This window comes from Camellia sinensis, chromosome 15 (assembly GCF_055761805.1).
Source record: "Camellia sinensis isolate YWXY chromosome 15, ASM5576180v1, whole genome shotgun sequence".
NCBI lineage: Eukaryota > Viridiplantae > Streptophyta > Magnoliopsida > Ericales > Theaceae > Camellia > Camellia sinensis.
Window position 1 is genome coordinate 20,687,763 of NC_138975.1, and position 72,089 is coordinate 20,759,851.

The 72,089-nt window shown below is 36.4% G+C and overlaps 4 protein-coding genes and 1 long non-coding RNA gene across 5 annotated transcripts; 3 read left to right on the top strand and 2 right to left on the bottom strand.

The window, feature by feature from the left end:
- The first annotated feature begins 6,846 nt into the window (after positions 1 to 6,846).
- Positions 6,847 to 8,395, top strand: LOC114311648 (protein JINGUBANG). Its single transcript, XM_082908832.1, has one exon. The coding sequence runs from the start codon at positions 6,930 to 6,932 to the stop codon at positions 8,265 to 8,267; it is 1,338 nt and encodes a 445-aa protein (XP_082764958.1). The 5' UTR covers positions 6,847 to 6,929; the 3' UTR covers positions 8,268 to 8,395.
- A 1,493-nt stretch (positions 8,396 to 9,888) lies between these two features.
- On the bottom strand, positions 9,889 to 12,624 carry LOC114311649 (uncharacterized). Its single transcript, XR_003646565.2, has 4 exons — positions 12,489 to 12,624; positions 12,343 to 12,394; positions 10,807 to 10,941; positions 9,889 to 10,085 (listed from the first exon to the last, which is right to left on the bottom strand). It is a non-coding gene; the product is annotated as an uncharacterized LOC114311649 (long non-coding RNA).
- A 6,212-nt stretch (positions 12,625 to 18,836) lies between these two features.
- Positions 18,837 to 42,903, bottom strand: LOC114311665 (protein JINGUBANG). Its single transcript, XM_028257795.2, has 2 exons — positions 42,108 to 42,903; positions 18,837 to 19,847 (listed from the first exon to the last, which is right to left on the bottom strand). Exons 1-2 carry the CDS (start codon positions 42,669 to 42,671, stop codon positions 19,122 to 19,124), a joined length of 1,290 nt encoding a protein of 429 aa, XP_028113596.2. The 5' UTR covers positions 42,672 to 42,903; the 3' UTR covers positions 18,837 to 19,121.
- A 7,871-nt stretch (positions 42,904 to 50,774) lies between these two features.
- On the top strand, positions 50,775 to 55,946 carry LOC145789208 (uncharacterized). The gene is made up of 5 exons (XM_082908072.1): positions 50,775 to 50,793; positions 52,310 to 52,466; positions 53,157 to 53,231; positions 53,312 to 53,348; positions 54,723 to 55,946. The coding sequence occupies exons 1-5, from the start codon at positions 50,775 to 50,777 to the stop codon at positions 54,753 to 54,755; spliced, it is 321 nt and encodes a 106-aa protein (XP_082764198.1). The 3' UTR covers positions 54,756 to 55,946.
- A 7,909-nt stretch (positions 55,947 to 63,855) lies between these two features.
- Positions 63,856 to 69,035, top strand: LOC114311667 (uncharacterized). The gene is made up of 4 exons (XM_028257801.2): positions 63,856 to 64,221; positions 65,434 to 65,878; positions 66,070 to 66,185; positions 68,376 to 69,035. The coding sequence occupies exons 1-4, from the start codon at positions 63,915 to 63,917 to the stop codon at positions 68,795 to 68,797; spliced, it is 1,290 nt and encodes a 429-aa protein (XP_028113602.2). The 5' UTR covers positions 63,856 to 63,914; the 3' UTR covers positions 68,798 to 69,035.
- The last annotated feature ends 3,054 nt before the right edge of the window (positions 69,036 to 72,089 follow it).

The window sequence follows — 72,089 nt, forward strand, 5'->3', positions numbered from 1 at the left end:
GAGACCGAAGCTCCCTCTCCCTCCCAAACGGCGCTGCTGGTTGAAACCCTAAGAGAAGAGGCTAGAGAGAGATGCTCTCGTTTTTAACCACATTACTTGATTGAATTGTTGTTTGTGAAATACCTGTCATATCTTCCTTATTGATTTGACCCAAATCAAATTTTTGCTTAACACCGCTGTTATTGGAAATTTACCCGTAAAAGAAGATTGGGTTATGTTTTTGTTTCTTTATTAGTGTTGCAAATGACCCCATGATTCATAACATTTTTACAATCTTTATTGGTATAGGGTTGATACGGCTATAAGTATTTTTATTGGTTGGAAATTGAATAATGATTCCTATTATTTTACATCATTTGATTTTCTCTATAAATAGAGATACCACTCTAAAGAGTTGAGATCATGAAGATTGATAAATTGAAACAATTGATAGCATTTTAAAACTTGAAAGTTCAAAATTAAAAAATTAAGATTTAATTTATTATTAAGTCAAAATCTAAAATTATTTTTTATAATTTCCTTAAAATTTTATATGCACACCATTAATTAACTTTCTCGATAAGTTTGTGGGATCATTTTTGATTTTCCTAAACTTACTGTTAACCAAAATTACACTTTCCTTTTTTTTTTTTTATTGGCAGTGGCTTTGGTCCAGTCCAAGATCGGACTGGACCGTGCTGTTGGACTCGTGGGGGCCCACCACGGGTCCTGTTTTGATAATCCGAACTGTTCAATGTGTAGAACTCATCGAGTACTATATGCTTGTAAAAAATCACATTGATCGGATATCGATAGCTATGTGAACAAAATAGTTTTTTATCAACCGTTAATTTTTTCACCGTTCATTTTTTTTTATACAAAACTGATTTGATCACATAGCTATTGATATCCAATCAACGTGATTTTTTGCAGGCATGTAGTACTCGACGAGTTCTACACATTGAACGGTTCGGATTATCAAAACGGGCCCAAAAATGAACCCCATAGACCGAACTGGACAGGTCCAGTCTTGATCTCAACTTGAGACAAACTGGACCCTTTTTTATTTTTATTTTTTTTTGTTAAACCAAATCTACACTTTACTTCATTTGAAGTGTCAACCAATGGACAAGTTACTTGGTGATCCTGAAACACGACCACATGTAGGGACGGAATTGGGATTGTAAAAGTGGGGGGCCAATAGAAATGAATATGATAGATCGTGTTATATGAAAAAATCTAATCGGGTCGGTTCCAATAAAATTTTGAATTACTTGAATACGAATAATTAAAAACTATTTAATATTCATTACTTATTTTATAATTGTGTGTGTATATAAATTATGATAAATTACATTGACACTCTTGTTCTTCTGATATGACACTAGCATCATTTTTATCCTCTGAAATTACACTGACACCCCTCACTTTAGAATTTTATAAAGCAGATGTACCCATTTGTTAGTCAACTATTACTTAACTAACATATTTTGCTGATGTCATTAATTTAACATTCAACAATACTAAAATTGCCCTTGCCCACCAGCCTCTATCACTCTCTGCCTCTCCACTCAAACCCCAATAGACTCATCACATAATTATCATAAACCACACATATCAAACCATGCTCACCACAAATTACCCAAATCAAAACCATCTCTGCTTTCAAACATGCAAAAAAAAAAAAAAAAAAAAAAAAAAAAGAGCTAGCAAAAAGCTAGCTTTTAGCTTTTTTAGCAAAAAAAACTAGCTTTTTTACCCAAGTCACTATCCAAAAAGTTTACTTTTTTGACTAAAAAAGTCAAAAGTCAACTTTTTACCAACTTTCCAAAACACCACAGAATACATAGAAATCAAATTCACATTACATTAGATACAAATCAAACCCAATGGAAAGAGCATCAACAAACACAACACCCTGATCACAACATGGCCGTCTCTGCAACCAAAATGTAATGTATCGAGTAAATTTATTTTAGTGGCTTCTTGAGAGACTCCTAAGACCTTGAGTTTTATTTTCAAATTTTTATCGCTCAACTAACTTCTTAAAATTCAGAAAAGTTTTAACTAGATATATATTATTGGAGTCAATTCTGAGTCATTAATCATTCTAGACAATTAATAATCTAACACATTCTATCGGCTCTCACTGACCAAACAATTTTTAATTTTTCACTAAAAACTCAGATAATGTCTAAAGGACCACAAGACATGAACGGTTTTCACAGCATCATAACTGAATAATAATAAAAAAATCAATAATAATAAAAACTTCAACTCTACGCAAAATATTTGTATATCAAAATATGGTATGATTCAAATTACAAAAATTCTCTTCATATGAAGGCATCAAGTTCCACTAGTTCTCCCCAGGCCGGCCCTGGCCCATGGCCCATGGCCCTGTGCCTTAGGCCTCAAAATTTTGGTCCAAAAATAGAGTCTCAAATTTAGTAAAATGTTATAGGCCAACTATATTTTTTTTAGATCAATTTAAAGAGTCTCAAAATATTTTATTGGGTCCATGTATGGTTTAACCCATATTTATTTATAAGTATAGTTTGGCCTATATTTATTAAAATGAAAATATATATAAAAAAAAAAAGTGTTTGGGCCCAAGAAGAACAATACATACAATATATGGGCCTTAATTTTTATTTTTTTTTTACCTTTTTTATCTACTAGATTTTAGTGGAATAAATAATTTTGTCCCAATTTTTTTGTCTAAGTCTTTATCAGTTTTAATTGAATAATTTATTCTTTATTTTTTTGCCTTAATTTTGTTTCATTAAATTATTTTATTTATAATTTTAATGATTATATGTGTAAATAAAATTTTTTTGTGATTATAAACAAGTAAAAAAATTATAACTTACCACTTTATCCATAAATTATTATTTTTTAATATAAAAAGGAATCCCATTTTCAAAATTCACCTTAACCCCTAAGGCCCCGTTTATTTTAGGCTATAGGGAGGGTATTGAGACTAGTAATACTAAGGTATTACTAATGCCCTTGTTTATTTGCAGAGATAGCCTTGGGATTATCAGTCCCTTGGTATTACTAATACCCTTGGAAGGGGGATTGGTAAGAAGGAGGTAGAGATGGTATTAGAAAATAGTAAGGAGATTAGAAAATTTTTTATATATTGGGATTTTTTTTAAAATATAATGTTTAATTTTTTTTTTTTTTTTTATATAAAAATAATTTAACAATTCCTCATTATTAATCCCCTCACAATCAATCCCCTCACTATCAATCCCTTCACTAACAATCTGCTCATTATTAATCCTCTCACTATCAATCCAATCTATTCTATCTCTCAAAACAAACGGCCTACAACTCAGGATCGGCGCTGATTCCCAATGGTAAAGGTGAATAAAAGTCACACTTGACGCTTCAGACTTCGTTTCAAGTCTTCCCAATATTTCAAATATCATTTTCATAAACTATATTGTTCAAGTAGTTAATAATATCTCACTTCTCAACATAATAATAATAATAATAATAATAAATAAATAAATAAATAAATAAACAAACAAACCAACAGAATATCAGAAAGAGACTTTTCTTGAAAGGACAGATTTTAGGAGAACCATTTGGAGGCAAATTAACTGTGACAAGGGTGTGGTAGTTGAGGCATAAAAACAGTTCTTTATCAGAGCATCTCCAATACACTAGGCATATAATACTTGTTAGTTAAAATGTCTAGTGTGATTCACTTTTTTTAATTTCAATGCACTAGGCATATGATTAGGTATTTTGACTTAACTCATATTCACTAGCTATATGTAGCTAGCCTTCAACGCTAGGCAAAATGTATTCAATCGTTAGGATTATTTCCCTCCATCTTTGTTGTTGACATGACATTCTATAAAATTAATAGTATTTGGATAAATAGTTAAAATAAAAAGCATGGTTGGAGTAAAAACATAAAACAGTTGATAGGCAAAATAAAATATATACTTTATAGTAATATTTAGATAGGTAAAATGCCTACTACCGTTGGAGATGCTCTTACGAGGATAACAGAGGTAGGATGGCTCTTTAGGGGTGGTTTGGCATATATTAATTTAGTCTATCTTTTTATTTTTTTATTTTTTTGGATCATATCAATCAATATCTCCTCTTTATTTTTTTACACATCTTTTTATAAAAAGTTAAAAAGTGCACTTATTTAGAATATTCCAAACAATCTCTAAATAAGTCCACACTTTTTATCTTTTTTAGATCACATCAATCAACATCTCCTCTCTATTTTTTTACACATCTTTTTATAAAAAGTTAAAAAATACACTTATTTAAAACATACCAAACAATCCCTTAATATGAATGTTGCCCCCATACATGCATACACTCAAAAAAATAAAAATAAAAATAAAAAATTAAGAAACACTGACATGGGCATGAAGACACAAAATATTTTAAAATATATAAAACATGACACATAAGAGACACGTGTAAAATATTTAATATTATATCATACATAAAGATTAATTATTATTATATGTCATATATATATGAATATTTAAGTTGAAAATAATAATTTTTAAACACTAAATGAGGAGAATATGTAAAAAAATGTATTATTTTTATATTATCATTAGATTTTAAATTATTTTATTCCAACTTATAACATATTTTATGTGTTCAAGTGTCAAAAAAAATAACCAATCAATATTATATCATGTCGTATCATGTCGATGTTGAACACACCACTTCTTTTTTAGAAATATCCGTATTTCCTAATTAAGAACTATGCTATTGAATGAGACAAAAAAAAAATGACGTGAAGGTCGTAGATCATAAGGGTGCTACTCCTCTTGCTGTCAATTTTACAATCACCCAACAAACCTTTCCAATACCAGTATGCTTTTATCAGTCCAGCCTGCAGCCTTCACCCTTCCAGTGCTTGCACTGCAGATATAAATATATATATATATATATATATAGGACAACTGTGTATGAGTAACAAACTAATGTCTATTCATGTCTAGGTAGTTGCAACCACGGAGAGTCATGAATGGCTCTCAATCATGGTAGGTCTAAACCATCATATTCAGAAACACAAATCATTTCAATCTACAATTCAAGTATGCGATAAAATTAATAATTTATCCGAATTAATAGTTCGTTGTTTAATGTAAAATTTTTGTATCGGATTATAAATTCTAAATCTACAGATTGTTCTATCCCATGGGGGACGGGACACACTTTATGGAATAACTCATCTCATGAAACTAGGTAATTAAATTACATTTTTAACCATTTTTTTGGGTGAATACATTTTAGACCATTTACTATTTAATATATTTTTTAAAATAAATTTTATTTATTAAATTATTTATACTTAGTAAATTTATTTATCAAATTATTAATAAATTATTCTTAATAAATTTTATTTATTAAATTATTTATACTTTATTAAATTATTTATTTTAATAATCATATGGTATTAATTATACTTAGTAAAATAAAATAAAATTTAAAAATCTTAACTACAAATTAAAATAAATTTATGTAATTTTTATTAATATTCTATTTATTTAATTTTTTTACTAAAAGTTCTTGTTAAAAAATTAAATAAAATTTATAATTCAAATTTGATATTCCTATTACTTAGTAAAAAATTCAAAAAGGCAAAATAACCTTTTGAGCATTTATCCTTTTTTATAATATCCTAAACAAATATATGATTCAATAGAATAATCTAATTCAGACATCTAATCTCATGACTAAACAAACATAGGATACAAATCCAGTCCAACCAAATAGTGCTTGGACAATGGCCTTGTTTGGTTTGTTTTTTATTTAACAAATCTTGGATAAAATTTTCTAAAATTTTGTTTGGTTTAGTAATTTTGGAAAAAAAAAATTACAAAATCACTTTCTATCTCCTACACATCAACTAATTATTTTTTCTCTCTCCTCTCTCCTCCTCAATCATTTTTTCTCTCACACACATCTACTTAACTACAACAAAAATATCAAATCATTCCAAACTTCCATACTCCAAAATTATTTCCAAAATATACAACCAAACAAATCAAAAAAAATTCTAAACTCTTTCTCCAAGATTTTTTTTTAAAAATTTATCTCCCAAAACCAAACCAAACACATCTAATTTATCTCAGGACTAACAGTTTGGTGGATTAAAATTCCCCTTATCCAGTCCGTCTAAATAAATGCATGTGAATTGTTCATAATGAGTCCCCAACCTACTGCAGCTGCAGTTTACAGCAAGCTATACAGAGGTCGTTGCTGTCATTCAACCAAAAACGGCCAGAGTGTTTAAGTCAGTAGGTCAACTGTATTGTTGTTTTGGTTATTTGGTTTAAAATGTGGCAATGCCCTCCAACACAATTATGTGAGGTAAGGCCAATAGATCCTCTGTTCCAAAATCCCCTTCCCCATAGTAAATTCTCTGTTCCATAAGAATCTCAAAACACAAGAATTAAGATGTGATCGTTCAGTTAAAAATGCGTTAAAGGACAAAGGAACAGGGATTTGGAGAATAGTAAATCCATCCCATGAAGTAATTGGTTCGACACAAAATTCCTAAATTATGATTATCAAACAATACAGAAACATTTTATACAGAGCACTCGTAGACAAAATCATGGTACCTTTCTTTGGCTGATATGTTAGGTTTAGTTGAAGGATTTAAAGAGAGATTTGAAAAAGAAAATGAAAAAGATAAATGATATGTAAATAAAATATACTTACATTTTACCTAGTTTCACGTACCTTTTTTCTTTCCTTTTTGAAATTTCTCTCCAAATTTCTCAACCAAAGACAACATTGATGGCAAGCCTTTTAATGCCTTCAGAGCACAAACTGGTCCCCTTAGCCAGCCCCATCTACAAAAATCAAAACACTTACTAAAACAATGTCAACATTCATTCAATCTCTACAGCTCAGCCACCATCTCTAACACTCACAATTCATCACCCATGGAGTTGTATGGAAAAGAAACTCCTTGGAGCTTCATGGATGATGAAAGGAAGAACATAAATTTACCGAGGAGACTCTCCTTTGGTAATCACGAATCGGATTCCCACTTCGCTTCTGCAAGAACATCTTCTGCATCTGCAACATCGTTCCCACTATGGCCTACAAGTCCTGAGACACCATGGACGCTATCCCCTATTCGTACATCTCCTACTCCTTCTCTTCTCTACCATTGCTTAGCCTCGCTACATCGCCACGAAGGTAACATCTTCTCCATCACAATCTCCAAAGATTATATCTTCACTGGCTCGGAAAGTAGTAGAATCCATGCATGGAAGCAACCAGATTGCACTGAAATGGGTTATATCAAGACTAACGCTGGTGAAGTCCGAGCCATCTTGGCATATGGAAAACTTCTCTTTACCACACATGGTGACCGCAAAATACGAGTGTGGGATGTGTCTTTGAAGGAGAATTTCAGGCCAAAGAAGATCACTACCCTACCAACAAGAAGCAAGTTCTTCTTGTATCCGAGGAAGAATACTAATCAGCACAAGGACTACATCTCTTGTATGGCCTACAACCATGTTGAAAAGATATTATATACAGGTTCATGGGATAAAACAGTCAGAGCTTGGAAAGTTTCAGAGAGGCGATGTGTTGATTTGTTTTTGGCTCATGAAGGTCTTGTTAATGCAATCGTGATCAACCAACAAGATGGGTGTGTCTTTACTTGCTCCTCCGATGGCACGGTCAAGATATGGAGAAGGGTTTTTGGAGAAAGCTCACATATTCTCACTATGACACTAAAGTTCCAACTCTCACCAGTTAATGCCTTGGCATTAAGCTATTCATTAAGTGATTGTTTCCTCTACTCTGGCTCCTCAGATGGGCTCATAAACTTCTGGGAGAAGGAGAAGACATCCGGCAGATTCAACCATGGAGGATTTTTACAAGGTCACCACTTCTCTGTTCTTTGCTTAGTAGCCATAGAAGACTTAGTCCTCAGCGGTTCTGAGGATGCAACTATAAGGGTATGGAGGAGAGAGGAAGAGAATACATTCCATTCATGTCTTGCAGTTATAGATGGCCATCATGGGCCAGTGAGGTGCTTAGCAGCTTCCTTGGAAACAGAGGAAACTGTAATGGGGTTGTTAGTGTATAGCGCAAGCTTGGATCAAACCTTCAAGGTGTGGAGAGTTAAAGTTTATCCTTCCGAGAAGGTGAACCAGGAAAACTCAGTATCAAATAGTCAACAGTCGGAGGTTATGGAGTGTCGAATGAGTCCAGTGTTATCGCCTTCCTGGGTAGAGAAGAAGATGCAAGCCAACCACTTCTAGGAGGAAAACAACAATAGGCGAAGACTTCAATTTATGTTAGTTTTCATTATACATGTTCATGTGGCTTTTAGGCTGACTTTAAATTTAAATGCCACAGTATTACATATATATTTGGTAGTGGTCAAGAAGAAGTGAAAAATAACTTATAAAGAAGAAGTGGCATACTGATAGCATCCTGCTTCTTCGATGATGGAAATACGATTTTAACTCCCATCTCCTCTTCAATTTTTTTCCATGTAGATCCCCAGAGAGAGGAATTCAAGAAAGTTAATGTCAAGAGAGTCTATATATGTGTGTGTACTCATTAAATTTTAATCTCGTCGAGATTTCATGATTAAAGTTCTACCTTTTTCCTTCGATGAAATGCATTAAGGGATTTCCTATCGGCATAGCAACACACACATGGATAGTCAAACCATCAAAAAGAAGAAGAAGAAAAAATAACAAGAAGAACAACAGCAAGGATTGAATTTGAAGCGCTGCACATTCAACAGAAATTCAGCGCAAAGTAAGAAAAGTAAAAGCTATTTAAGATTCTGTTGTTAAGAATGATGCTGGTGATGGCATGCTGGGTTATTGGGAAATTGATGGAGTGGAGATCCATGAAACAAAATCAGCCAAACAAAATGGAAACAAGCAAAAAAAACTGAGGTTACTCTTCACACCATTCTTCAACTACCACACCATCAATAAGGTCTGAAAACCTCTTTATAGATTGAAACATGTTTTTTTTTATTTATTTTTTATTTTTTATGAATGAGATATATAATCACATTTAATTCCAAAATGACAAATAACAGGTTATGAAATATTGAATACTTTTTGAGCCTAGAGGTGGAAATGGAATGAAATTGAAACTGCGGTTGGTTTTCCTGTTGTAAGTTTTAGAATTCCACCCAAATTCCTAAATTGATGTCTTTTTATAAACATTCAAGAGTTCCGAAGAAACTGACTTCCTGGCTTCCTCAAAATCAAAAATTTTAAGTTGAACAGTTACAAGAAGAATTGTTCATATATAAATCATTATTGCCATACGACTTACAACTAATCATTGAAGTTCTCTCACTACAAGAAATAACTCCTTTGCCGACCAAAAATTTGGTCGTTAAAAGCTCATTTTTAGTCAGCAAAAGTTATCCGCGACCAATTTTTTTGGTCGCTACTTTGGTTGCCAATTGACGGTCGGTAAAAGTAATTCGCGACCAAAATTTTTGTTGGTCGGGAAAAGTTGGCTTTGCAGACTAAATTTTTAGTCGCTAAATATATCATTACTGCGACTAATCCATTCTGTCGGTAAAACACTTTGGTCACGAAAAGTGATATTTTTCCGACCAAATATCTTAGTCGCCAATTGTCACATTCCACGACCAAACAGATTAGTCGCCAAAAGTCAAGGAATCGCCGACTAACAATTTAGTCACCAAAAGGTAAGGAATTGCCGACCAATGATTTTAGTCGCAAAAGTGTAGAATTTGCCGACCAATTTTTTAGTCGCCAAATCCTTTTTTTTTGTTTGTTGAGAACAATCAATTTTTGTTTATAAACATTCAATCTAATATCAAACAAAATTCATTCAACCCAACCACAATTAAGGAACAATAACATTTAAAAAAAAAAGAGCTTAGGAACAATAATTAACAAATTTTCTTTCTTGTAACTTCACTAAATCATCAAACAATCATTGAATTCCATTTAAAATAAGAATGTAAACATAATCCGATGTTTTAATGAATAGCTGTTGCAACTTACAATCAAGATTCCCAGCAGATTGGATATTACAGTCATTGCAAGCGCAAGAGCAGAATTCCCCCCAGCAAGCTGCATTTCAGCAATTAAATCATGTTGTCAAACTTGCAACCATTTTTCTATCCTGGAGATTAATGAAACTACTATTCCGGAGCACATTTAGAGTTTTGAGATGCTCAATTAGGTGCTTGATTAGATTCTCCACGCACTTTTTTGTAGATTGAAATCTATGATCACAGTTTTTAAGTACTTGAAATTCACCATTAATCATCATAAGAACATTTAGAGTTTTGAAATACTCAATTAGGTGCCTAATCAGATTCTCCACGCACTTTTTTTGTCACTTGAAATCTATGATCGTGGTTTTTAACTTTTAAGTACTCGAAATTCACCATTAATCATCGTATAACAACAAATTGAACTCTAAAACCTCATCAAAGTGGAATTGATGCTTTGGGCCAATACTTCTTTAATTCTCCTTTTGCACGAATCAATTGCATTCAGGGAAAGTGGAGTTCAATATGAAGTTACATGTTTATAAGATTGGTTATACAAACTTGTTTGACTCATCTAATTTCTCTGCTAAGCATACGTACTCAAAAAGTAAGAACTACAAAAAGCATATTTAACAAAGCAAGAGAGTGTATAAAAGTAAACAGCTGAGTCCAAAGAACCAGTACAAGAAGTTCAGGGCAGATATCTAATTGACTATAAAATTAATTTTTTTTTAAAAAGTACAAAAAATCATTACTTAAACCACCAGATCTGAAGACCACAAAGAAAGCATTCTAACCTGAAGTGCTAAATCCATAGATGCATCAAGCTGGAAGGCAAAATTAGCATCCTTCCCTCAGACTCTTTTGATTGAAGTGTATCGTCCTTCTATTCTAACCAAAGCAGACAGAAGATCATCAATCACAATCAATTCCTGCATATCAAAAGAACACAACACTGCCAATAAGTTACTAAACAGATAATGACACTTAACAATATACTTCTGTTCAACCATATTTTGCAAAATAAGGTCCAAATAAATTGAATTTTTATTAAATTTTAAAATTTTCAAAAAGTTATAGTCAAATAAAGCTAGATAGAAAAAGAATAACAATAATCTATGCATCTAGAACTCTTCTAGGCATGCCTTCAACACCAAATGGATAGCAGCCCCAGGACAGATAAATGAACACACAAGCCTATGGTACATGAAGGATCTCAAGAAGGATACAAGTTTCATCAGACAATATGTGCTAGTTACCATGATAGCTTTTCAGGCAATGGGCAACCATCAGAACATTATGAAGTGCCACCTTCCAAGTGAAGGATCCCAGAAAGGAATACAAGTTTTGACTAAAACCAACACTTCATGCCCCCATCTTCCCTAAGGAAACGTAAGTAGGTTCAGCCTAACCACTTCATTAAACAAATATTGGATTAAATTCGTTCGATTAAAAAAAAAAAAAAAACTCACAAGTCATTAGATGAACTATAAAAGACAATTTATTGTTTACTATATTTAACAAAAGTCTGAAATAATTCTAGTCTATGTAAAAAACCAAGAATTAATATGCATTTTCATTTCCATTCACTTAAAAGTGTTTTTGAGTCCTAACCACATATCACTTTCTTCAAAAAAAATCAGACATACACACCATTAAAGAGTTTGTAGGCATGTTGCAATCAAAGAACAACATGATATTTGCATACACATACACCAACACTTAAGACAATTACAACAATATGGCAATACCGCTACCAAAAAAATGGAAAAAGAAAAAAGGCAAAAAAAGGAAGAAAAAAAGAAAAGCACATGGATTACAACAATTGCAACTTAAATGCCTATTGATTGACTAGAGTATTACATGTTGACCAATGTGAACAATAACAATCATTCACCTACTAAAAACTAACAGAAGTTTCAGTCAACAAATCAGTAGAACAACAACACACAATGTGAATTGTACTGCATTATTATTCATAAAATGCCTATAAAGCATACCTAAATGGAAGCATGATAGCAAGCTATAGCCTTCTCTATTCCAACACTACTTAGCAAGTAATTAAAGCAACCACATACCAAATCAATAATCTAGTGAACAACAATCAATGATGATAAATATTAGGGGGGGAAAACCAGCATTCGACCTTGGTAACGAACTAAACCCTAGGTTTTTAATTCTTTCAATTTAAAACCCTGAATTTTAAATTGGTCCCAACTCAAACCCTAGTATACAACTGAATTTTAAATTGGTCCCAAAATCAAAAGTACAAATCTAGTATACATATGCATGTACAACAATATATATACATATATATATAGGAAATCGAGTACCTATATAGCTCTGTTCACTCTGGTTTCTTGATCTTGCTCAACGATTAAAACCCTAAAAAACACCAAATCACAAATTGTTAAGTAAATCAAATAGAAGTCAATGGAAAATTGCGATGGAGCTCGAGATGGATAGATCGAAGACATACAATGAAGCTTGCAATGGAGCTTGATATATAGGGAGAGAAGTTTTTACGCATCGTGTTTTGCTAAAAGTGAACAGGCAATCAAATAGCGTGTATTTGCATCAGGTGAGGTTTTGTAATTTTTCATTATTTGGTCCCTAAAATGCCAATAATATGTATTGACAACCAAAATTATTGGTCTCAAAAAGTTACACAGCATAACAGGAACATATCAATAGTCATTTTTGTATTTTTATAAGTAAATTATCATAAGTTCAGATTTGTCTCTAAAAGATTATTTTCAGGGACTAAATCTAATTAGTTCCTAAATATTAGTCTCTAAAAGACTAATTTCTGGTAGTGAGCGGGCACTACAAGAAAAAGTACCTTTAGCGACTAAATTTTTGGTCGCCAAAAGTCGACTTTTTACTTTTCCCGACTAATTTTTTTAGTCGTTGGTTTTGTCGCATATAGATGGTCGGCAGAGATATTGGCGACTAAAACTTTTTTAGTCGCCAAAAAGCAGCTCTTTCGCGACCAACATTTTAGTCGCCAATAGTGATTTACACTTTTCAAAATCATACATTTAGCGACCTATCCTTTAGTCGCCAATACTCACTAAATCGCCGACTAATCCATTTAGTCGCCAAAATAAAGACTTTTGGCAACTAATAATTTTAGTCGCCAAAGGTGCTTCCGTGAAAAAAAAAATTTACCAACTTTTTTGCTTTTTCTGTGATTCGAACCGCGGACCTTCTACTTTGTAGACCTTTACCAACACACTCCCTCCACTATGCCACCACAAGATCACATGAATATATATGCAATATATATTATTTATATAGTATATTGACCCGTATTAATTTAAAACTATATATATATATATAATTATTTTTATTCAATATTAATTTATGTAAAAAATAAATTAATTATTAAAAAAAAAAGGAGCCACTTTTGGCGACTAAAGTTTTTTTTAGTGGCCAAAAACCTTAGTTTTGGCTACTACCAATACTTTAATCGCTAAAAAAATTGATTTTCGTCTAAAAATAACCACTTTCGGCGACTAAACTGATTTTTAGTCGCCAAAACCGCCACTTTTGCCGACTAAACTCAATTTTAGTCGCCAATTGTCCACTTTTAGCTACTAAAAATTTTTTAGTAGCCAAAAACCTTTACATTTGGCTACAACATTTTTTTTGTCGGTAAAACACCTACAATCGGCGACCAAACCATTTTTTAGTCACCAAAGCCTATACTTTTGGCTACTAATCTTTTTTAGTTGCCAAAAACCTTCACCTTTGGCTACTAAAATTGTTTTAGTCGCTAAAACCCATGTAATCAATGACTAATCTGATTTTTAGTCGCCAATAAGTACACATTTGGCTACTAAACTGTTTTAATTCAATTTTAGTCACCAATTGTCCTACTTTCAGCGACGAAATTTACATTTTTGGTCGCCAAAATTGCTTTTTGTTGTAGTGGGGCTAGAGACAGAGGGGAGAATAGGGTTTTTTTTTTTTTTAATTTTTTGTTTTGTTTTTCTAGTACAAAACGACATCGTTTTACAATCGGCGACCAAATTTTTTTGTCGCTAAAATATTTCAATTCTCGCCTCCACGTTTCAAATTTCCCTCTCAAACTTTTGGCGACCAAATGACCAGATTAGCCGTAGAAAAGGTACCTTCGCCGACAAACTTTTTTAGTCACCAAATCTCAATCAACAGCGACTAAAATATTAGTCACTAAAAGTACTAATTTGGCGACTATTTTTTTTTACTTGCTGAAAATAAGTTTTTGGTGACCAAATTTTTGGTCGCCAAAGAAAAAAATAATTTTTTATTTTCCATTCGGCGACTAAATTGTTTTAGTAGCCAAAACTCAATATACGACAACTAAAATATTTTTGGTCAGAGAAAATAAGTTTTTGGCGACTAAAATTTTGGTCGCCAATTCCACAACCAACTTATTTTTGATCTTCCGCGACTAAATTTGTAGTTGGTCGCCAAACGCATACCACTTTCTGCGACCAACTCATTTTTTGGTTGCCAAAATATGACCTTCTGCGACCAATTCATATTTGGTCGTCAAAAATAATGATCATTCGCGGCTAATTAATATTTAGTCGCCAAAGATAACTTTTAGCTACCAACTTTTATATTAGTCGCAGAAAGTGATCGCTGAAAGTGCAAATTCTTGTAGTGTCATAACCCACCACGGTAACCCGACAGGTAACCCGACAGCTCAACACTAGGACTAACCACAAACACAGAGGTCTTGTGTATTAATAATCCAGGCGACACCCTGAAATGTTGTAGGACTAAAGGTTGGGTGAGCATGGTCCATTTGCTGCTTCACCTTCCTCATGGTCATATTGAGGCGCAAGTGCGGACCATATTTGGCTCACGCGATATTGCTATTGCCAGAAGAAGAGCATCTATTGCCAAATTATTCTACAATGGTCCAAAAAATAGAGAATCAAATATATATTTTTTTATTTTTTCACTAAAACTAGTTTTTGAATATTATTTAGAAACAAATTCTAAATATTTTGTAATTTTTTGTGGTTTATAATTTATATATATACTAGCGTACGCCCGTACTTAATGGCACGGTGTAAATAATATTATGATTAGAATATAATTGTAATCTCAACACTATTTAAATTTATTTTTTAATTTGATAAAATCACAAATTTATTATAAAATTTTGGAATTCTCACAAAACTTCTTAGGAAAACTCACTTTTGCTTATATAATATATAGTTAAATAGATAGATGTGCCTGATATACATACAATTTTTACGGGCATATATACAATAATTCTTTTGCTTATATAATTATATGAAAATTATATAGATGCCCGTAATCTCCTAGTGTATTACGGGTATACAAATATTGTATGAAAATATGTGTAAAATATATTGAACAAAAAAGAGAAAATAAAAAGAAAAGAGAGATGAATGTGGGATCATGGGATTATGGAAGTATGGGTGAGAAAATGAAAAAGTAAGTGAGAGAGAAACGGGAAAGTAAAAAATGTATATGTAGAATATTTTTTGAGAAAATATATCTGTCATTATTTTATAATTTGAATAGATCTGAGCAATATAAATGTTCTAATAAGACAAAAATATGTTGAAGATTCAAAAATCGTCCTGCTTTATTATATAGATATTGAAGATTTATATGAGGTCTAAATTTATAAAGTCTATCAACTATTCAATATATTTAAAAATAATAATTAATTGTTTAAATTCATTTAATTTGTGGACTATAAAATTCATTAATTTAATCTCCACTACACAACAAAATCTATCTTTTAATTCTGGGGTTGCAAATTTTTCCATATAATATGAATAAAAATAAGTGAACAAAAATGAGAAAATAAAAAAAATAAACAAATAGAGAGAAAAATAAAAATGAGAGAAAATAAAAAAATAAAAAGAAAAGAGAGAGGAAGATGGGATCATGGAAGGATGGGTGAGAAAAAAAAAAGTAAGAGAGAGAAGCGGGAACATAAAAAAATATATATGTAAGATATTTTTTGAAAAATATATCTCAGCCGTTATTTTATAGTTTGAATAGATCTGAGCTGTCCAAATGTCCTAATAGGACAAATGTGTGTAGGATAAATTCAAAAATCATCCTACTTTATTATATAGATATATTTAAAATTTTTGTTTTTGGCCATATAAATACATAATTTTTTATTATTGAATGATCACACTATCTCAAAACATCAAATAATTAATTCGTATAGCACTCTCCTTTGGAAAAAAAAAAATATATATATATATATATATAATAATTAATTCCTATAAGTTGACACATAAATTGTTGTATTAAAAAAATAAATAAGGTCTAAATTACATTGTTGGTCCCTCAACTATATTACAGTTTCAATTTACCCCTTAATTACATTTTGTCTCAATTGGCCTCCTCAAAATATTGAGTAATTCTTCAATCTAGCTTTGAAGACAGTCGTCCTATTTTTTTCCTCTCAGATTGCCATCAACCCAATACTCTTTATTTATTTATATATATATATATATATATATTATTTATGGCATCAACATATTCCATGCATGAGACACAAAAGTGACCAAAATAGCACTCTCTCGTCTCAAGGCAAGAATAGCACCAACAAACCTTTTCTCTATTATCACAAGAAGCAAAGAACCCAACCCAGATGACTGTACCCTTCTTCCTCACCCAACCACCCAAAACCTCTCTCACCATGCGGCTCAACAACCATGGTGTGTATTGGACTCGCCTTGTTCGGCTGCAGACACCCCTCCGCCACGTCCTACATCATATCAGCTCTCATCATCATTGGCATTGTTATCGGCTTACGCGTACTTTGTTACACCATTCATCGGTTATTGGATAAGCGCCACGAGCAACCAGAACCAAGTTCAGATAATGGCGGTGGCAGGGTGGAGATGGAGATGGAGATGGAGATGGAGATGCAGCCTTGGAATCGAGAGTGGGCACGGGCACATCAGTGTCGGGTCACGGTGCCGGAGAGCAAGGTTGTGATCTTAGCTGGAGAGAATCATGCTTCTTTCATAGCTCAACCTGTTCCTTTTCAGGCCAATTAAGTGGTTTCATTTTCATTATTAATCTAGTGTTGTAGATTTGGGAGTACTAAATCATTTTTTTCATAAATTTCACATCCGATCTTCCATGATATGATGATGAATTAATCAAGATCATGTAAGCATGATTTTAAATAATGGGTATCGATATATATGTATTGGTTTTGATGCAAATGACTTTTAATAGAATGTTGCTTCCTTGGGATCATTTTAACTATTGTTTACACTGCATCAAATCTAAAGTAAAGAAGTCAATCAAGTAAATATCAAACTGTTCAAATTTAGGGCTAGTTTGACATCTGGTAAAAAAGACAAAAAGTAAAAAAAAAAGTTATTAAAAAAAGTAAAAAAAAAAGTTATTAAAAAAATTAAAAAATTATTATTATTCACGAAAAAAATATAAAAAAATAAATTTACACAAAAAAAAGTACAAGCCAATTTTTTGGCTGAAGTGATGTTTTGGTCTGAAGTGATGGTACAAATTACACAAGCAGGTGCACAAAAATTTACATAGGACGATGTTGTTCAGCCTGTGAGGGCCATCAGGAGTCCTATTTTGATAATCTAAATCGTTAATGTATAGAAACTGTCAAATACTATATTTTGTAAAAAATCACATTGATTGGATATCCATAACTACATGATCAAATCAGTTTTGTATAACAAAAATGGCCGATGAACAAATTAACGATTGACAAAAAACTAATCTGATAAGATAGCTATCGATATTCGATCAACGTGATTTTTTACAAGCATATAGTACTTGACAAGTTCTATACATTGAACGGTTCCGATTATCAAAACGGGACCTGTGGTGGGCCTCCATGCGTCAAACAGTACCGTCCAATTCAATCTCGAATAGCAGGCAAGCTTCTCCTATACATCTTCCGAAGTATGCTGCCCACCGTACCAACTATAAGTCCCAATCACTGTTAGTATGCATAATGAGATATTAGGGTAATATGATAATTTTGTTATTTTATATAATATTTTAATACACATTTTTTCGTAAAAAGTTAAAAAAATTTCTTAAATAACCATTTTTTTCCCTCTACTTTTTTTATCTAAAAAGTTAAAAAATACATTTATTTAAAACGCCCAAAATAACCTCTTAGCTTTAAAATTGCATGAGCTAAAAAATATACTTGAAATTAGCTTATTTACCAAACAATTCGATTTCAAAAGAGCTTAACACAAGTCTACTTTTTACGATATATTCCCTCTATCCTAATTTGATAGTCCCTTTTGAAGATTACAACTTTTTAAGGGGCCATCCAATCATTACATTTAAATTTAAATTTAAATTTCAAAATATTTTTTTACTAACATCTCTATCTTTTTTAAAATTTTAATATATTTATAATTACTCAAAAAAGTACTTTTAAAAAAATCAAATATATATATTTTAATTTTTCAAATAAGACTATTATTTTGAGCAACAATGATTCATTCCACTAAAAACATCACCACTAATAGTACTAATGCATTAAAAAAGTAAAAAAAAAAAAAAAAAAACACAACTCCAAGACCAAAACATCACATCATTAATAACGGGACCCACTGCCACCTAATTAGTGAGAGCACTAATTAGTGCTCCCAAGCATTTTTCTATTTTGAGACATCTCAAAATAGAATAGTGAACCAATAAAATGGGACGAAAAGAGTATATAAATTTATTGAGCAAAATTGTAAATTGTTCATACTCAATTTGAAAACTCCACAAATTTTAAAATACTTTTGAACTTAATTTATTTACCTAACAAATCAATTTCAAATAAACCGAACACAATCAAACTCGATTAATCTGATTCATTTTACAATTGTAATTAACTTTTTCTAAACTTGTATCTAACAATCGAAGGAGCAATTATTACAATATTCATCGCAAGTAGATTACGGCAATCCTCGCCATTCATTTGTATCACAAACTAATGACCAGATCTGCTTGCAACATCAACCCATCAACACTTGAATAATTTTTCCCAAATTCAAAACTGTACACTTGCACCTCCAAAAAAACCAAAAAAAAAAACCATGGTTAAAGTCAACGGCCAAAACCCTCAACTCAAGTCAAAATACTCACAAGTCTTCTGCATCGAACTCCGACCCGCCGGGTCATCCGTGACCCGCCACACCTTCAACACTCCGTCGAGACTCCCGGTACAAACCGTACACCCCTCCTCCCCCTCCTCCGCCGCAGCCACTTTAGCCGGAAACGCCGCGACGCACCTGATCGGGCCCCTATGACCCTGAAGCACAGCAACACAACAATGTTGCCCATCTTGTTCCCTAACCCAGATCCGACCCGTCGAGTCAGCCGACCCGCTAACCACAAACCGACCCGCATTAGCCAAACACATGACCGCATGGGTGTGGCCTTGGAGAGCGCCGCCGTACTGTAACTGGCCGGAGAACCAGCCCTTGAGCCAGAAGTGGATGTAGCCGTCGGTGCAGCCGCCGTAGACGACGGCGCCGTCGGAGGCTAGGGTTAGGGTTTTGACGGGGGAGGATTTGGCCGGGAGAGTGAGGGTGAGGGAGTGGGGGCGGTGGCCGGAGCAGAAGTTGCGGCGCCAGACTTTGACGGTGGCGTCGTCGGAGGCGGTGTAGAGGACGCCATCGTCGGCGACGGCGATGGCGTTGATGGGGTCGGAGTGGGCGTTGATGGTTTCGGTGCATTTGTGATCGGAGATTCGCCAGACTTTGACCGTTTTGTCGAGGGAGGATGAGTAGAGGATGTCATCTGAGACGTTGATTGCTAGTGATGAGATTGGGCCCATGTGCTTTGTCTGTTATTATGGATTAATCAAACGTCTAATTAGGATAACATCATGCTTAAAATATCAAAATGTTAAATACCTAAAATAAATTACTATCAAAAATTTTATTTAATATATTTAATAATTTTTTTTTAACATAAGCATGACCTTTTTATAAAAATTAAAAAATTAATTAAAATAGATAATTCCCAAACAAGGGTGATCCAAAACCAAGTTAACAGAACCTATAAAATTTAATAAAATGATAAAACCCTATTGATTTAATGAAAAATTAGCTCTTCATTTATTTGATTTTGGTTTAATAAAATGATTAAAGTTGAGTTTTAATACATTTTTTACTAAATTTAAATTTAATAAAACATTGAAAATCACCCAACAAACTATTGATTGTTGAATGACGAATAGTCTGACAAATAGATAAGAACGTCTAGAAATGACCCTAACAAATCACGTGGCTACGTCTCAGGCTGATGACAGATCTCTATGTCCGCTTCTTATTTTTTTAGGGCAAATTACATATACATCTCTCGAGATTTGGCTAAATTACAGATACCCCTAAGGTTTTGGAAATTACATCCCGCCCCCTGAGGTTTGTATTTTCATAACAATTTGCCCCCTGATGTTTATATTTCATAACAAATTACCCCCTAATTTCTTATGCAAATATAGCATTCAGGGGGAAATTCGTAATTTCTCAAACCTCAGGGGATCTGTAATTTAGCCAAACCTCGAGGGGTGTATATGTAATTTGCCCTATTTTTTAAGTATCTAATATAAAATTATGAATAACATTCTTATTTTTTAAAGGTATATTTGATTGGGTGAATTAGAGTATGAGATTGAGATTATTAATTCGTGGGCTCAATTATTTTATATTTGTTTTAATATTTTGGTTTAGGATTATTAATCTAATGGATAATTAATCCAATAAATTTATAAGATTATTAATAATGAGGTAGGGGTGAGATTATTAATCCAATAAATATTAATCTAATTGGATAGTGAATACCACACTAATTTAATAAAATTATTAATACTTCACTATTAATCTTGTGAATAAAACATGACCTAACTACCCAATATAAAGCTATAAATAACAGTCTTTTCACCGATCACAATATACCTGGCGTACCAGGTTATGCTGCCCCGGCTAACCAATAACTCTCACAAATAGCAGCCTAATGAGAATTGGGTAGAGCACCACGTCTTGCTGATCCCCATGAACCAAATTACTCCATCGGTTTCAAAATATTCTTATTTTATTTTTTATTTGTTTTAAAATATTAATTTTTTTAAAAAATTAAAGAATAAAATAATATAAATTTACTATTTTACTTTTTTTTTAAAATTTATTAATACCACAAAAAGCACAATCATGACAATTGATATTCCTAAAAAAAATATACTATTAAAGGTTAATTTTGAAAAATTAATATTTTAAAATATAATAATTGTACTATAAAAAAAAAATTAGATTTTCCAAACAGGATCATTATATTGGGACGAAGGGAGTATAATTTATCAAAATATAGGAGAAATATTAATTTATGTGTTTTTAACAAGTGATAAATTTTATAAATATTAATAATTTAAATTTAAATTTATTAATAAATTTATAATTATTTTGTGAAAGTATTGCTGAATTATAAATTACTCCATAATAAGAATATAATTGGAACATAAAAAATAACTCGGTATATGTTACAGTTTCTTATTAATTGAAAATATCACATAAACAATAACTCATATCATACCCTAATTCTAATAATTTTTCACCATTGAGGGACTTATGAATTGCCCTTTTATTTTTTTATTGCAAATAAAATTACTTTCTCACTGAAGCCTCTAGGAGGAAGGGGAAACACAAAATAAAGAGTCATTATATTTATATAAAACAAATTTAAATTTTTTAAATTATTGTCTTTAAATTTATTAATAATAACATAACTCTTCCATATCAATTATTAATTAATTTAAAAATTAATTGATGATTCATGATTGTGAGCCTAAAAATATGGAGAAGACTATCCAATAATGCAAACGTGGAGTTTTAAATGTGAAGTCCAGTGTCTTAATTTCTAGGAAAGTTTTAATATATACTCCCTTTAAAAAATGTACTATTAGTTATGTTATTTTTTTAAATTATGATATTATTTTAATTATGATTCAGAAATTCTTTAGTTATGCCTTATATTATATTTAGTTATAATATTTTTTCTTTTTTTACTTATGACTAAAAAAAATGAATGATATATACTCTTTGAAGGATATGTATCATGGTATTTTCCTAATTTCTAAATTAGTATAATATTGTGAAGTTATGGTTTTGTAAGAGGGGCTAATTTGAGCCCACTAAATTATTTAGGCCCAATAGCCCAAGATTAGTGGGCCCGAATTTGTCGCAAGTCCAAGAATCGGTGGGCCCAGATTTATCGCCATCAAACGGATTGAATCGCTGTAAGCCTCGAAAGGGTTCGGGTCCACGAACCTAGAGACTTACTCGGGCCCGGACTCGAAAGGGTATTAAGCAAGCCTAGAGATCCGAGGCACTCGGACTCGAAAGGATTTGGATCCACGAATCTAGAGATCCGAAGTACTTGGCTTCGAACGGATTCAGACGCAATCTAGAAGTCGCTCCGTTAATGAGTCCCAGAACACTTGCGGGCTCGGAGCTTTCCGGGGTCTACGTACCAGAACCATGGGCGTAATGGAGTCCGAACAAAGGACCCGATCCCGAAGACGGTGAGTGGAGATGAATTCACTCTTCGGTTAAACTAGCCTATACCCGGGTCGAGGTGGCACGACCCCGGGGGGTCCATGAGACTCGGCAATATTTTGCGGCAGGACGTCCTCTGGGACTACCCCTGACCCTTTGGGATGATTGGGGATCATTGGTTAGGTGTGGCTAAGAAGAAGGGTTCGCCGAGGGATTGATCTCCTCTTCGGGGTTTTCTCATCCTCGGAGAAGTCACCTCCTCGGAGAGGTCACCTCCTCGGACAAGGTGGTTAGAGAGAATATCCCCCATGTGCCTTGCACATGGGCTCCATCCTACATCATGAGGTGCCTATAAATAGCACCCACCCATAGCTTTACAAGAGAGGAATTTTGGAGATTTTTGAACTCTTGGGAAAGAATTAATTTCCCCTCTCCATTATCAACCTTGAGAGTGAAAGTGGGAGATCCATGGGAGAGCCTTGCCATTATTCTATTCTCTAGCCATTTTGCCTTCTTCTTCACCCAATCTCTTATCTCCATCATCTCCTTTGTTTTTGTGTTCTTGAGTTAAGACCATTGAAGAATCTAAGCCTCTCATCATCTTCTAGAGAATTCGAAGTTGTTCTTCAAGGATCTTCGAAGATCTTCGAATTTTCTAACTCTTTTCCTTGAACCCTCACCTACATTTTGGCGACTCCGCTGGGGAGGCGGATTGGTTAATGGTCTCAACGAGATCTGGAATCCACACAACTCCAACAAGGATGGCAGGAGAAGATGAAGTTCACCAACAAGGATCCTCTAATGGTGGTGATGACAGAACCATGGCTCCAGATCAACCACTTTTGCTTGAAGCCATTCAAGGACTTCAGAATACTCAGCAAGAGATTCTTACCACTCTTCAGAATCTCACTCACACCATGTTGGTGATGAGTTCTAACTTTGCACCGACGCCAAACGGAAATCAAACTGGTGGTGGAGTTATTCCCGCCGGAGCGCAAAATCAAATCCAAGGAGAAGTAGGCCCCAATCAGCCTATGGCTCATGGCAACACGGCCACAGTAACACATGCTCAAACCACAGTAGGCGGCGACAGTTTGCCCATACCCGGGCTCCATGGCATGCCAAGCCAAGATCCAATGGTGACTAGGGGAGTTTCTGGTGTAATGAATGGTGCTCCGGCGACTGTTGGTGTCCAGGAAAGCATAAGGAGCATGATGGCGCAAAAGGGAGCTCTGCCCGTATCTAATCTTGCCACGCCACCAGTAAATGTTACCCAAGCACCAAGCGGGCCTCCTTTGGTGCCGACAACAAATCTGCAAGCACAACCCGGTATAGCGGCGCCGTGCGGTGGACTCTATGGGCCTCAATTCAATATCCCATCACCAACTGGCTTGTCTATAGGCGCTGATGGCCAGTATCGTCAAATGTCCTCACCAATGATGAATTCGCAGCACCAGAATGGCCAAGACGCCCCTAGCTCAGTCTTCGGGTACATAAGCCAAGTCCCGGGAATACCACCATCAAACTCTCTCCCTCAACAGTTTCTCACTCTCGCCGATGTGCAGGCCATGTTCGATCTCGAACGGGGCAAGAGGACCTTACCCTCTTTGCCTGATCCAGACGTCAAGCCGCCTTACCCCATTGAGATGCTGAGCTATCCATACCCTGAGGGGTATACAGTGCCGAAGTTCATCAAGTTCGACGGCAAACAAGGAAATGCCCGAGAACATGTTGTGCGATTCATCGAGACTCTAGGTATTCATGGTTCAAATCACGTCCTCCGACTGAGAGAATTCTCTAAGTCCCTCACCGACCGAGCATATAGTTGGTATGTTAATTTGGCCCCAAACTCTGTCCGAAGTTGGGAGGAAATGGTTAACAAATTCCACTCCAAGTTCTTTCAAGTGGCGGAGAAGGTGACCACACTTACATTGTGTAAAGAGAAGCAACAAGAAAGTGAAGACATCCTTGACTACGTCAAAAGGTTTCAGGACAAGGCCGTGGATTGTCATGAAGCAGTTGAGGAGAGTTATCTGGTTCAAATTTGTCTAGAAGGGGCATTGAGCAGGTACAAAATGTTTCTAGTTAACCACAAGCTACCCACCTTCTCGGCATTAATAGAAGCAGCTCGGAACATTAGCATTCCTCAGGCTCAGGAGTCCGGATTTAAAGCCAGTTACAAGACTAGTTTCAAGTCATCTCGTGGACCTATCGTTGCTGCTGCCTCTGCCCCGGATACCCGAAATTCACAAGGAGGAGGTCATGGAGGCCAGAAAAGAAAGCAATATAATGGTGAAAAGGGGAATGTTTCTTATCCATGTGGAATCGAGGAAGTGAAAGCTCTAGTTAAGGAATGGGTGGCTGACGGAGAGCTAAAATTGCCTTATGTTGAAGAAATGCCATCAAAAAAGGACCGTGAGAGCCCTGAATTTTGTGTCTACCATCGTACATTGAAACATCCGACAGAGAAGTGTTGGACTCTCAGGAAAATCTTCAGAGATAAAGTCGAGGCAGACGAATTGAGGTTCAAAAAGCGAGGGACTCAAGACATCCGAGAACAACCGTATCCTCAACACCGAGACAAGGGCAAGAATGTTGCTATGATAGCTTATGAAGGCCCAATGATCGAGGCTATCGCTAATCTCGATGACGATGACTGTTATCTGGACGACATCCTCGAGCCAGAGGGTGAGCAAGTTTACTATGGAAGTGCTCTCGATCCAGAGGGCAGAACATTTATGACTCATGGCGAAGATCCCTTTGATCCAGAAGGAGGAGAAGAATACTATGGAAGAGGAGGACACCATGTTTATGTGGCATCTTATTTTGAGGAGACCGAGGAGATGGTTAACTACGAGCCTCCAAGAGTGGAAAAAGATCCGGATCACTATGCCAAAACCCTGCAAGACTGTGTAAAGTTCAAGCAGTTCTTTGACCAGCTTGGACTTTCCAGGGAGGCAAGAACGGAAATCACCAAATCTATCATTAATATAGCCGAGGCACACCATGAGGAATGCATGTCGACTGAGGGGTCTATCCCGAGGAAGGCAAAAGAGCAATCTAGTGCCATTACTTTCTCCGAGGCTGATCGAAAGTATCCTTTTTCTCACAATCGCCCGCTTTATGTGACTGTTTTTATTAACGGGGTTGAGTTCAAAAGGGCCTTTCTAGATAGTGGAGCCTCTATCAACATTATGACTCGCGCTACTCTAGAAAAAGCCGGAATCTCTGAAGAACGCATTGTGAAGCAACCGATAGTCATCACTGGCTTCGGTGGAGAAAGGAGAGTTACTATCGGATGCGTAACAGTTGATTTAGCCGTTGGAGAGATTCGCTCGGCCACCAAGTTCCATATTATCGATTCTGAGGCAAATTATCACATCATTCTAGGGAGGACCTGGATGCATAGATATGGGGCTGTACCATCAAGTTATCATCAGTGTGTTAAGGCTAAATGGGGAAAGAAGACGGTGACAATTCAGGCTACAGAAAGGCCGTTCGAGATCCATGAAGCTCATTATTCTGATGCCATCTACTTCACCGAACTGGCTATCGAAGAAGTTCCCACCACCTCTAAGCCTCGAGGGGTCAAAATTCCTCGTTGGGAGGATATCAAAGATGACAAGGAGCCGATGACCGAATCAAGTAAGCGGGCGATATCTAGACCAGAAAGTCCGCCTATTCCTCGGAAGGTGACGAAAGTTCGAGAAGGAGGCAAGATGGTGTATTATTTATGAAGGTGCGGGGAGTCGGTTTCTTCAGTCACCGACTCCGAGTCAAAAGAAGAGCCTCCTGACAATGATATAGTAATAAAGCCTGAAGTGGCTCCAGAATGTATGCAAGATGGGCCGAAGCCTCAGCCTGAACAACTTATCGAAATAGATCTGAGTGATGGACAAGATGCACCGAGGCCGGTATTCGTAAGTTCGAGCCTTAGCCCAGAAAAGCGGGAACAGTTGTTAAAGTTGATAAGCCGATACTCAAATGTGTTTGCTTGGTCATATAAGGAAATGCCCGGACTAGATCCTGACCTAGTCTCCCACTATCTTGATGTGTTCCCAAACTCCAAGCCAATTAAGCAAGCTGCTCGAAAATATCATCCAGATCTCGAAGAGAAGATTAAGGAGGAGATTGAAAAACTTCAACAGGCTGGTTTCATCCGGCCAATACAGTACCCCACGTGGTTAGCAAACATCGTGCCAGTAAAGAAGAAGAATGGCCAAATCAGAGTATGTGTAGACTTTCGAGATTTGAACAAATCTTGCCCGAATGACGAATTCCCTCTTCCTCACATCGACACCCTCGTGGATACTACCTCGGGACACCAGATGTTCTCATTCATGGATGGATTCAGTGGATACAATCAGATTAAGATGGCTGAAGAGGACGCAGAAAAGACTGCTTTTAGAACACCTCTCGGAAACTTCTTCTATACAGTCATGCCTTTCGGACTCAAGAATGCCGGTGCAACTTACCAAAGGGCTATGACTGCAATCTTTCATGACATGATCCATCATGAGGTGGAAGATTATGTTGATGATCTAGTGGTGAAATCCAAGAAAGAAGAAGACCATCTCCAAGACCTTGAGAAGGTATTCAAGAGGTGCCAGAAATTCAAAATGAGGATGAATCCTCTCAAATGTGCTTTCGGGGTGACGGCCGGGAAGTTCCTCGGGTTTCTTGTACATAGGCATGGTATCGAGGCAGATGAAGACAAGGTCAAATCTATCAGAGCAATGCCTCCCCCGCATTCTCAAAAGGAGTTAAAGAAGTTCCTCGGGAAGGTGTCTTATATTCGGAGGTTTATCCCAGCACTGGCAGAGATCTCTGCGCCTTTCGGCTCTTTGTTAAAAGGAGATGCCAAGTTCGAGTGGAACCAAGAGCACCAAAAGGCCTTTGAGAGAATCAAGGCGGCCTTGACCTCGCCTCAGACCATGATAGCCCCGCAGCCCGGGGTGCCTCTAATGTTGTACCTAACTTCAACCCCCAAGTCCATAGGGGCATTACTGGTCCAAGATGTAGATGGAGTAGAACGCCCGGTGTATTACATCAGTCGGAAGATTCGAGGAGCAGAAGTCCGATATACTCCAGTAGAGAGACATTGTTTAGCTTTGGTATTCACTGCCCAAAAGCTCAGACATTACTTCCTAGCACATCAGATTCAGATTGTTACTAGAAGCGATCCAATCCGATACCTCCTCAGCAAGCCTGCTCTAACCGGGAAGGTGGCAAGATGGTTGTTAGCATTGGGTGAATTCGAGATCACATGTGTAGCCCCCAAGGCGATCAAAAGTCAAGCCTTAGCTGATCTCCTTGCCCAATTTCCAAGTGGTGACTATGAACCAGTGAATGAAGAATTAAGAGGAGAGGTGCACGCAGCTATGGCTTCCGAGGAAAGCTTCTGGACATTGAGCTTTGACGGAGCAGCAGCCGAAGGGAAAGGAGGAACCGGGATAGTCCTTACAAGCAAAAGTGGGGAAAAGTTATATTTGTCTTATAAACTGGATTTCCATTGTTCGAATAATGAAGCCGAGTATGAGGCTCTTATTTTAGGCTTGATAGCAGCTGAGAAGCACAGTATCAAGAAGATTCGGATCCGGGGGGACTCAAAGCTGATAGTGAAGCAAGTTTCAGGACAGTTCGTCTTAAAGGAGCCTGCCTTGGCCACATATCGAACAACAGTCCAAAGGCTTCTTGACAAATTTCAGAAGGTCGAAATAGAGCATGTGCCTCGCTCCGACAACAAGTTTTCAGATGCCCTCGCAACATTAGGGGCAAGAGTTGACATTCCAGAGGAAGAGGCAACAATTGTTATCAAGAAGAGAACAGAACCTTCAATAATACCCGAAGACAAAGGCCTTCCGGAGGACTGGAGAGGAGAAGTCCTCGAGCAACTCAGAAGCAAAGTTGGAAAACTGACTATGGCCAAGCTTGCCCAATTCACAATTATTCAAGGTGAACTTTACTTCCGAGGAGGTACCGGATTCCTAGCCCGGTGTATTGGCCAACAAGAAGCAAGCTTCCGACTACAACAGATCCATGAAAAGTCTTGCGGGGATGGGGATATCAGTCTGTATAGAAGAATCCAAAGACAAGGTTATTATTGGCCCGAGATGGAGAAGGACTCAAATCAATTACAGAGGGAATGCCCCAAGTGTCAGTCATACATCCGGGAGGATGAGAGTTGCTTTGAAATTGATACCCCTGACTGGAGGCAAGTCTACATTGACTATCTCAAAGAGGGAACACTACCTGAGAGCCCGAGGGACATTGCACACCTCAAGAGGAGAGCGAGGCGGTACTTTCTTGATCAGGACAAGCTGTATAGAAGAAGTATTGAGGGCACTCCCCTGAGATGTCTCTCCAAGGAGGAGTCAGATCTAGTCCTCGGAAGAGCCCACGAGATTGAACATCAAGGAGGGGCTCGGCTGTTCGAGCAACTTATACACCTTGGGTATTACTGGCCGACCATGGAGTCAGATGCATCCCATCACGTGAAGAGGTGCCAGACTTGTCAGAAACACGGAAATTTGATCCATGCTCCAGCTGTAGACCTGCATAGTATCCGAACGCCATGGCCGTTCCATACCTGGGCTTTTGATCTAATAGGGCCCATCTCCACATCTTCTAAGGGGTACAAGTGGATTCTCGCAGCCACAGAATTGAGTACAAAGTGGGTCGAAGCAATTCCTCTGAAGAACGCTACGGGGCCTGTAGTTGCGAACTTCATCAAGGAGAATATCATTTGCCGATTTGGAGTACCAAACACCATCCTCTCAGATAACGGCACTCCCTTCATAAACAAATATGTGAAGAGCCTCCTAGAGACTTACCAAGTGAAGCATCACAAATCCACACCCTACTATCCAAAAGGGAACGGGCAAGCAGAAGCCACAAACAAGACACTGATAAGGATTCTGAGCAAGATGATGGATGAGTTTGGGGGGACTTGGTCCGAACAGTTGATAGTAGCCCTATGGGCGTATCGCACTTCGAAGAGATAGCCAACTCAGGCAGCTCCTTACTCCCTTGTGTATGGGTCCGAGGCAGTGTTACCTATAGAGTTGGAAACGCCATCTGCTCGAATGGCTCTCGCCTCGGGGATGGTATTGGAGCCTCGAACCACCAGATTGGAAGCATTAGAGGAAAAGCATGACAGAGCTGCAAAAGTCATGGAAAGGTATCATGAGTCCATCGCCCGAGCCTATAACCAGACTGTGATACCAAGGAAGTTTGAAGAAGGTGATCTAGTATGGAAGATTGTAGACCCAATCATGCGAGGACAGCCTTTACCCAAGTTTTCTCCAAAATGGGAAGGGCCCTACAAGGTGGTTCAGGCAAGCTCAAGCGGGTACTACAAACTTGTAAGGGTTGAAGACGGCTTCCGAACTGGCCCGCTCAATGCAAAGTTTATCAAGCATTACTACCCATAGTTGGACTCATCTATGTTGAAATTCATTTTCACTTTCTTACTTTGTCTAAAGGTTGTATTTCCCTTGCGTTATGAAGAAGCTGGTTTTCTCTATGGTGTATGTTTTATCCCATCACTTACAGTGAATCTATTATGCTTTTGTCAAGAAAGTTGAAGAACTAATGAGAATATTTCAGCTTTTATAAACATGTGCATATGATTGTTCTATCATTCGAAATAAATATTTTATCAAGTAGAATGAGAAAACAATGCGAAAATATCCAAACAACAAAAATTTTGTCATTTCATTGCATTGTCCTAGATAAAACATTTTTATCGAAAGGGGCAAGAAAGTAATGATAAAAAAAAAACTCAATCTTTCCTAAAGACACCCTCGAAGAAGCTGCCCGTCATATCTACATCTGGAGGACAAACAGTAGAGTGTGCCTCTAAAGTCTCCAAGGCCCGAGCATAACCCGACTCAAGTTCACGAAGAGTTGCCTTTATCTCATCTATAGAGGTGCGATAAGAGGCAAGCACAGACATAAGTTCCAGCTGATGACTGGCGTTCGAAGCTATATCCAGGCGCTTCCGAAGCCATGATAAGTCCACTTGGTGACGCTCCATGTCAGAGATCCCCTGATACGCCGTCTCGACTACTTTCCCATTAAGGTCACACAACCGTTGCCTGTCCAAGCTATATAAGATAGTGGCAAAAGACTCGAGAAGAGCAGTCTGAATGAGTGGACACTGGCAAGCAAATGAAGCAAAGGTCTCCGGGTAACTTGAATGCACAAGCTGTAGAACTGAAGCAAACTCAGGAGCTACCCAATAATGGAGAAATGATACTTTGCCAGAAGCTGAAGGAGGAATTGGGGCCGGAAAGCTGCTAGTCTCAGGAATCTCCCCAATGTCTATCGGGTTAGATGAACCACCCGGAGGGGTAACTCCCGGCAGAGGTCCCGAGCCTGAGAATGCCGAACGATAAGGGGAAAGACCAAAAGCATCACTATCAATGTGGAAATCACTGAGATTCAAATCCAAAATATTCGAAGGCACTGGCGATGAAGAACCTCTGGCAGTCGTCTCAAAGGCAGGTGTTCCCCCTTGAGAAGGAGAACCGTGAGGAGTTACAAAGAGAGTCGGAGTAGAGTCCGGGGCAGGTGAAGACGGGACCCCGGTAGCAGCTAACACTGGAGTAGAGTCTGAGGCAGGTGAAGGCAGGACCCCAGTAGCAGCTAACACTGAAGAAAAGATAAGGAAGCCTTATTAGAGGTAGGGAACAGGAAAGCCATTTGAGTAAAAATGTCTCACAGATAGAAGTAAATGACAAACTTCAGAAAGAAAGATTACCAGAGGGAGAATCAATATGCAAAGCCGGAGCAACTAAAGGACTCCTAGCATCAGCAAGGTCACTTGGCCGTATAGAGAGCACCTGATCGATCTCAATGTCTGACAAAGCCTGAACAGTAGCAGTCATCCCTGAAGAAGGAAGGAGGGCCAGAGGATGAGAATCACCATAAGTGCCAGAGCGAGTCTCAGAGATTTCTAGCACATCCACCTCCACACCATTCCCAGAGGCGCACCTCGTCTCTACATTGCTTCTAGAAGCATGGCCTACGGCATCAATTTCTGTGGCATCAGTCCCTCCAGTAATCTCAACATCAGAACGGTGAGCCCCAATAACCTCGTCACCAAGAGAGCGCTCCTCCTCAGCTACGGTAGGGCGGTGACGATGCATGCGTGGAATAAGGTCACAAAAATGGTCGGAGGACTCAGCCTCATCATCGTCATCATCTATAACTGCTATACGAGAGGTGCGCATCTTCACAAGTCTTGCAGACAAAGGGAGGGTGTCGTCCAAATCTGAGTCCGGCCTGGGGGAGGCAGCATGGCCAGGAGCCACGATACTGAGAACGTCAATAACCGCAGGATCCTACACAACATGGGCAAATAAAAGTTTTCATTTTTAGAAGGTATAGTCGCAAAAAGGAAAGTAACTTCAAATCAAAAATTTCGGGTACCTCATGAAGCCTTTTGGAAAGGCGAGGAGCGGAAGGACTGGCATCAGAAGTCCTCTTGTGAGCCATCTTCTTAAGGCGGGTCGTCCGAGGACCAGAGGCCTTATTCAAAGGGACTGGCTCCGGAGAAGTAATTGCCAAGCTAGAAGCAGATGCCCGAGCAGAAGGGTCAGTTGGAGCAGATGAGGTGAAGAAACTCTCGTACATGTGGTCAGATTTTCGGCTCTCGGGTAGCCGAAGAGAAGAATCCTTCTTATAAATCGGCGGAGGCAAACATACGGTCGGTCTGCTCTGGACAAATGCAATAAACGCATCGATATTCTTCTGCCAATACCGCCTGAAAGAGGGGGTGAAACCCCCTACTCGGCTCAAGCCTGGCATCGTCAAAGAGCCGGATATGGGAAGCACGGTGTGTACAAGCCCGCGACTGAAGCGCCCGTAGCTCGCTGAAAATGATAATAAAGGAGGTGCTGGCCCCGGGGTACATTGATCAAACCCGAATTGACATGCTACGCGGTCAGGCCTATAAACGGCACTATCAACGCCTTCCTCATGCCACACCGGTAATGAACTCGGACGAATCATAATCAGCATATCAACAAAGGGTGCAGGGATGTTCTTCGGCAAAGGAAAGGACACCGAGCGGGAGGAACCATGATAGATAAGCGGTGCGGCCACACCCACAGGTGGGCATACATACGGCTGTGCCACAAAGCGTTGGGGATCATCCACCAGAGTATTCAAGGATAAGGTGGAAATGGTACGTGACCACCGTGTAATCAACGGCTGGCAAGACTTCGCTTTCTCAAATGTCCGAGACCCATCAGTATCGAGCACGGGGATGCCATCTTTATCCACTATCTCCCGAAGAACTTCCGCCTCAAATACAGTCGGAGTAGGGGCAAATTTTGGGAACCTCTCGAAGAAGAAACATAGCAGGAACTGGCTGTGAATAAAGGAGACAGGCTCATATCGACCCACGGAGCGAACCATATCTCGATGTAGTAGATCCAGCCGATAGTAGAGATTCCCAAGAAATAGTGGAGCCAAAGGGATCCGATCTCCTCTGAAGAGCCTGACTGCCAAGGGGAAGACGAAAGGATTGAGGGAATCCGGAGGCGTGCTCGGAAGAATGAAGAATGAAAGGAAGCAAGCCAGAAATCCCAAGAAATAGAGCCTGGAGTCATACATCGGACCGACCTCATACTCCCGAGAGTTAGGGTCAGCATCTCTGGCCAAGGGCTGAAGATCTTTGAAGAAGTGGCGGATCCATGCAGTATAGGAGGCACGGTCCGTCCTTACTCGACTAGTCCTCCTCGCTGAACCATCAAAAACGGAACTCCACCGACCACAAGTTTGAAGATTTAGCTTCAGAGATTGGATCAAAGAATCATCTTCGGGGGGTGTTTGCTCAGGGTCGAAGGCATCAGGGCCGGTTACTTCCAGACGCAGCAACATGAACACATCCTCAAGGGTGGGCCCCATCTCGTGCTGGCCAAGTATAAAGGTGTGTGTCTCGGTGCTCCACCGAAGAGCCATGGCTTCCAAGCTAGCATTGTTACGACGGATGGATAGGGATCGAGATATTTTCACTGGGATCAATAGGCGGGCCTCTTGAAGCCGCTGACAGAAGCTCTTGTCCGAGAGAACATCATCGACCCACTCCTGCCAACCAAAAGGAGGGTTTGAGAAGGCCTTGAACTGAGGATAACAGTATGGAAAGTCCCCCCGCTCAATCCGAAAGCGTAGCACCGAGGAAGGAGAAATGAGGGCCTCATGTCCAGAGTCAGTGTCCTCAGTGAGACATAATGGAGCCCCCTTCGGAGATAGAAGAGAAGTGGTGGAGGTAGCCGCCCGCCAGAAGGGGTCTTTCCGACCAAAATAAGGAGATTTCCTCCACTCAGATGCCGGAGGTACATCCCTCTCTTTCATGAGAGCCGGTTCTGATGACCCCAGAGCTACGGGTTTCTTTTGAGAAGACATATGGCTGAAATAACAGGTATAAATAGTAAGGAGTTGACCATATTAAAATTCAGAATATTGGAATTAAAGCAACACATTCGAATGAAATTTCGGCATCAACTATTCGTTTCTCTGAGAGTCCATGAATTCAACAAATTCTACGAGGAATTTTTTTACACCAAGAGTCCAGGTTCAACTCCGGAAGTCATCAACAATTCTTTTTCTCGGGTGTTCTTCAAGCTCAACAAATTACAGTACCGATATGTGTATCAACAACATACAGATTTTCAGTTTTCATCATCGATAAGAGATGCAATATCATAGGTCGTTTTGTGATGAAGTTCAATTGGGTCAATTTCTCAAAGTCACTATGTTCCATGTTAGAGGTCCAATTTATACGAGGCTCAAAATTTGGACAGAGTAAAGTTCAATAGCAAATTTCAGGCCCAAGATCCGAAGTATTTTACATTTCTCATCAGTAGCAAGATTCAATGGATTGTCATGTGAATTACAAGAGTGTTCCTCCCAAGTCAATATTATTTGTTCAGTTCAAGTGGCAAATATTCTATTACGAGGGCAAAATTCAGCAGCAATGGGTCAAGTTATGCAATAGTCCAGAATTTCTTTAGCAAATTTTAAGTCAGAAAAATCGTTTAAATAAATCCCACAACTTATTTCAAAAATTACAAAGCCCAAACAAATTCAAGATTCACATTGGGATTTCAAATCACTGATTTTTTTTTTTTTAATGTATCAATGCATGGATTCATTCGTTTATTGGTTTATTTATTTATTTATATATATATATATAAATATATATATATGAAAGTGTTGAAAAAATATATATATATATATATAAACAATGCTGCCACCACACAAAGAACATATATATAAATAAAATAAATAAATAAACAAAACAATTAAAAGAACTTGCTCACAGATTCAAGCCAATGGAGGAAGAGCACGGCTGGAAGTAGTGGCGAGACCACAAACGCGAGACAGATACACCTAAGGCCGACGCCGAGTTGAGCAGGCGCTAAGCAAGACCACACACGTCGCGTTGAGTGGGCGCACGTGTGTGGTCGGCGCTGGATAGTCCGAAGACGGAAGTAACAGTGGCACCACAGAGGAGTCGGCAACCACACACGTCACGTTGAGTGGGCAACGTGTGTGGCCTGCGTTGGAATAGTTGAAGCCGACGGCGGAGTTCCAGCAGAGTGAAGGCAATAGTGAACGACGTTGAGCAGTCGAGGTACGCGTCACAGGTGATGTCACGGAGACGACGCCGTTAGTGGCTCTAGAAAGCCAGAAGCAGCAGCGGTGTTACAGAGATGCCGACGTTGGTGTTATCTGGTGAAACAGAGCTCCAGAAAGTCTGGGTTTCTAAGGAAATTGCGTTGATTGGCTCTGCAATAACAACCAATGTGCACACGGCTTCAACCTCTAATCTGTTAAAAGAAAAAATGTGTGTCATTGGAGTCATAGATTTTGAAATAAAATTTTTTTCACAATAAGCTGCTACAAAACAAATGTATATATATACAAGATGAAGAGGTTCAAGAATGGTGGGTAGCACTGAACAGCCGGGGCAGAAGACAAAGTCGGGGCAGAGAGGAACTAACGGTGGCCGGTGCTGGGCAGCTGAGGCCGAAAGTTGCAGTGATGTTGCTGGAGACGTCGCAGAGTTGTGTCTGTGCAGAGAGGTTGGCGTCGGTGCTGGTCGTCGGTGCTGGTCGTCGGAGCGAGCTGGAACAAGGTGGTGGCTGGGCCGCGACACCTGCGGCAGTCAGAGCTGGGATAGTGTCGGCGTGTCTGGAGTTGCAGCAGTTGGCAATGAGCAAACCCGAAGCAGGGCTGCTTGAAGAAGAAGAACGAAAGCTGCTAGAAGGAGAAGAAAAACGCTGTGCTTGAAGAAGAAGAAGGAAAGCTGCTGGGTTGGTCTCTGTAGAGAAGGAGAAGGCTGAAATGGGTGTGGCGGCTGTGCAAAGTTTGTAAGGATTAGGGTTTTGGCACTTTCCTTAAATAAAAAAAAGAGCATTATCCGTGTGTGCCAAACAACAAAGGCACGTGTGAGCCTAAAAAAAAAAAAAAAAAAAAAAAAAAAAAAAAGTACAAAAAAATTAAATTTTTGCTTGTCAATTTTTTCTGTAAATTGAAGTGCGTCATCAACTTTATCCATAGGCTCTGTCGTGACAAAATGTTTTTTTTTTTTTTTTTGGGAACGTGATGCGAAACAGGGTCGAAGAAATGACAGTATGCATGTCTGAGAAATTTAAAATTTCTCATACACGCAAGGGGCAAATGTAAGAGGGGCTAATTTGAGCCCACTAAATTATTTAGGCCCAATAGCCCAAGATTAGTGGGCCCGAATTTGTCGCAAGTCCAAGAATCGGTGGGCCCAGATTTATCGCCATCAAACGGATTGAATCGCTGTAAGCCTCGAAAGGGTTCGGGTCCACGAACCTAGAGACTTACTCGGGCCCGGACTCGAAAGGGTATTAAGCAAGCCTAGAGATCCGAGGCACTCGGACTCGAAAGGATTCGGATCCACGAATCTAGAGATCCGAAGTACTTGGCTTCGAACGGATTCAGACGCAATCTAGAAGTCGCTCCGTTAATGAGTCCCAGAACACTTGCGGGCTCGGAGCTTTCCGGGGTCTACGTACCAGAACCATGGGCGTAATGGAGTCCGAACAAAGGACCCGATCCCGAAGACGGTGAGTGGAGATGAATTCACTCTTCGGTTAAACTAGCCTATACCCGGGTCGAGGTGGCACGACCCCGGGGGGTCCATGAGACTCGGCAATATTTTGCGGCAGGACGTCCTCTGGGACTACCCCTGACCCTTTGGGATGATTGGGGATCATTGGTTAGGTGTGGCTAAGAAGAAGGGTTCGCCGAGGGATTGATCTCCTCTTCGGGGTTTTCTCATCCTCGGAGAAGTCACCTCCTCGGAGAGGTCACCTCCTCGGACAAGGTGGTTAGAGAGAATATCCCCCATGTGCCTTGCACATGGGCTCCATCCTACATCATGAGGTGCCTATAAATAGCACCCACCCATAGCTTTACAAGAGAGGAATTTTGGAGATTTTTGAACTCTTGGGAAAGAATTAATTTCCCCTCTCCATTATCAACCTTGAGAGTGAAAGTGGGAGATCCATGGGAGAGCCTTGCCATTATTCTATTCTCTAGCCATTTTGCCTTCTTCTTCACCCAATCTCTTATCTCCATCATCTCCTTTGTTTTTGTGTTCTTGAGTTAAGACCATTGAAGAATCTAAGCCTCTCATCATCTTCTAGAGAATTCAAAGTTGTTCTTCAAGGATCTTCGAAGATTTTCGAATTTTCTAACTCTTTTCCTTGAACCCTCACCTACAGGTTTTAATTTCGCACCACATTTTTTTTTTAAAATTCTATTTTTAGATCATCATTCTAATATTTAAGACGAACACTGCAACCCTTAAATAACCAGTTGGTGTGCCCCCATTAATATAACACTAAAATAATTATTGCCTATTCAGTAAAGTAGAACAAACTTTTATAGTTTCGATTTGACATTAAATAGAAATAGAGTTGGCCGCTGAATCTATTTACAACTACTTTATGAGTTCACCAAATAGTATCTTACCAGAAAAAACTAGTATGCTTTTAAAAAAAAAAATAATTATATAATCATATGCAACCCTTTTATATGAGATTAGTGTTATATATATATATATATATATTTTTGAGTATTACACTCTTATAAAAAAAAGTATATTTAATTTCGTGATTAATTCTTCTGCAACTAAAGGTACTGATGGTACAAATGCTCTACTCCAAACATCCTCACAACTTTACAATTAATTTCGCTTTTTTTTTTTTTTTTTTTTTTTTTTCATAGCTTCCTTGCAAAAGTTACCTAAAGTAGTACTAATAATTCTCAACCTCAGTAAAACCAAGAAATGGGTCACTGTTGGGTTAAAGGCACAACAGTGACTGTTGCACCTCAATTTGGGATATATTATAAATTTATTTTTTTATGATTTGAATTATCATTTTGTAAAGTTTGTTAAGTATTTTATGCCTATCAAAAATTATATTAATCGAATATCAATAACTATATGATCGACAACCAAAAAAATAAACAATAAGTTTTTCTTTTGAGAAATAACATAAAAAATATGCAACTCGATCATATAATTATTGATATCCGACTAATATGATTTTTGATAAATATGAAGTACTTAACAAATCTTACAAAATGAACAGTTCAAATCATAAAAATAAATTTATAATACATCTTAATTTAAGGCATAACAATTACTGTTATGCCTTTAGCACCTGAGGGACCACAATTCCCAGTAACCATAGCAAGCAATAAATGAAATTTGATATGATTAGATCATTAATCTCTTACTTCTTTGAAAGCATGATTCCAAGCAAAAATGTTTGAAGCTCCGTTTGGGAAAATTGGTTTAAAACTTTTTCTCATCATAATATTATTAAAAAAAATTAACTATTCTGATGAGCTAATAAAATTTTTCAAATATAACAAAAAAAATGATGATTTTTAACTTAAAATGAAAATATCACATAATTCTCTAAAAGATGCTGAATAAAATTCTATTATTTGTAATTTAATTTTTATTATAATATATTTAATTAATTAGATAGATATTATTTATGTGTATACTTATATTTATGATAACATGTAAGGATGTAAGAAAAATCAAAAAAAATCGACTAAACTGATCGAACCGGATCAAACCGGTCATATTTGGTCGGTTTTTTAGAATGAATCGGTCTGTTCGGTTTTGGAAATTGATTTTTTTCAATTTTCGGTTCGGTGCCAGTTTTGATATACTATACACCGATTTGAACCGAAACCAACCGAATATATTTACATATAATATATATTAAATATATAATGAATATTTTGACTCTATTTGATAGACTTGTGGTTTAGACATATGGGATGATTGTTTTAAGTTTTGGTTTTGTTTTGATGTCAAAACTTTGGTTCTGAGATTATATTTTGTTTTTAATCCTAATTCAGTAAAAGTTTCAAGCCTTAGTATTTATTAATTTTTTTATTTGTATTTTTGTGAATGGTTAGATTAGATATGGTTAAAATTGTGTACAAATGGCTAATTTAATATTTTTATATAAATTATTTATTATACTACAAATTTAAGAAATGACTTAATTTTAAAAGTACTTAAACCGATTAAACCGCATTGAACCGAACCGTTTGAATCGGTGCGGTTTAGTGTAGTTTGATAAAAAATTTGGTCTATATTGGTTTCCAATATAATAAAACCGACATTATTGGTTCGGTGTAAAATTTTACCTAAACATCGACCGTCCCGAACCGATTACATCCCTAATAATATGTATTGTTATTTTTAGTTACGGTTTTGGTTGAAATAGATGGAAAGGGTTTTTTTTTTTTTTTTTTTTTTTTTTTTTTTGCCAGAATTTGAGTTTTGTATGAAATTTTTAATGAAACGGAACAAAGTACTAAACAATCAAAATGACAAAAAAGGCACTGCCAATTATTGAAGTAAATGATGGTGAAGTGCAAACACTAATGCTTGGGACTCCAGACCCACATATCCCCGATGGGTGGTGATAGGCCAAAATTATATGAGTTATGTTAGGAATTTTAAATAAATTATTAAATTTTTTATATGGGTGTAGGATCCACATACATTTGATTTGTGTGGCGGATTTCACACCTATGTGAGAAATTTGATAAAAAATTTAATAATTTATTTGAGGTGCATGGCGTTTTCCAAACTATATATATATATATATATATTCTCTCTCTCCGATCACTAATTTTCATGTGTGTGGAGGTAGGGGATGAAGGATAGTGGGAGACTGTATCATGGTTGGAAGTGCAAATGATTCAAAACCAAAGGACAAAAGTAAATTTTGACCAACCTATGAATTTTGACCAATTTAAAGAGGATCACTACTACATACTACATCGTGGAACAACTAGCTTAATGAGTGTAACGAGTTTTTTTTTAAATTTGAAATAATGATAAACTCACATAATTATTTTGTATCTGTTGAATAAGTGATGGATGAATAAAACTTAAATAAAATGACGTAGTATTATCATTTAATAATAGAATAACAAATAGGAGAGTGAATCTTACCATGAAATTACGACTACTTATCCAATTCAATCCATTTGCATAGTGGGAAATATATTATGAAGTATGGGTACGAGTACGAATACTGGTTGTAGTATGGTACGAATACGTTGATATGGTAAAATCTCAAAAAGTAGGATACGGGTACGGCTTGAACTTGGTACGCTTGTAAAAAAATATTTATTTTTAATTTAGAGTAATACAAAAATTAATTAAATGGTTTAATTTGTTAAGATTCAACCTACAATTAACATTTAATGTCAAAAGTAAATGTATAAATTAAAATTAAATGCCAATAAATATTAAATAACTTACAAACCATAGTTTAATTTTAAAAACATGCTAAGCATAAAACTAAAAATAAAAAAGAAGTTTTGTGAAAGAAATTTTATCTCCGTAATAGAAGAAAATATTGTTTAAACTGAGGTACGGTACGGATTGGGTATATATAATAGGTACACCAAAAATTTAGAAGAAAAAATTTTGATACGTGTTTCGTATACCCAGTACGTACGCAGAAGTACCATAAGAGGTACCATATGTTGATAAGTACCCAGTATGGGTACGACATGTTTTTTGAAGTTCCCATACTTCATAAGAGATATATGATTGGATAGTAATACCACATATCAATGATGGCATGATATAACTGTTAAAATAAAAAAAAAAAAAATTTCTCGAGAAGCTTCTATTATAGTTAATGTTAATTATAATATCCTATTTCATGTGTTCTCAAACATTTATTATCATTATTTCAAACCAAATTCTAAATTTGTTTACTCTTTCCCTTCCAATTTTCTGTTGTACTGAGTCAACTCAATTAGGTGAGCTCATTGAGTTAACTCACTTGGGTTAGCTCAGATTCTAGAAGAGCAAGTTCCAATTCTAGAACTTAAACCTGCATTATCAACTTGCTTGCAAGTTGGCAAATAAATGCTTTGTAAAATTTTCAATTTATCCTAAAATATATGTATGTATAAATTGGGAGGTAAGGAGGGAGTAAGAGCAAGCAAGTGTCTCAGCCAAGAGTGGTAAAAAGAGAGTGAGGTGAGGAGGGAGTAAGAGCAAGCAAGTGTCTCAGCCAAGAGTGGTAAAAAGAGAGTGAGGTGAGGTGAGGTGAGGTGAGGTGAGGTTGAAAGAAAGAAATAGGTTTGTAATTTTTTTTTATTATTAGTTTAGTGAAATTCTATTATCCATGGACGTAGACCATTTTTTGAATTACATAAATGTTTATATGTTGTTATTTGATTGTTTGTTTTTGTTTGTATTTGTTTCTAGACCTTATGCACCACATTTTCTTTACTATTCACGATTCTCCAACTAAAAATAGAGTCATGGCGTAAGAGTAATGTTACGAATCATGAAAAAATAATCATGAAAGATTTTCTATCTTTGGATTACACCTAAAATAAAATACCACATGGTTCTAAATACCGGCCGATACGCTACGTATCGGCCGACATGTTTCAGAAAAATGGAGTGCCGCGACGGATACAGGCCGGTACACCGCTGAGATTGAAAATCACAGGAGTATCAGCCGAGTCTCGATACGTATCAGCCTGTAACCGTTACACAAGCCGCGACGAACAGATACTAACCGGTTCGGACCAGTACGAGAAAGAAAAAGCTAAAAAACTTGTAAAATAATTTTTAAAATTTTACTGTCGCGACACCCGATTCCCGATACATACTGATCGATACTACCGATATTGATACTTCACGATCGATACCATTACGTTACTTGATACTACGATTTAGAACCTTAAACACCATATACTAATCAATAAATAAAAAATTTTCATAATATTTTTTTCATAACTCCTAATATCATTCATAGCGAAAATGGAAGAGGGTAATAGTCTAAAGAATCCTAGAGTAATGAAAAACCATTCAGATAGTTAATGTTACTTAATACCGGACCTACCACTGACTACGGAGTAGCTATTTGTTACCAACCATAAAGATAAGACTATGAGCAAAATTAATAGTAAATAAATAGAAATACCATAATTACCATCTTATCCTTGCCGGCGATATAGCTCCGAACGTAACTCCCAACCTTGGGGATAGTAGCCAATCTCACATGCTTCGTAACTCCTTCCCAAGTCCTCCTCCAAACCCTAATCTTACAATCTCCATACGCCGCATACAGCTTATCATTCGACACTTCAATCGCCACCACCCTACACGCCTTCGTCTTCAGCTCCCCACACTCTGTGAATTCCGGAAGCTTCCATACTCGAATCACATTTGTCTCCGATCCCGTGTACACGACACCGTTGGATGCGGCTATGGACAAGATCTGGCCGTCCTTTTTGAGGACCGACGAGACGCATCGGTAGGAGGTGTGGAGGTGGTCGAGCTTGGAGGAGGAATGGGGTGGTGGTGGAGGAGTGGAGTTGAAGGAGAGGCGTGGAGAGGAGGGTTGGGAGGTTAGGCGGGGAGGAGTGGAGGGGAACTCTGAGGAGAAAGATGGGTTTTCTTTGGTGGAAATGCTTCGGAGGAATGGGGAGGTTTGGGGGCCTCTGATTGCGAATGATGGACTTGGAGTGGCATTGGGAGAGTCCATTGATGCCATTTTCTCTTTCTCTGTGTTTGGCTGTTTTCGTGGGGTGTGGAATGGGGTCGAATGGAATGGAATGGAATGGTTGAATGGGAGGACAATTATTTGGGTAGGATGGGAACAAATCTCATTTACGTTTTCTCAAGATATGTGCAAAGTTGGGGTTTTAAAGATCTTACCCTACTCAAGATCATGGACTTTATTCCCCACACACACTACTAGAGCTTTAGATATGTATAGAAGAATTGTTTGCGTCTAAAATGGCTTCTTTTATTAGGTGGTGGGTGACGATCTACCTACCAATTATGCCTTCGTTTGGCATGAGTTATAAGGCTAAAATAGTTATCAAAAAATAAAATAGATTAAAAAATTAATAAGATAAAGTGTCTTATTTAAATTATAATCATTTTATTTTAAAGTTAAAAAATTCAAAAAGTTTAATTTAAATAAGATTTTTTAGTCTCAGACTAATAACTAAAGAGTCAAAAACCAACCCACTTTCCAAACGAAACCATCTTCAGACAGACTACGACCATTCTTCCAAGCTTTAAAAGCCAAGTTTGAGTGGGATGAAGAATGCGACCGAGCTCTGGAAAGCTTGAAGGAGTACATGTCTTCCCCACCACTACTTGTTACCCCAGTACCTGGTGAAGAATTTTTCTTGTACCTGGCAGTCTCTCAGCACGCAGTTAGCGCAGTGTTGGTTCGTGCAGAAGGAATACAACACTTGCCCATCTTTTATGTCAGCAAGACATTGTTGGGAGCCGAAACAAGGTACTTGCCCTTGGAAAAACTAGCATTAGCATTAATGATGGCGTCCAGAAAATTGGCGCACTACTTTCATGCCCACACTATAGTCGTCCTCACGGCCTTTCCACTGAAAGCTCTGTTTGAAAGGGCGAACTTTAGTGGGCGAATTTTGAAGTGGGCAGTGGAGTTGGGACAATTCGACATTAAGTTCCAACCCAAGAAGGCAATAAAAGCCCAATCTCTGGCAGACTTCGTCGCAGAATTTACTCCTGGAAGTCATCATATCTGCCCAGTCGACCTAACTGATACAACCGAACTAGGGACGGAGGTTGACGCCGGAATAGCGCAACCCCTAGTAGAAGGTAGTCAATCAAGCACTAAGGCAGACCATACTAAGGACAACAAGGAAAAGACAAACAAAGGCTCACCAGCAGTTCAAACAAAGGACGAAGGGCAGACAGCCAACATGGACTTTGAAGAAAACACCATCCTTGACCCCACGGCATCGTCTGATCCTTCCACTTGCTGGAAACTATTCGTTGGAGAGATGTGGAAGCTCTTTGTGGATGGAGCATCCAACCGACATGGTGCAGGGCTTGGCATAGTCCTCATCTCTCCAGACGGCCTGGTTATAGAGCAAGCAATCAACCTTGGCTTCCCAGCATCCAACAATGAAGCGGAGTATGAGGCGCTTCTCGCAGGACTCAAATCAGCACACTTCATGAAAGCAACCGAACTAATGGTGTACAGTGACTCTCTGCTGGTGGTAAACCAAATTTCTGGCGAATACGAAGCAAAGGACGACAGAATGGCCAAGTACCAAGAGCTAGTCAGAACGGAGATCAAAAAGTTTAATGTGGTAAGAATAGAACAAATTGGCAGGGAGGAAAACAGCCGAGCGGACGAGCTAGCAAGCCTTGCCTCAATGGCAGATACATCAATCCCTCATCCATTACTCGTCGACTTCTTACCAAAACCAAGCATAGAAGACCCCGAAGCAGAAGAAGTGTATTGCGCAGAATTAGGCCCTTCTTGGATGGATCCCATCATCCTGTTCCTAAAAGACGGCATCCTACCAGAAGAGAAAAAAGAAGCCAACAGAATAAGGGCAAAGTCGCAGCGGTTTTGGCTATCTCCATCTTTGGCATTATATAAGAAGTCGTTCTCTGGGCCTTACCTCAAGTGCGTTCATCCCAGCAAAGTAGAAGCATTCCTGTTCGAAATACATGAAGGGGTATGTGGAAGTCATCAAGGGGGAAGGTCGCTCGCTTACAGGGCTATTTCACAAGGATATTGGTGGCCATATATGCAAGCAGACTCAGAGAAATATGTGAAGAAGTGTGAAAAATGCCAGAAATTCGCGCACCAAATACATCAACCAGCAAGAGAACTCCTACCCTTAACTAGCCCATGGCCTTTCGCAATGTGGGGCTTAGACATAGTAGGACCACTTCCAACAGCACCCGGAGGCAGAAAATTCTTTCTCGCAGCAACAGACTACTTCACAAAATGGGTGGAAGCAGAAGCATTGGCATCAATCAAAGAAAAAGATGTGAAGAAGTTTGTTTGGCAAAATATTATCACTCGGTTTGGCATACCAAAAGCACTGATCTCAGACAATGGAACTCAGTTCGACGGCAGGATCTTTAGAAGCTTTTGCGAAGAATACAAGATAGAGTTCTACAATTCCACACCGGCATATCCTCAAGCAAATGGGCAGGCTGAAGCATCAAATAAAGTCGTCTTGGATGGACTAAAGAAAAGGCTAGAGAAAGCAAAAGGCAAGTGGGCGGACGAACTTCCTCATGTTTTATGGGCTTACCGCACCACACCTCGGCGATCAACTGGAGAAACACCATTCTCCTTAGCCTATGGAATGGAGGCAGTGATCCCACTAGAAGTTGGCCTCCCCACAATTCGAAGCGAAAATTTTGATCCAGACTTAAATGGAGAAGCCATAGCCCTAGAACTCAACCTTGCGGAAGAAAGAAGAGAAAGAGCATTAGTCCACATCGCCTCATACCAACGAGAGTTAATCAGAAAATACAGCAAAAAGGTTCATCCAAGACAATTCAAAATTGGCGATTGGGTACTGCGCAAAGTAATGGGAAACACCTTGGTCCCAGGAGACGGCAAGTTAGGCCCAAATTGGGAAGGTCCTTATAAGGTGGTTGGGTTAGCCGGCAAAGGGGCATACCACCTAGAAGACAAGGATGGCAAGGCAATCCCTAGGCCATGGAATACGGCCAATCTCAAGATATTTTACTTTTAGCTTTTCTTTTTCAAACATGTAATTTTCTCTTCCTTCAATAAAATGAGAAATTCTTTTTGGCACAAATTACTCTTTGTAAAAGTTAGCTTTCAAGACTTAAGTATATTGCAAACATGTTCTTCTAAGTTAGCTGGAAAAACTAACTTAGAGGTTGGCTGGATTAAACCAACACCCTTCCTAAGCCCAGGATAAGGATCCAGGCTGCAGGACATTTGGTCGGAATAACCAAATACTATAAGTTAGTCGGAAAAACTAACTTAGAGGTTGGCTGGAATAAACCAACACTTTGTACTCCTTAGCCGAAGTAAGTGCATGACTAAGGAGTGGTTGGCTGGAATAAACCAACTCCTGGTACTCTTCAGCCGAAGTAAGTGTATGGCTGAAGAGTGGTTGGCTGGAATAAACCAACTCTTGTTACTCTTCAGCCGAAGTAAGTGTATGGCTGAAGAGTGGTTGGCTGGAATGAACCAACACTTTGTACTCCTTAGCCGAAGTAAGTGCATGACTAAGGAGTGGTTGGCTGGAATAAACCAACTCTTGTTTCTCTTCAGCCGAAGTAAGTGTATGGCTGAAGAGTGGTTGGCTGGAATAAACCAACTCTTGTTACTCTTCAGCCGAAGTAAGTGTAAGGCTGAAGAGTGGTTGGCTGGATTAAACCAACACTTAGTACCCCTCAGCCGAAGTAATTATGTCGGCTAAGGAGTGGTTGGCAGATAAGTATAGTTCAACCAACCAAAAACCGAAATAACAGTTGGAGTATTAGAAGACATTACAAAATACAGGCATACACAAGAAAACCGGAATAAGAGTTGCGTAAAATTTTCATTACAAGAGAAGTCATTACAAGGGGGCTTAGTTCGGTTACAAAGAAAACAAAGAATACAAAGTCAAGCGAAAAGATCTTCAATCTCGGCATCAAAGGCAGCATCAGTGTCAGCTGGTAGACCGGTCTCTGGCGGCAGGACTCCTTCAGTCACAATAATGGTATCGACCGGAGCCACAGTTTCATTTGGCTGTTCAATAGTCAGATCTTCCACTCTGGACTCGGGCCGATCTATCTGATCCACGTTTTCAACCGGAGTATCCTCAGTGGCAGAGTCTTCATCTGAACCTGAGTCCTCAAGGAATTGCTGCTGCATCGTATTGGCGTATTCCAGCAGGGAGTTCGGTATAAAGTAGGCTGGAGGGTTGAAAACCTCGGTCTGAGGATCATGACCGAGCTTCTCAACGGCTCCCCTCCAGCCGCACTTAAAGAAAAGATCCTTGGCAGCATTGCATTGTAGGGCGTAAGCATCCTCTACCCTCTTGAAGCCCTGCTTGTCAGCCTCTTTTACCTTCTCCTTTATTTCGGCATCCTTCTTTCTTTCAAGTTTTAACAACTCGCGCAAGTACTTGTCCTTCAGAACTATGGCAGTCTTTTGTTTTTCAGCTTCGGCCGAACTAACCATTCCGGTCAGTCTGCCGACCTCACCTCGGAGTTCGGCCAGTTTCTTTCTGGCTTCTTCTAGTTCGGCCGATTTCGCCTCTGCCTCGGCCGCTGCTTGCCTAGTCACTTTCCTCAGCTCCAGTACTTTCCTGTGGGTGATTTGGTTTTTCTGAATAGCCTGACAAAGCAAATAACTTCCCTTTAATCGAAGAAAGAGTTAAAAAGAAAAAGAAACATAAACAGAAAAGCAACCGAGGTCACTAACCAGAATCATGGATTTAGTAGCAGACCGGATGGACTTCAGCTCGGTGGTTAACTGTTTTTGGTGATGTTCCATGTCTTTGGGCAGACACACGCTCTTGGCCAGGTTGATGGCCAACAGGTGGTCTTTCTCAGCAACGACCGAGTCTGTGTCTAGAATGTCTCGGTCGTTGAAGGTTAGTTTCGGTGCCCAGCAGCCGATGGTTCGGTCGGAAGACTCCGGTTGGGGGCTCGGTGGTAAGCTCGGCTGAATAGGAGGTTCTTCATCAATCAAAACTCGTTCGGGTTCGGCAATTCGGGCACGTTTGGTTCGGCGGGAAGAGGATGGCTGTTGGGAAGGAAGGGCGACAACAGCAGGCTGCGATTGGCTGGGAGGCGCCACTTCGGGCCTAGTTGTTTCGGTGAGAAGGGCCCTGACTCTGCTCCTTTTCGCCATCTCTTCTTCTGCGGTTAGAGGGACAAGTCTTATCTCGGGCAAAGTTGGGTCCGGCTCCGGTGCTTCTTCAAGAAGGAAGTCAGTCACCCTTGCTTTTCGGCGACCGCTGTAGCGATAGGTCGGCTCAAAATTTAGAAGCTTGGCCCAATCTCTTTCTTTAATCCGAAATGCGGCTCGCAAGACTCCGAGGTTGGGATAGCTATACAAGGAATGGAGATGGGCGAAATCTGCAAAAAAGAGAAGTGTTAGTTCGGCTAATAGACTAAACAACCGAGATAACACACAAAGCAGAAGACCGAAGTAAGATTACCAGGCTCTCCCATTTTCCAATTTATAGGTCAGCCAGGAATTTGAGCTTGAAAATCCTCAAAGTTCCCAGAGACCCAAAAGAAATCATCATCGTTAAGGTCTTTGTCTGGTGTATGCTTAATTATCTTCTCTCGGCGGCGGCGGATCCTAAGGTAATAGACCCACCCAGCATTCTTCGAGCCGATGGAATACTGATGGAATATTTCGGCTAGGCCAAGGTTTAAACCGGTCTGGTGGTTTAGTGCGGCTATTCCCATTATGATACGGTATGTATTGGTGGACAGTTGGGTGGGGCATAACCTAGTCTGTCTAAGAAATTCGCAGATTAGCGGCTGGACAGGAAACCGTAGTCCGGTTTCTATTATGGATTGAAGGGTAAAAGGGACGAAGCCTTCATTATCCCAGGGAGTAGCATCTTTTTCGGCCAACGTCAGATGGACGTCGTCAGGAATTTGGTAATCGTCCCTAAATTCGGCCATGCCACCAGGGGTCTTAACTAGATATCTATACTTACCCACCTGGTGAATAAATTACGAATAAATTATTTCGGTACAAAAATTTGGCTCAGTAGCTCGGTTGAGCACACGCAGGAGTGCCTGGGCAACCTAAGTCTGCAAGGTAGAAAACAAAGGGGTTAAGCACAGATCGTAGGACCGCGCTACAAATTATAAGCAAGATATACAAATCCTACTTCGGCTTAGTGGGCTGGTTCTACCTCGGCTCATCAGAAGGTTTCTTAGCTCGGTTTTGAGCAGTTTAGACCGGTTTAACGTCTAGGGGCAGCTTTCTGGGTTCGGTCTAAAAAACTAAGAAAGCTGGTTTAGCCCCATGGCCTAAATCGGTTGCAGTATGAGGAAAGTTACTTCGGTTGAGCCCCTAGGGGCAGCTTTCTGAGTTCGGTTTAAGAACTAAGAAAGCCGGCTTGGCCCCAAGATCTTAGCTCGGTTATAGACCGAAGTACCTAGTTCGGTAAGTGCAAGCTTGTTCGGTGATCTTATCTTGACTAGAGTGGGTCAGAAGAAACTACTGACATTCCTACGAGTTCTAGTCCGGTTATTTCCTAAATCTATATACATAACACAAACAGTATCCTAGTTCGGTTGCTATGTGATTTTGGATCCAAGATTGGTTTCTCTACATAACAGTTCATACACGTACAAGTTCTCTGATTTTTTCATGAAAGTGCAGAAGCAAAAACAAGAAATACACAAGCATGCTTCACCATGGTAGAGAAAACAGCAACGAAGAAAGCAAAAAAAACTAGTTTTCTTAGAACTTACCAGGGGGAAACAAAGGCAAAGAAGGAAGAATGGTAGCAAAACCACAGCTTTTTCAAGAACAATGGAAGAACAGTTAGAGCACACAGAGAGAAGACGAAGGATTTGAAGAATGTAAGTGAATGATTCAAAAGAAGAATGGTTCTTTTGTGAAAAAGGAGAGAGAAAGAAGCGGCAAAAAGGGGCGGGAACTGTACGAAATTTTTGTAGGGCGGCGTGACAGTTGGCCACAGCTTATCAGAGTTTGCCACGTGTCACTGGAATGGGAAGCGTTACAGTCGCTGTGATTGAAGAGACGTTTTGACCGGATATAGTGATACCCGAGGTAAACTTAGCTCGGCTGGAAAGGCTAAAGGATTTTTAGCTCGGCTGAAAAAGCGTAACAAACTCTAGCTCGGCCAGAAGGCTGGTAATCCCAATCATGTTGCACAGATGGAATTAAGGGGCAATTGAGAGGGTAATTTTTGGGAAAAATTGGGCCGAGCCGCGAGTTGGGCATTGAGGCCCAAAACGCGGAGGACTAAGTAAGAAGGCCGCAATAGATACTCCGGCCCAGAAGGGCAAAGTTACTCCGGCCTTGGGAAGATAAAGTTACTTCGGCTCAAGGAGGTGAAATTACTCCGGCTCAAGAAGAAATATTTACTTCGGCCCAAGGAAGAGTAAAACTACTCCGGTCTTTAGGCAACTTACGGTTAGGCCGGTCTCAGAGTTAGTCCGGTCGTGACTTACAATGGTTAGGACGGTCAGAACTTGTTACTTGGAAGTTTGATCTAAGTACGTCAAGGGTGAACAGAACAGCCGAAGTAAGGAGTTAGGGGGGAAGACCGAGCTAAGGATAGTTCGGCCCTCTGTGGCTCGGTATAGCCAATTTTACTTCGGTCAAATGGAAGTTCGGCCATAAAGAAAACCATCCCACTTGGTTTAAGCAATGGGGAAGGGTGTAAAAGGATAAGCATTATCCTTAGGAGAATGAATCCTAGGAGGACTCTGGATGGAGAAATACAAGTCCTATTAGGATTGTGCCATATGAAACTTATAAAAGCTCACAAGCATCACCTTGGAGGAGGTAATTGAACACAATCTTTCTGAAAACTTAGAGCCTTGTCTATTTGTCAAGTTTTCTGACTTAGGCATCGGAGAGGTTTCCGGCACACACCCGCCGGATAGCTCACGTTTGTGTTTTCAGGTGACAAAGCGACGTCGTACGGAGGAGCGTGGACTTGGTCAACAGGATTATACGAGGAGAATTATTTCCTCCCCGTACAAAATAAGATTTTTTAGTCTCAGACTAATAACTAAAGAGTCAAAAACCAACCCACTTTCCAAACGAAACCATCTTATTTATATTTATCAGTTATTTGATGTGAGATGGTTGTTTGTATCGATTATGTCATCAAATTTTATAGGTATAAAATTTTTCTTCATCTATTCACATTAAAGGAATGAGCTTCCTTCTAGTTTAGAGATTGTTGTTATATGTCATGCAAATTATTACTGAGTTTTATTTTGATAATTTACATCGTTTGTTTTATAAAGTCCTTCATATAAATTATTTACACAAAAAAATTAAATCAATTTAGTAGTCGTAACAAAAAAAAAAATGATCTATTTATAAAAAAAAGTTACATAATCTATTTTCATAAACATATTTATCGTTTATTTTTTGGATACAAATGAGATACATTAAATAAGATTTAACTATTGGATCAAACTAATTTCACTACAAGAAAACACATTTTTGGCGACTATTTTTGGCTACCAAAACAAATTTAGTCGCCAAAAGTGTGGGAATTGGCTACCAAAATTAATTTTAGTCGGCAAAAGTCAACTTTTTAGCTACTAATTTTTTTTAGTAGGGGAATGTTGATTATTGGCCACTAAAATAAATTTAGTAGCTAAAAATATTACAATTGGCCACTAAAAAAATTTTTAGTAGCTAAACATATCACAATTGGCGACTAAAATAAATTTTAGTAGCCGTAGGGGCACCTTTAGCTACTAAATTGTTTGGTAGCCGAATGAAAATTAAAAAATTTATTTTTGATCTTCGACGGCCAAAATTTTGGTCGCCAAACATATATTTTCAGCGACAAAATAACGTTTAGTCGCTGTACACCTACTTTTGGCTACTAAATTGTTTGGTAGCCAAATGAAAATTAAAAAATTTATTTTTGATTTTCGACGACCAAAATTTTGGTCGCCAAACATATATTTTCAGCGACAAAATAACGTTTAGTCGCTGTAGACCTACTTTTGGCTACTAAATTGTTTGGTAGCCGAATGAAAATTAAAAAATTTATTTTGGGTATATTTTGTGATTAAAAATTCAATATAACAAACTAGTTACAACTGAATAATAAATTAATTAAATTCACTTGACAGATGATTTCTTCATCTGTCTTTATCTATGACAAAATATACATATAGCATGTTCTAAAATTCTAAATCAAATTGATTAGTGCCTAGTTAGTCATGCAGGACTCCCAAAAAAAAAAATTAACTATATTTTACAATATAAGAATATAAGAAAATATGAAAAAAAAATTAAAATATAAGAATATAATATTTTAAAATATATAAGAATATTTTATTATCTGTCATAAAATTTTAAAATATAAGAATATAAGAAAATATAAGAATATAATATTTTAAAATATATTATTATATTTTTCAGTAAAAAAACATATTAGGACAAATATTTAAGATATTTTAATATTTTTAATTTATATTTAGTCGGTATTTAATTTACTTTTAGCGACCAAATTTTAGTCGGCAATTATAATTAAAAATTTTAAAAATTGGACTTCAGATTTTGGGGGGCAAAATTAATTAGCTACTAAAAATTTTCGTCGGAGAAAAGGCTTTATTTCTTATGGGCGACTAAAAACGTTTGTCGGGAAAGAATAAACTAGGTTTAAGAAGTATACTCCCACACCACACGCTCTAACTCTCTCATACATCTCTGTCTGCCTCTGCTCTCCTCCCGCTCTCTTTGTCTTTCTCTCTCTCTCTCGCTTTTGTCTCCATCGTTACCGGAGCATCACTGCTATCACACACGAGCACCACCGTCAATCCCCAAGTATGTCCTCTCTCTATTTTTCGGTCTCTCTTCCCCTAATTTCTGCCTCTAGGATTTTCTTCTTCCATTTGCATACCTTCACACATACCCGACCCCAAATCGATGGGGTTTCTTCTTCTTCCATTTGTTGAATTTATGCTTTTCTTCGTAACTACGATGGCTCAGAAGCAGTTTGAAACAATGTCTCTCTCAGTCCAGAACACCATCTGGGTTTCTCTCAAAAGACACAAATCCAGATGGGTTCTTCTATTTTCTCAATAGCTTTGTATGTGTAGGTCAAATTAACATGAAATGGATTTAATTCTTAGCTGTGACTCTGCTTTTTAGTAGTTATTCATTCTGTTTTAATATGATTTTTATTGGATTGGTTTGGAATGGTGTTTTCTCTGTTTGTGTTGGTGTGTATACATAGTGTGTATATATAAATCTGTAGTATGTATGATTTAAAATCTGTTTGTATATATAAAATCTGTTTGTGTGTATATATAAATTTGGTTGTATAATTCTGTTTGTATATATATAAATATGTTTATATATATGAATTTTGTCATAAACAGGCCTGAAGGAATATATAAAATATGTTTATATATATAAAATATGAGACTGTCAACTGTCATCTGTATATATAAAATATATAAATCTCATCTGTACTTTTATAATAATTCTATTTAATTGCATTTTCTTGAACAGGCCTAAAGGAATTGAGACTCTTTGTTCAGATATGCAAGTAGACCATACTGATGTCAGGATATTGATGCTTGCTTGGTAAGTTTCTTTTGTAGTCAGTAAGACTTCCCAAGTTATTAATCTTTAAAACAATATAATTGATGGACTACTCATTTCAGGAAGATGAAAGTTGAAAAACAAGGATACTTTACCCTGGTAAGTAGAACAGTTCTGATATACACATTGAATATAATAATCTTATTTGTTGAACCTACTTCCTAGTGCTATTGTCATATACCCAAATCTGCAACTCCAGCAGTCTATCCGTCATCTAAATCTTCAATATGCCATGTTCTTGAAAATCCAACCACGAAAATGTCAATGTTTGACTTCAAAGAATTGACTTGGTTTTCATTAAAAAGATGTTGATTTTTTTTTTTTTTTGGGTGATAAATTTGGGGTAAATTACACCAAGACCTGAGCTATGACTCTGTTTCACTTAATCCCCTTCACCTAAAAAACATGACAGCTTGTATACATTTTCCTTTTTGTTTGCCGCCGTCAACCCCTCATAAATACACCATATTTTTATATATGTATTGTGACGGAGAAGATATTACCAGCACACTGTAAGTTCTTGCTCTTCACAGCTCTGCTTTTGTGAACTTAGGAACACTAATGTCTCGTTGTTTTGTAAATTCTATGATCACCATGTTTGCTGATTTGCCTTGGGTTTTATAACTATAGCTGTTATTTTTCTCATTACTATTATGTGCACTTGCATAAGACAAATTAGGACCACTTAATATGAGTCAAAATCTTGTTTGAACCTCATTCCCATCGAGATAGAATTCGATTTCAACTGGGATGGGACCACTCAAACATATGAATTTGGTTCTCTTTTTAGGAATTAAAGGATTGAGATTTTTTTATGGATATTTCAGTTTGGACTTGTGAGGATTGAAGAGTAAAGATATATGTTATTGGTGATGAATTGTTACTTTTGTAATAAAAATTTACTATATTTATGAGTTTAAGCGAATTTACTATATCTATGAGTTTAAGTGCTAGTACAATGTTTGTGAATTTACCTTTCTGATATGTCTGTCATACAGTAGGCATAACAATGGGATCCTCTTATGTTAGCTGGGGACTTGGATTCCTTGTATAAGTATATTTGTATAGATTTGGCTTCTATTCGATGAAATAGATTGTAAAGGTTTGCTTGGAAAATTTAAAAAGGGTTTTTTCCCCCATAGGTTTTGCACAAAATTTAGAGTTGGATTTGACATAAAGGCAAATATTCATTATCTTTTTGTTGGAAGTTAACTTTCTCTTTGTCGCTCTCGCTGCAGTGGTTGTAGTAGGTGAATATACTCACAAGGAAATGAATGTGTATATAATATATATTTCTAAGAATTTTTTTCCCCACTATTATAATGTTGTTGTGAACTCAGTGCTTGGTGGGCCATTAAGTCAAACTTCATCAATTTAGAAGAAAACTAGATAAATAGTGTCCTAGTACAAAATTTTTAATGTTCAACTACTGTTGAGTCATATTTTATTCTTTTTTTTTTCTTTTTTTGCTAGGCCACAATGGGAAGGTGGTCAGTATGGGGGTGATGAAAACATGCGGTTGGATGCACTTCATTTAGCTAAAGAACTGGGAGCAGATTATATTGATTTGGAGCTCAAGGTATTTGTATTTGACATCAATTCATCTGCAGGAAAATAGATTGAATTCTGTTAGATGATGTCAAGTTATTTGGAATTTTACATGCTTTCTCCAACAAAATTTGAACTAATTACAAGCCAAGAAGTCTAATCATATTCAAAGCAACTTAAACAAACTGCAATCTGATGTCATTTTCCCTAGCTCAATGGTGGCCCTGGTTGCTCTAGCTTTGATGGATTTGTCTATGAGCACGGTAATCATTCAATCAATTATTTTTTTTTTTACATTCTAAGATTATATTATTGATTATGTTTAGTCATTTTTTTTTCTTTTCTTTGTCTGTATGGTTTCCATATTGTCTTTTTTGGTTTGTTGAGGAAAACTTGATTGAAGCTTTTGCTAATCTTGTGAATCACTGAAACTGCTTGGATTCCTTGGATTGAGGCACAGATGAAAATTTTATACTGTGTACTTCAAAATATGTGAAGTGTGTACTTCAAAATATGTGAAGTGTGAAATGAAATAACAAGAAAATGAAAACGGGTATAATATTGATTTTACATATAGCTGCGTTCTAATATGTTAAAAAGATCAAGTTTCTTGAAATTGTTATTGTGTAACAAGAAAATGGAAATGCTTTTTTTCCGTTTGCATATGGGATGGGCCTCATCTCACAAGACCTATTTGAGGTGGTGGAGCTTTTCATTTTTTATCTACAATAGTCATGCTAGTTTCATCTACCTCATTACCCAAATATGCTTTCGAGTTTCAATGTATGGTGAAAGTATTGTTTGATGTTATGCTCATATCAATGGTTTAAAATTGATGGAAAATTTGAAGATTTTGACACTTTATTATTTTGTTGGGTTCATTATCTATGGTCTATTATTATTTAAAAATTTAGATCATAAACTCTGAATTTGGATCATTGGTTTAGGTGATTGTCTGTTTGATATGTGGATTGTTAAATTTTTTGCCCACCAAGTGTTTGACTCTATGCTCAAGTGACAAATTTATCAGAAACAATTGGAACATGGAGTGTTTGAATCTGTTTCAATCTGCTTTCACAATTGAACATGGTCACCAATATATGTACACCATTGTAACTCTGTTACAGAGTATTGTGATTTTATTGAGAGATAGACATTAATGAAGATCATTAGAGAGATGGACATTAATAGCAAATCAAACCACTGCATAATTAGCCAAGCCCCATGGAACATGGTCATCAAAAATTGGGATATAATCTCACCATTGTGTTTGTTTGTATGCATTTATTGATGAGATATATTGTGGTTAAATTCTCATTCGTTGATGAATCCCCATATATTTTATTCATATTTAGTTGGAACTAGGTGGATTGAAGACAATTTTATGCTCTAACTCACTCAGATTCTTGTACTTATTTGAATGTGTTGGTTAGTTTAATCATATGAAAAGAAGTCAATTTTGGGCATTCTGCATATTGAAGACCCATTTCTACTACTTGGTCAAAACTTGAGCACATCTAATTCTTTGGAGAGTAATAGAGAAGTTTATCTTGCAGGATAGGGCTATGGGTACAACAAGCTGCTGTGAGAGCTTGATTGAGTCCATTTTAGACAATTTTAATAATTTAAATTATTTATTATGCAAGGCTCATTGACTACTATTAAAAAAAATTACGTTATGCAAGGCTCATTTGAGAAGAGTTTTCCATGATTTTTTTCATGCTAAATTCCTTTATCTATTTCCTGTGTGATTTATGGGTGGTTGTCATTTATATAACTTGGCATAAACATTGAACTTCAAATTATTTTTTAAAGGCATAATTTTTATTTTGTTGTTTTTTTTATATATAAAATTTGTCCTATTCACCTAACTTTAATTAACTTTGCATAATCATTGAACTTCAAAGTTGAGCATATAGGATACTACAAATCTAGATAGGAAAGAGATGGATCTTGTTATGTAGTTTTTGTTTTGTGTTTTGTATATAGACATGTTTTTTATGCATTACATGGTTATGTTATATTTTGCCAAATTTTGTTGAAAGATAGTAATCAAGTTAAAGTTTTGTGTAAATATGCTTTGTTATGTGCCCATTTAAAATTTTTGCCAATTAGGTTTTTGCTTCATGGGCATGTGATAATTATCAGTTGTGCCTCTAATTTGCAAATTCAATTGTTTAGCTTTTGGAAAACTTGGTATGCTACTATCTATTGTTCAATTTGGCTGTGGCAAGTTTAGGGCAAGAAAAACATGTAGATTTAAGGTTCTAGAAGAATGTATAAGAAAGGTTGTAGGTGTGTGGGGATTGAATAGGACAACATATTGTTTGGCTTTGACTTTCTTCAGATAGTTCTTTGGCAATTATTACGTGTTGAGTTGTTTACACTTTTCTATAAACATTCAATTGAGTATATTCATTCAGTGAAGCTCATGATGTGTAAATTTCTTTTCTGAAGCTGAGATGGGTGTATTGGAAAATGTTCTTGCATCTTTCCGTTCCATTTCTCAATTTTCTGATTGCATTACTACATTTGCATTATTTTGCAGTTGATGTCTTCAGAAAGAAAGGTACCAAACTATATGAAGCAAGCTTGAAGGATGAGAAGCATTTAGATCAATGACTCCATTGTTAAATTAAGCAAGTGTTTTAGTAAATAAATTTAATTTTCCCATCATGTTTACACCTTCAAAATATTCTGTAAATGACATTTGATGTAGAATTTTTTGTACAGAGGACATCTTTTTTGTATGATTTTGTGTTTGTATGGAATTATTATTTTGGGTTGGATTGTATTTGATTTGTATAGAATTTGATGTTAAAAGATCAAATTTTTGTATTGTTGAAACGAAATAGAAATAGATATATGTATTGTTTTGTTTAAATACAGGGTGCAGGTTGCACGAAATAAATACAGGTTGTGAAGAAATTAATTATAATAAAAAAAAACACAAAATAAAGTTTTTGGTAATTAAATGTTTAGTAGTGAAAAAAAAAAGAAGAAGTGAATTTGTTAGTGACTAACCAATTGGTAGCCAAAAAGGAAATCAATATTTTTAGTGACTAAATATTTGGTAGCCATAAAGAACCCAAAGATTTTAGGTGACTAAAAATTTAGTAGCTAAAAGTATAATGAAGACTTTCGGCTACCAAATGGTTAGTAGCCAAAAGTTTAATAAAATGAAAAATAATTTTTTTGGCGACTAAATTCTTTAGTCTCTAAATGTAGTAATGTTGTGACTAAAACTTATCTACGACAAAAAGTTTTAGTCGTTGAAAATTTAATTAATTTAATTTGAACACTTTTGGCGACTAAATATTTAGTCGCCAAAATATCACCTTTCCTGACTACCCAAAGTTTCGTAGCCAAATGCTTACTTTTGGCTATTAATATTTTAGTCGCCAAAACATAACCTTTGCCGACTAACGAAAATTTAGTAGCCAAAACGTTCACTTTCAGCGACCAAAAATAGTTTAGTCGCCAATACTATCGCCGACAGGGTATAGGCGACGAGTTTGGCGACAAAATATTTTAGTCGCTAAATGATTTCGGCGACTAAATATTAGACTTTTGACCACCAATATTTTGATAGCCAAAAATAACATTAGTTGTAGTGTTTCCTTATGCATGAAGGATGTTACAAAACCAATAATTCACATCATAAAAAAGGGACATGTAACCACATGAATTTTGAATATGGATGACAGGCGATCCAGCATCTTCATTAAAATGTTTCTCATGCTCAAGTGAGTCTTAGGTCTATTTTGTCAACGGATTAAAAGTTATTTTTTAGCTTTTTTAGATCACATTATCATTTTACTTTTTTTTATATATTTTTAAAAAAAAAATAAAAAAAAATTAGCTTTTAACTTGCTTTTCAAAATAGGCCTCAGAGCCAGTTTTGAGAATTTGGATAATAGTAAAAAAGTTAAAAAGTCACTAAAAAATCAAAAAATTTAAAAATTATATAAAAAAGTTAAAGATTTCTCTTTCTCTTTTTTTTTTTTTTTGTCGTAAAAAGTCAAAATATCATTCCAAACAAATTAATTTTTTTTCACTTTGTGTTTTAACTAAAAAATTATTAAAATAGCCTAAGGATCTGGATATTGCTCTATTGTTGGAAAAGCAAATAATATCTAAGAAGTAATAATAGTAATACATATTTTATGTTTTATAAAAAAAATAAACAAATTTTAAAACATTTTTTACACTTTAGTGTTCGTGTCCAGAAGAATAATTGATGCATGTAGCCAGGGTGGAGCTAAAAGAAGGTCCAGGGCGTCATGTGCCCCCTAATTTTGAATTTTTTGTGTTTTCGTTTGGTGGTTATATACAAAATATATATATTTTTTCTTTTCTTAATATATTCTTTAACTAAAGATTTATTGTATTGTTCATAATAAGTAGTTATTTGATACTTTAGGAGCACTATGTAATATTGTTTATGTAGTAGTCTAAACTAATAGTGTAGTAAAAAATCGTATGGATTGAATATAATTAACTCAAGTAGTTGACAAATTACTTAGTACGATCTGTGGTTACTTATGCTTTGAGCATCACTTAACCAACACCATATGGTACTACTATTTAATTATTTCCATTCAAAACACATCATTTATAAGCAATATCATTTTTTTAATATTTTTTGTCAAATAAAAATTAAATAGATTTTCTACCAATTTGTGCTATAAATGATGTGTTTTTATTTCTAAAATTAAGAATTTTGATCCACAATTTTTTATGCTAAAATTACAAATTTACATCACCATCCCACACTGAGTTATTACACACTATTATAGAATTTTGATTTGTTCCGCTTTATAATGATTTTTAATTTCTTATGCTTAAATTTAGCTCATAAAATTATTATTATCTTAATGATGATCATGATTTTTTTTAAATAAGAAATTGTAATTAATAATCACCCTTTCTAATTTAATTTTTTGACTCCGTCACTATATATAGCATTACTTAATTTAATTAATTTTGAATAATACTCTACATAAAATAAAAAAAAATTACTATTAAGTCAGACTAACCATAACAGACATGATCCACGTTGACTAGTTGTTGTGGGCATAATACCAACTAATTAAGATTGTACACATCTATTTGTGTAAATTTCGAACAAGATATCATTTTTCTCTCATGACATCGAGAACTAGTTCGTTGGTCAAGTGTTATTTGTTACACCTCTTGTTAAGGTTAAATTAATGTCACCAGTATGTTGACTCTAAAGCCACGTTTGTTTGACAAGTTAAGTTGGAAGTGATTGTTAGTGAGAGGATGATTAGTGAAAAAATTATTAATGTGGGGATTGTTAGTGAGGAGATTAAATGGAAGTCTGTTTGTTTTGATGATAGTATGACAGATGATTATTGATGGAATTGTTAAAATATTTTTATATAAAATAAATAAATAAATTATTTTTATATTAAAAAAATTAAAACAAATAGATACGCTTGGTAAAAAAAAGATTTTTTTATATATAAAATACTCAATTCTCTCACTATTTTCTTAATCCTACCCAAAATCCAACCAAGTTAATCTTTGTATTGAGAGAGATTACTAAGTCTCTTGGACTATCAATCCGCCCTCTTATTTCACTATCAAATATGCTGTGGATAAGACCCACAATTAAAATATTTGACCACTCAAATTGTGAAACAAACATGAGGTAAGAGTTGACATTTTGCATTGTTCTCAAATCCATCCACAGACTAACGCCTCATTTTGCAAGTCGTGATTTTAGTCAAAAGTTTAAAAAATCACTAAAAAAATTAAAAAAACAGCAATTTATACCAAAAGTCAAAAATTTTAATTTCTCTCTATTTTTTAAACATCTTTTCGTAAAAAAATTTGTCATTCCAAACATACTAACCTTTTTACATCATATATTAATCAAAAAATTACTAAAAAAATCTATTCTCAAACAAAACCTAAGTTTGACAAATTTATTTTTCTTTTCTTACTGGGCCAAGCGACTCAAGTCCCGCTTGATGGGCTTGGCGTAGATGGGCTAATAGATTAGCTCACTGACAAAGCTCAATAAGTCAAAGATTCGGGCATATTTATAAAATAAAAAAAAATAAATATAAAAAAAAAGTTGTTATTTATTTTTATTTTTTTTTTTATCTTCTAGTTTTTTTTCTGTATATTTTGTTTATTTTGTCAGGCTAGGGCTGACGAGTTGGGTTGGACTTCAATTACCTAGGCCTATAACCAATCGAAGCGATATTTGAGTAAAGTCAACCTTGGGCTTGTCCTGAGGTTAAGGTAGCGTTTGGTAGAGTTTTGTAATTATGATTTGAGAGTAGGGGTGTGTGCAGTGCGGAACGGTGCGATTTGAGAGAAAAATAGAAACCGTATGACAGGTGACGGATTGATAAAAGTGTCACTAGAATTTGTCATTTTCCTTATCAAAAATCGGCGATTCAGTTGGCAAATAATGGCGTATTTGCCTTGACGGTTTGGGCGGATTGGCAGTTTATAAAAAAATATAATTCAAATTACAAAACTTAAATCAAAGAGTAAAAAAAGGACGAGAGATACCGTGATGTTAAGTATCTTGCGAAGCTTTCTTCTGATGCAGCAAGTGTAGCAACAACATGATAATATCAATGACTATGCCATCAGTTCATTACAAACATCTGTGGAAGCTACAATGATCAAATACAATACATAAAATTAATATCATTCAGGATTTACAATATGTTGAAAATGTTTACTGTTGAAAAATATTTATATTAAAAAGTAAGCTGATGCAAGTTTGCAACATGGCCAGAAAAAAAAAAAAAGATTGAAAAGTGAATTGGAATCCAACTTTATTTTGAATTACTGACATCTTGAATTCCCCTCGAGCAGTAATGTAATACTATATTCTAAGGTATAGAACAACAAGCAAATTTAAGTAAAAAAGAATTTTTAGAATCTTATAAAACATGATTTAATAGCGGTACAGGTCGGTGCGGTTTGGAAGAAAAATAGAAATCGACGGATTGGTAAAAGTATCACTAGAATTTGTCATTTTTCTTACCAAAAATCGACGATTCGATTGGCAAATAATAACGAATTTGCCTTGACGGTACGGTTCGGTGCGGTTTTGGCAGTTTCGGCGGTTTCGGCAGTATTATGCACACCCCTATTTGAGAGTATGAGTTGTATTTTGAGTTTGTGAGGTTTGAAATTATGATTTGAGTGTAGAAAATTTATTTGGTGAGAGTTTTAAAAATAGTTTTGAAAAGAGTTTTGTATTGAGTGGGAAATGTTTGATGTAACATTTGATATTTGATACACAAACTTACAACTTACAACTAAACATACAACTCAAAATTATTTTAAAACACATAAAAAATTTTAAAAAATTCAGAAAATATTTTTTTCGTATATATAAATTGAGAGGGCAATTTTTGGGAAAAACTGGGCCGAGCTGCGAGTTGGGCTTTAAGGCCCAGAAAAGCGAAGGACTAAGTAAAAAAGGCTGTAATGGTTACTCCGGCCTAGGAGAGACAGATTTACTCCGGCCCAAAGGAGGTGGAATTACTTCGGCTTACGAAGTAATAGAGTTACTTCGGCTAGAGGATTGTAAAGTACTTCGGTTTGGGGAGCAACTTGGAGTTAGACCGGCCTTAGAGGCATACCGGTTTGAGAGTTATGCCAGTCGAGTCAGTGGTTCGGTCCGAACATACCACGGTTCAGGTATTAGAGAACCGAGATATGATAGCATGAAGAAGAACCGAACAACTGTTAGTACGACCTACTTGGTGGCTCGGCATAGCCATTTTTACTTCGGCCAAATAGAAGTTCGGCCATAAAGAGAACCATCCCACTTGGTTTAAGCAGTGGGGGAGGGTGTGAAAGGATAAGCATTATCCTTAGGAGAATGAATCCTAGGAGGACTCTGCATGGAGAAGTACAAGTCCTACTAGGATTGTGCCACGGGAAACTTATAAAAGCTCACAAGCATCACCTTGGAGGAGGTAATTGAACACAATCTTTCTGAGAACTTAGAGCTTTGTCTATTTGTCAAGTTTTCTGACTTAGGCATCGGAGAGGTTTCCGGCACACACCCGCCGGCTAGCTCACGTTTGTGTTTTCAGGTGACAAAGCGACGTCGTACGGAGAAGCGTGGACTTGGTCAACAGGATTATACGAGGAGAATTATTTCCTCCCCGTACAATATTAACATATCAATTGCAAAAAAAAAAAAAAAAAAATTTCACTATTCCGATCAACTGGTCGGACGACCGGTTAGGCCAAATTTAAAAAAAAAAAACTGAAAAACGCACTCTGTTTGACAGAGTTCTCTGCAGAGTTGTGAAAAATTAATTCTATAACTCTATCCAAATATCATGCTCAAACCTGTATGCAGAAAATTAGTTTGAAAACATAAACAAACAGAGTCATTTTAGTCAAATAACCAAATCCCAAACGAAACCAAATAAAAGCCCAATAAGTTGTACCTTTGATCGAGTAATAATCCTTATTTGACCGAACACAATATATCAAGTGAGCGTTATACATTTATATTTTTTTTACTTAAACATTTTACTTTTGTAAAAGTTATATTTTATAGTTAATATTTATAAAAAAAAAAATAGAATTAACTCTAATTTTTACATAATTATAGCATACAAAGTGCAATTTTTTAGATAGAATAAAGTGAAAATTTTTGTTATAAGTATTATATATATGAGACCTGATTGAGACCCCCACTCTCCTCCCACCCCATCACCCCACACACGTAGAGGTTGGTGATTGAAAAGAAAAAAAAAAAAAAAAAATTTGGTCAATCACAGTGGATTGGGGGTCCGGGGGTGACCCCAGTGGGAGTCCGAATAATTAATCTATATATATTGTTCTCAATCCTTTATATTCAATTTAAACAATCAAATGACATGATTTTATTGATACAATTTCTTAATATCACAAGGTAGTGCATTTTTATCAAATGTTAGGAAAAATAATTTAAAATTTTTTAAAATCTCAAAATTTCTCATGAATTTATAATTATTTTTTATTTAAAAAAACAAAAAAAAAAAACTTTAAAGAGCACACACTGTTTATTCACAATCTTAATGTAATATTTTGGGAGTCAGAACAGAGGAGAGGCCAAAAATGCTGGAGAGAGTGCACTCTGTGCGCAGGGGTGCGCAATTTAGCGGCGAAGGAGACGACGACAACGACGAATCGAAGACAAGGAAGAACATATCAATGGCGATGAGAGCTTCCAATTACTTGACCCGAACTACTTACTTCTGGCCCTTCATCATCCTCTTTCTACTCCTCCTCTTCCACTTCTCTCTCATCATTCACTCTCGCAATTTCGTCTGCGTCTCTTCCTCCTCCGATCCTCTCTCTCGCATGCGCTTCTTCGCCGTCCAAGACCCCGATTCCGACTTCGGATCTCTCGGCGTGCCCTGGTGTAAGCCAACTCTCTCTCTCTCTCTCTCTCTGATTTTTTATTTTTTTATTTTTTTCGATTCTGTTTCGTTAGGGTTTCGTTAGATCTTAATTATTTTAGATGGATTATTTGCTTAATTTAACTTATCTTTGGTTGTTGATTTTGCATCTCATGTTTAATGCATTCGATTTTGTTTGATTTTTGTCATTGTGTATGTGTTTCACTTCATTTTCGAATTAGGCTTTGTCTCTTTACTTCTGAAAATTGTGATTTTTTTTTCATTGTGTATGTACGTACTGTGTTTTAGTTAAGTGACGAATTGATCAAATATGTAGTATTGGGACGTGATTAATGTACTAGTGAATTAGATTGTTTTTAAAGCAACAAGGGGTGGGTTGGCCAAGTGGTAAATATTTGAGGATAAGGTTCAAGATGTCGAGTTTGAATCACCCCCAAGGGCCACTGGAGGTTTGCTCGCTCTCGTTAACTTTAGCGGGGATTAGTGGAGAGGTGCACACATGGTGGTCTGGACACCCACCCACTTATCAAAAAAGTGTTTTTAAAGCAAACTACTGTACATTTTGTTTTCATTGGTGGGATTATAAATGGTTTGTGCAATAATATTGAAAGGTCTTAATCCATGTGGCCCTAAAATTGATCAATTCCCTGAGTTGTGGTTTTGATATATTAGGGTTTAGGGTTGGTGTAGGTTAATATCATAGGGATCTTAACTTAGTAGTTCTTTTATTTTAAGGTTTAAATTCGTCAATGATATTCATTTGATTATGTGGGTTTGTTTTCTGTGCTGCATCATATTCCATCAATCCTGCTGTTTTTTGCTTATTGCAGATGTTAAACGCTCGGAAAGAAAAATTGGGTCAATGCTGAAAAATTATGTTGCAGATGTTACGCCTACTGATTTTGTGAATACCCACTGGAATCTCATATATAATCCTTGTTCTAGTTGTCTGGCTGTTTGTTTTTCTTTTATTTTTGAAGAAATATATATATATATATATATTTAAAATTTGCTTGCCGTAATGAATTTCAATGTAATTTTTGTTGTTGTTCTTCTTAGTTGACATTGAATTTAGTAGTTCTAATAGGTTATGAATGAGTGAATCTTATACTTCATTTTGATTAGTTGATTCATCACTTTGAAATTTGATTTTGAGCATTAAGTCATGAAGATCTTACAGTCTGTGCCCATTTAATTATTATGCTTGGCAAAAGGCAGATCGAAACATGGAAAAACAGTTGAATGGACGTCGAAGGATTTACTCAAAGGCTTGGAAGAGTTTGTACCAATATATGAAACACGACCCATCAAAAACAATATGTATGGGATGGGTTTTGACCACAGCTTTGGGCTTTGGTTCATTGCCCGATGGCTGAAGCCTGATCTGATGATTGAGAGTGGTGTTTTTAAGGGGCATTCAACTTGGGTTTTGCGTCAGGCAATGCCAGACAAACCCATTGTGTCACTTTCACCACGCCATCCTGAGAAATACCTTAATAAGGGACCTGCGTATGTGGATGGGAACTGCACATATTTTGCTGGAAAGGACTTTGTGGATTTTGGGAGTCTTAACTGGAGAAGTGTGATGAAGAAACACAGAATTACAGATCCAAGCCGGATTCTGGTCTTCTTTGATGATCATCAGAATGAATTAAAACGGTACTACTCATGTTTTGTAGATAATTGAATTCTTCTCTCTTAATGTGATACTTAAACTACCGTTTGCATGCATTAAAAAACTTAAAAATTTTAAGTTGGGCATTCATTTGTTAAATCTTGTGTGTCAATGCCCTACTATTGCTGATGAGTGACATCACGTGTCCTTTTGCATATCATATTTTGATCTGTAGGCTCAAGCAGGCACTGAAAGCTGGCTTCAGGCATCTTGTTTTTGAGGACAACTATGATACTGGGACTGGAGACCATTATTCCTTCAGACAGATATGTGATCAATTTTATATAAGAGGTGCGCATTCACTCATTTTTCCTTTTATCAATGCAGGTCATATATGTAGTATAGATGAGTTTGTAGAGTAGGTGCATCACTTGAAAATGCATAGATTGCCATGCTAACATGAGAACAGTTTTTAATTTTATTGTGGGGAAGTGCATGAATATTTTGTTAGAATCTATGGAGAAACTGATCCCAACCTCCAAAAGAAGCTCTGGTAATATATTGGCAAAGCAAAGGAACAGTTGTGACGTGGTTAAAGGGTCTATGACGAACAAGTTTGGGAACTTTCTGCACTCCACCAATTCAATCTAACCGCCAATCATTTGTTTCTACTTTTCCATTTCAAGTATGGGAAGCGACCGGTTTAGCCAAAAAGCCAACAACCCATACTAAAAAGTCAAAGATTCTCTTTTCTCTCTACTTTTTGCACATCTTTTCGTAAAAAGTTAAAAAGTCATCCCAAACATACTAGTTTTTTTTACCTCATATTTTAACCAAATAGCTAAAAAGTTACTAAATTAGCTTGTTCCCAAACGAGGCCTTACTTTATAGTCAATTTTTTCCTTGAATGCCAAAAATTGGTACATGTGAGTCATACACATTGCCTGCCTTACGAGTCATCTTAGAAAATTATGTTTTATCAGCAATAGAAATATCTTCTTCTTTATTTATTTTCAGTTGTACCACTGTTCTTTACACTACAAGCACTTGTGCTTTTGGTCCACTGCTGATTCAATCAGAAATGTTGTACAATTTTCCCTCTATATTTATTAACCAAAGACAATGTAAATGGAACCTTTACATTGCTATTTATGCTCAATAGTTGTTTTTCTCTATGTACACTGTACAGTACCACGATTATATTCCGTGCTAATCTGCATGGCATAAACTTCCATAGTCTCTTTCGGAAAAAGAACAAATCTGTCTTTTGTTTCTCATAAAGATTTAACTAGTTTTTTTTTTTTTTTTTTTAACACAAACAAACAAACAAACAAAACACAAATAACACTCGCGCTCATCAACACAAGGCCAAACCCACACACAACACATCAAAGGGGCCTAAATTTTGGATTAGTTATGGAGAGTGGAGAATTTTAAGATTTATTTGGGTTGAACACATAGCTGATATGGAACATCAATTTTAATCTTTTGAACCGAAGGAATAACACACATTCACACCAACAGCCAACGAAGTCCAAACCCACACAAGACAAAACTTTAACAGATTCAATAGGGAATTCTATGCAGATAATAGAGGCAAGCCTTGTGTGCTTCCAAGGTGACAGTTACTTCATAGAAATTTTATAATACTAGGTACTCCTACAAAATTAATTTGGGGAATTTTGTGAACATAGTTGTGTGAGACTTCGTTACCAAGGTTTGGTTATTTTAAAAAGAAAATTATAATATTTATTAGTTTTAAAAGTCAAATTTGTGAGTTTTTATAACCTGGAGAATTGTATCAATGACTTGCAAACTGGTCCCTTTCTGTGAGTTGGTGAATTGTTCAGCATGAGGATTAATTTTTCATGCTAATTGGAACCTCACCACACGTCCTTGCTCACATCATTATAGTTTGCCCATATTTTGGTAGTACTGTAACTTCTTGGTTTTTTTTGGGTCCACCCCAATAAAAACAGAAGGTACTAATCTGCAGAATTATGGGATCCTTTCTCTCCTATATCTAAATTGAACTTGTAACTACTTTAGCCTTTCTAACAGTATCCAAAAATTACTGTGTGAAATCAAATTTTGGGATTATTTGAATGGTCAATACTTATTGTGAATTTGTGGCCTGCTCTAAGAATTTTCAACATTTTAGGTGTTTCTTTCAAAGCCATTGGTACTTCTACAACAATTGTTTGGAACCCTGTGATTGGTACTGAATATGGTCAAAACTGAGTTAGTTCACTACATTAGCATTAGAATGGAATGGTCTTGATCATGAAAAAAACTAATCCATATTCAATGTTCATATTCAGTGAGCATTGAATTCAAATCTGAATAATTCTTGCGTGATGAGATGTGTCCATATAACTTTGATACTGGTACCACAGGTTCTTGTCTTGTAGCATTTAGTAAAATATATATATATATATATTTGCTGTTTGTTTATTGGTTGTAATATACATCTGTTTTTAATGTAGATATTGTTTGGTTTTGCGAATCTTTGGATTTATGTTATCATTTTTATGATTCCAGGTGGTGGCCATAGTTGCTTTAAAGATAGTGATGAAGCTAGGATTAGATCAACAAGGAAGAAGTTCTGGGAGAAGGCGGTGGATATAGAAGAACTATGTGGGCACAGCGAAGCATGGTGGGGTGTTCGGGGGTATATGCGAGACGTCTTTAACCACAGTAATAAGCCAATAACCTATACACAACACTTTAAGAACAGCCGGTTTGTGGAATCAGTGCTAGATGTTTATTGGGAGCTCCCACCAGTGGCTGGTCCGTCACTTACTCATCAAACGAGATATGATCCTGCTCGTGCTTCCACTCCCATTGTCGAGGATGGCAGGTTTCGGCTATTCCAGAGACTTGGCTTGACTAGACTCGACACTTCTGTATTCAATGGGTATACCCAAATGGTTTATCTTCAAGTATCTGCACAAATTTCTTAAATATATCTGGAGTTAATGTGAAATTAGAAGTTTGGGCATAAAATCTTGAGATCTGTAAATTTTTTGCGTTACTCTCATAGTTTTCTGTTCTTTTCTTTTTTTCTATTTTTTTAAAAGCATGCATACTAGGTTTTTTTTTTTATTTTTTATTTTTATTTTATTTTTTTACTTCGAGGATTATTATTATTATTTCTGACATTTTCTTTTATGAAAAATCATGAACCTGGCACTACTAGCATAGCTTATCTTTTGTTTACTGAAAATTTTCTGTTGTTTAGAGTTGTTTGTTAATTTATACTTCTGATCCTCTTATGAAAAAAATGGTTTTGAATTTTAGTTTGTTGACAGGTTTTATCCAGGTTTGAATGTGTTTTCATTCTCAATTTTCTGTTTTTATTGTTGAAAAATGGTTTATTTTACATTGCTTCGTATTTAAATCTACTACTTTCTTCATTATTTGTAACCGTTCTTTTCTTGGGTGGGGGAATATTTCTATTCCGTACATATTTGTTCTTGAACTTTTTGAAATAAATAAAGTAGGAAGAGTATATTTTTATTCCGTACATATTTGTTCCTGAACTTTTTGAAATAAATAAAGTAGGAAGACTCTTTGGAACAATAATTGGTATCTTTATTATATTAGTTAAAATTTATTTGTTCTTGTTCATTTCTCTCACCCAGAATTTTGTTTGGCTAACTATTTTCAAAAATATTTTTTGAACTCTTTTTGAAAACAACTCACTATTTTTTAGGAAACATCAAAAAATTGTTTTGATTTTTCTAAAATCCCTGGTTTTTATTGCCAAAATATTCGTTTTTTTTTTGGGTGCCCTTTTCTTTTTCTAAATATGCATTGCCCATCATGTGTCCGTGAATGGCTCACTTTTATAATAATTCAGCTGTCATAGATTTCTGCTAAATTAATTCTTTTCCAATAATGGGTAGTATGTAACTTGTAAGCAAGCTACATTCCTTTTTAACTCCTGGCATGAGAATAATGGTGAGCAGTGGTGGTCACAGTTCAGTTTTGGACGTATCGATTGGTGGTTTGAATTTGTCCGCATATGTACAGTTTGAAAAAAATTAAATTTACAATTGCTTGCTATGTGGGTTATGATTTGTACAGATAGAATTCGTGAATGAAAAATGCTTGGGAGCACTAATTAGTGCTCCCACCCACTAATTAGGTGGCAGTGAATCCTGCCATTAATGATGTGATGTTTTGGTCTTGGAATTGTATTTTTTTTTTTTAATGCATTAGTGCTATTAGTGGTGATGTTTTTAGTGAGATGAATCATTGTTGTTCGTGAATTTGTGAGCAGTTGGTGGATTCGATGTTTTTTTTAAAAAAATTTATTTTTGGATTTTTTTTTCATTTTGTAAATATTTATTTTGGATTATTTTTTCCTCATATTTTAAAATGCTCAACATTAATAATTAATAAATTAAAATTTATAAAATTAAAAGTATAACAAAATCAATTCATAACACAAGCAAATCATTCAAAATCTTAGGCTGTGTTTGGTTGTGATTTCAAAATGTGATTCAACGTGACAGTTTGAGTATGGTGTTTGTATGGAGCTGTGGAATTAATTTTCCACAGCTCTGCAAAATGCGCTGTCTGTTCTGTTAAAATCGAGCGCGTGTTTCAATTTTTTTTTTTCAAAACGGGACATCTGGCTGGTAGACCGAAATAGTGATTTTTTTTTTTTTACAATTTTCTTTTTGCAATTCATATATAATCGAAAAAAATATTTTCTGAAATTTTTAAATTTTTTTATATGCTTTAAAATAATTTTGAGTTATATGAGTTGTAATTTTTTGTATCAAATTTCTAATGTCACATCAACAATTCCCCACTCAAATCAAAACTCTTTTCAAAACTATTTTCAAAACTCTTTACCAAACAAATTTTCTACACTCAAATCATAATTTCATAATACACAAACTCAAAATACAACTCAAACTCTCAAATCACATTTTCGTTTGGGAAGCCATGGTTTGGGCTTTTTTGGCTATTTTAGCCACAAAAAACAAAATAGGCTATTTTAGCCATAACAAACAAAACATCACATCCAACCCATAATCATTACATTCTTTTCTCACAAAAAAACTCAAAAAAGTCAAAAGGCCAAAAAGTTCTTCCTAAACCAAGCTTTTAAGCCCAGGCTAAAATAGTCAAAAAAGTCAAAAAGCCAAAAAGCCAACCCACTTCCCAAACGGAGGCTAAAACCTCTACCAAACGCTACCTTAAATTTTTAAATAAAATCATAAACTAACAAAAGTACATTTTTTAAAATCTTAAACTAAATTATCAAAATCATTCAATATCCAACAATACAATTAAAGTAAAATCATTTAAAATCCTAAATTTATTTAAAAGTAATTCTTCATTAAGTTTGACAACAATTTATTGTTATTTTATTATTGTATTTTGGATGAATGTAAAAGTTCATTCAATTCAAATCCTTTAAGAGATTATGGTTTGGTTTGTTGGACAAAAATATCTAGGATATGATGAATAAAATCAATGGTCCAGGTTTTAAAGGGAAAAAAAAATTCTAAGTGTGGGCAAGCTTTTTGTAGGTACGGGTAAAACTCGTAGCCTGCCTACAATCCGCAATAATGCCATATTTCAAATTGCATCTGTTCACATTGTGTTTGTAAAACCGTCCATTTATATACGGATCGATTCGGATTGGGTGAGTTGTACAATTTGGATTATCCTATGTCCAGCCCTAATGGTGAAAGCACATAAAAATAAAAATAAAAATTTAAAAAAAAAACTTTTAGAGTTTAAGCCTGGTAACAAAATAAACTCTAAGTTTTTAATTTTATCAATTTAAATATTGATTTTTTAAATTTATTTTATTTTTAATTATTTACCTATTTTTATTAAATAAAATTGGTTAAAAATAATAATTTAATTATTATACCCCATGTAGATAAATGGAATATGTTTAAAATATTTTTTTTTCATTGAGTTTAATGACTAACTTTTTTTTTTTTTTTTGGTTACAGTTTTATTTAACAAAAATAAACAAACAATTTAGATTAAAAACAAATAAAAATATTAAAGTTTAAATAAATAAAATAAAAAAATTATTTTGTTAAAAAGCTCAAAGCTCATGATTTTTATTTTTTATTTTTTTGATAACATTTTATAATTGATGAAAGTCACATTGGATGGGATGTGGCACCATAACCAAACATTAGCAGGCTTGTTTTGTTGTATTTTTGTTTTGAGCCGTGATTGAGGCCTCGAAACTGAGGCGCGAAATTGCCTCGAATG

Coding starts and splice junctions, on each gene's coding strand:
- LOC114311648 (XM_082908832.1), top strand. CDS start 6,930: ATGGAGTTGTATGGAAAAGAAACTCCTTGGAGCTTCATGGATGATGAA.
- LOC114311667 (XM_028257801.2), top strand. CDS start 63,915: ATGCTGGAGAGAGTGCACTCTGTGCGCAGGGGTGCGCAATTTAGCGGC. Junction 65,879..66,069: donor CATCAGAATGAATTAAAACG/GTACTACTCATG, acceptor TTTGATCTGTAG/GCTCAAGCAGGCACTGAAAG. Junction 66,186..68,375: donor TGATCAATTTTATATAAGAG/GTGCGCATTCAC, acceptor TTATGATTCCAG/GTGGTGGCCATAGTTGCTTT.
- LOC145789208 (XM_082908072.1), top strand. Junction 53,232..53,311: donor AGGATATTGATGCTTGCTTG/GTAAGTTTCTTT, acceptor TACTCATTTCAG/GAAGATGAAAGTTGAAAAAC. Junction 53,349..54,722: donor AACAAGGATACTTTACCCTG/GTAAGTAGAACA, acceptor TTTTTTTGCTAG/GCCACAATGGGAAGGTGGTC.
- LOC114311665 (XM_028257795.2), bottom strand. CDS start 42,671: ATGGCATCAATGGACTCTCCCAATGCCACTCCAAGTCCATCATTCGCA. Junction 19,848..42,107: donor TCGCCGGCAAGGATAAGATG/GTAATTATGGTA, acceptor CCATAATAACAG/ACAAAGCACATGGGCCCAAT.